Source organism: Heteronotia binoei, chromosome 19, assembly GCF_032191835.1.
Source record: "Heteronotia binoei isolate CCM8104 ecotype False Entrance Well chromosome 19, APGP_CSIRO_Hbin_v1, whole genome shotgun sequence".
NCBI classification, from domain to species: Eukaryota; Metazoa; Chordata; class Lepidosauria; order Squamata; family Gekkonidae; genus Heteronotia; species Heteronotia binoei.
Window position 1 is genome coordinate 32,947,959 of NC_083241.1, and position 71,438 is coordinate 33,019,396.

The 71,438-nt window shown below is 47.3% G+C and overlaps 1 protein-coding gene across 1 annotated transcript; it reads left to right on the top strand.

Annotated features, from left to right (window-relative positions):
- Positions 1-18,298: 18,298 nt before the first annotated feature.
- On the top strand, positions 18,299-53,109 carry TBC1D21 (TBC1 domain family member 21). Its single transcript, XM_060260161.1, has 10 exons — positions 18,299-18,402; positions 31,134-31,237; positions 33,687-33,781; positions 38,053-38,163; positions 41,036-41,136; positions 43,786-43,882; positions 45,738-45,835; positions 51,098-51,214; positions 52,384-52,473; positions 52,870-53,109. The coding sequence occupies exons 1-10, from the start codon at positions 18,307-18,309 to the stop codon at positions 52,912-52,914; spliced, it is 954 nt and encodes a 317-aa protein (XP_060116144.1). The 5' UTR covers positions 18,299-18,306; the 3' UTR covers positions 52,915-53,109.
- Positions 53,110-71,438: the final 18,329 nt, after the last annotated feature.

The window sequence follows — 71,438 nt, forward strand, 5'->3', positions numbered from 1 at the left end:
GGTGATTTTGCACCAGTTGCTCCGTGCCGCCATTTTGCGCAGGACAAACCCGCGATTTGCCCCACCGCAGTGTGGACCTGAAACCTGTCTGAGAGGGTGCAGACAGAGATGGCGTGCTCTCTTGAACAGGCAGTAGGAAGAGATCTCTCACTAGGGTTGCCTATCCCCAGGTGGGGGCAGGGGATCCCCCAGTTTGGAGGCTCTCCCCCCGCTTCAGGGTCATCAGAAAGTGGGGGGAGGGAATTGTCTGCTGGGCACTCCATTATTCCCTATGAAGACTGATTTCCATAGGGTACAATGAAGAATTGATCCATGGGTATCTGGGGCTCTGGGGAGGCTGTTTTTTGAGGTAGAGGCACCAAATTTTCATCATAGCATCCAGTGTCTCTCCTCAAAACATTCTCCAAGTCTCCAAAAGGTTGGACCAGGGAGTCCAATTTTATGAGCCCCAAAAGAAGGTGCCCCTATCCTTCATTTCCAATAGAGGGAAAGCATTTAAAAGGTGTGTGGTCCCTTTAAATGTGATGGCCAGAACTCCCTTTGGAGTTCAATCGTGCTCCTGGCTCCACCCACAATGTCTCCTGGCTCAGCCCCCAAAGTCCCCAGATATTTCTTGAATTGGACTTGGCCACCCTACTGTAGTCTGGATATGAGCTGGAATTTGGGGGGATCTTCAGGACCCTCCTGGAGGCTGACATCTCTACTGTGCAAGCAGAAGAACACAAGAGAGCCAGTTTGGTGTAGTGCAGGGGTGGCAGAACTTGCTTAACATAACAGCCACATAGAGATGAAGGAAGGAAGGAAGAAAAATAGATGGGGAAGGCAGGGAGAGGTGGAAAGAAAGCTACTTTAAATGGATTCTCCAACCACCTTCTAGCTTGGCTTGGAGAAGTAATTTAAAGAGACAAATGCCTTCTCAAAGCCAGCTGATGCAGTGGTGTGGGCTTTGAGAGCCACACAATATGTGTGAAAGAGCCACAGTTTAACCACCCCTGGTTTACTGATTAAGTGCATGGACTCTAATCTGGGGGAACCGAATTTGATTCCCCACTACTCCATCTGCACCTGCTGGTATGACCTTGGGTCAATTGCAACTTTTTTAAAATTTACATTTTTCATAACTTTTAACATCAACTACCATTTGCCAGTATACATTACAGTTATTGCTCTTAGAATCCATAAATCGGTTCAACAACAAAAAATTAACTCAAAATAACTGTAACTTTCTTAGAGCTGTTCTACTCAAGAGCACTTCTGGGAGAGCTCTCTCAGCCTCACTTGCCTCACAAGGTGTCTGTTGTGGGGAGGGGAAGGGAAAGGAGATTGTGAGCTGTTCTGAGACTCCAAGTGAAGGGCAGATTATAAAAACCAACTCTTCTCCTCCTCCTCCTTTGTTTTCATCTTCAGAACATCTGTTTTGCATGCTCCAAAGTCCTAGGTTTGATGTTCAACATCTCCAATTAAAGGATCAAGTAGCAGGGTGATGTGAAAGACCTCAGTCTGAGACCTTGGCTCAGGGTAGAGCATCTGCTTGGCATACCGAAGGTCCCAGCTTCAGTCCCCAGCATCTCCCCCTAAAAGGAACAGGTTGGACATGATGTGAAAAACTTCTGTCTGTGCCCACTGAAAGCCAACAACTGGCTCCCAGCAAAGGGTAGGGTATGAATCCAATATCCTCCTCCTTTTTCCTGGGAGCAAGACCACTGAATAAAATGGGACACTTCTCAGTAGACCTGCTCAGGATTGTGCTTTAATTGTCCCATGGGCAAGGGCAGTAGTGTTTGGCTGCTTTCCCTCACCATATGTTTTTGAGTCGATAAACGGCCACAGGCACGGGTGGAATTCTAGCAGGAGCTCCTTTGCATATTAGGCCACACCCACCAATGTAGCTAATCCTCTAAGAACTTACAAAAAAGAGCCTTGTAAGCTCTTGGAGGATTGACTACATCAGGGAGGTGTGGCCTAATATGCAAAGGAGCTCCTGCTAGAATTCCACCCCTGGCCACAGGGCAGATGGAAATGAAACTGCATCAATGTTGGAATACAAGTTATGCACATTTCAGACATTATAGAGTTAACTGTTTACCTGAAAGAGGAAATGATGTATTGTAGCTTAAACCCAATTAGGGACTGACTCTTCTAAGCCCAGGGAAACATGTAAACATTGCATTGGTCAGACAGCACATTAGGTGTGAAAAGCTTTGATCTTGTATGCCAGTGGTGGCCAACGGTAGCTCTCCAGATGTGTTTTGCCTACAACTCCCATCAGCCCCAGCCATTGGCCATGCTGGCTGGGACTGATGGGAGTTGTAGGCAAAAAAACATCTGGAGACTTACCATTGGCCACCCCTGTTGTATGCAAGCTGAATAGCCTGTTTTCCTGTCCCAAAATGCTTTCTGGGAACAAAGAGTTATAAAAACCGTAGCCATGTAGAAATCAGACATATTTAGCCAAGCTGGTAAGCTAAGTTGTATATCTTTTTATCCCGAGTAACTTTTCCTGATGTTTTTCTAGTAAACTTTATTTCTTTTGCTAAGCTTAAGCCTCGTCTCCAATTATTGCCACTCCACACCTCTGAATTCAATCGTATTTCCCAACAATCGCTCCCATACAACCTCAGGTTTCCAACCTCCATGGGGCACCTGGAGATCTCCCGCTATTACAGTTGCTCTTCAGACGACTGAGCTCACCTCCCCTGGAGAAAATGGCTACTTTGGAAGGTGGACTCTGTGGCATTACACCCTGCTAAAGTCCCTCCCCCTCCCCAAGCCCCACCCTCCTCTGGCTCCACCCCCAAAACCTCCAAGTAACCCATACCTGATCCCCTCGTCTGATGAAGTGTGCTTAAGAGAGCACATGAAAGCTTATGTTCTGAATAAAAATTGATTGGTCTTAAAGGTGCCACTTGACTCCTGCTTTGTGCAACCGCACAGTTGTTCAACGCTGTCCCTCAGGCCGAGAGATCCAAGGCGCGGCTCACAAGCGATCACAGCTGTTCGTTGGGATAACCAGGGCCTGGTTAAACCCTGCAGAGGCCCCTAGGCAGTCAAAAACCTGGGGGGGGGGCCTCGCAAATTATCTCAGAGTTGGAACACCCACCCCGCCACCCAGAGCCCCCGCTGCAGCCTGCAGGCACCTTCTCAAAAGCCCCTTTGAGAAAGCTGTGGGGGAGAGGCAGAAGCAAACTCGGTGATGACACCACCAGCAGCCACACCAGGCAAGTCGGGCAAAGAGCGGCTCAGTTGCTGGCTATGCATACCGTCTGGGAGGGCTGCAAGCAGGGAGGGAAACCAGGGGGAGGGAAGCCAGTCCGGGGCCCCTAAAGGCATGGGGGCCCATAAACCTGGGCCTGCTCACCAGAAAAGGGGCTTGCCACAAAATCCATGCCGCGTCAGTTTTGTGGGACAGCTTTGCACCGGTGGCTGCGGTTACCAGGTGGCCCCAGCGTCTGGCTGCCACGTGTGATGTTTATGACTGGTTCCCCCACCACCACCACCCCGATGTCAGTCTCTCGCCGCCTCTCAATAACTAGCCAATTCTCTCAAGCGTTTAAACTGGAAAGGAAAAGAAGAATGATGAGGGAACGTTATATTTTGTTAACGGGGGAGCATTAAACTTTGATGGGTACATGTTTGCACAGTGCCTTCCACGCACAGCTTAGGGGGGGGGGCATGGTTCCTCCAGCAATTTCCCGTTAATACATCTTCCAGAGAGTTGCCGGGTATGTAAACTTTAAATAGATGGCTTGTCGGTGGAGAGCTGAGCCTTTCATAGATCTCTTTGATGGAGCCGTTTTTTAGAAAGTGTGTGTGGGGGGGGAATAGGGGCAGAGAGGGAACGCTCACAGCCCTCCATCCATAAAAGATGAACGAGGGTGTCAGAGAATCTAAAAGAGTTATTATGAAGATGCTGGCTTCAAGAACAGTTTGCCTACAACAAAAATACCCCCCTGCTTTTTCCCCCATGTGGCAGACGTCAAATTCGATCTCGTCCATACTAGCGGCAGCTGAAAAGTGACTTTCTTAGCATGAAAAATTGACTTTATTTTTTATTTTAAAGACAGAGGATTTCCTAAGACAGGTATCTCCCAACATGGTGCCCATAGGGCCATAGTGCTCACCATCATCTTTCCTGATGCCTCCCAAGTGTTTTCAGAAAGTGGGTGGGGCCAGCTGGACCTTTTGCCCAGCAAGGCTTCTGATTGGCCATTGGAGATTTGATTGGCTGTGCAGAATTTTTAAAAGGTGGTTTTGGCCTCAACTGCCACCACAACACAAGGATCTTCACTGTGTGGCTGAAACGAAGCTACAGCAGTCATAGAGTGTAAGTCTGGTGTAGTGGCTAAGTGCGCGGACTCTTATCTGGGAGAACCGGATTTGATTCCCCACTTCTCCACTTGCAGCTGCTGGAATGGCCTTGGGTCAGCCATAGATCTCGAAGGAGTTGTCCCTGAAAGGGCAGCTTCTGGGAGAGCTCTCTCATAGGCATCTGTTGTGGGGGAGGCAGATAAAGGAAATTGTAAGCCACTCTGAGATTCAGAGTACAGGGTGGGGTATAAATCCAATATCTAAAATATAAATCCAATATCTAAAATTTTGCAGCTGGCTCCACCTGTTTCAGCAGCCATTTTGTAGCTGGCTCCACCTCTTGGGGTAGCCATCTTTGTGGCTGTTCCTGGTACAGTATAGCCACATTCCAAAGGTGACTCAGGGCTCAAAAAGGACAGGGATTGCTATCCTAATACATAAATAAATTATTTGGGGACATAAGCAAGGCCTTTGGCAATAGGGGGAGCTTCTTTCCCCACAGGTTCCCCCCTCCTTGTGCTTTAGAATCGATCAATGAAGCCCGGTTCAGAGTATCATCTTTTTTGGATATGACATCCTGATATGATTGCATTGTTGGTTGCATCAGGATTTTTGTGTGTGTGATGTTGTACCGATGGACCTGCCCACAGGTCCATTGGTAAAACATGGCAGAAAAAAAAATCTTGACACAATCATGTCCATGACTTTTATCAGTGTTGTTCTCAACATTATAGGTCAAGCATTGTTGTTTGGAGTGCCGTCGTTTCCGGATACAGTATCTCGATGTGATGATATTGTCAGTTGCATCAAGATTGTTTTTGTGTGGTGTTGTACCACTGAATCTGCCCATGTATCCGTCAGTAAAACACTGCAGAAAAAGAATCTTACGTATGACTTTTTCCAGTGCGATCAGTGTTATTATCAATGTTCTAGGTCAAACTTCATTGTTCAGAGTGCTGTCTTTTCTGGATACACTATCGCAATGGGATAGTACCGTCAGTTGCATCAAGATTGTTTTTGTGTAGTGTTGTACCACTGAATCTGCTCATGTCACCCATGTAAAGCACTGAAGAAAAAGAATCTTATGTATGACTTTTTCCAGTGTGTTCAGTGTTATTATCAATGTTATAGGTCAAACTTCATTGTTCAGAGTGCTGTCTTTTCTGGACACAGTATCTCGATGGGATGGTACCGTCAGTTGTGTCAAGATTGTTTTGTGTGGTATCAATGGGGCTGCTCACGTATTCATCAGTAAAACACTGCCCCCCCCCAAAAAAAAAGAATATTGAAACAATCTGACTTCCCCTCCAAAAAACATTTTCATCATGTCAGGTCAACTAATACATAATGTGAGGAATTATCTGAAATAAAACTGTGTACTAGTACTGAATTTTAAGTCCTCCTCCTCCCTGTTTAGGATAATTTAAAAATGCATTTTCTCTTTTTTCTCCAAAAAGTGTAATTTTAATCACTGCACGCTGAAACCAAGAACTCGAGAGTTGTCGGTCTCTCTTGATTATGGCAGGCATTTAAATATGAAATCTCACCCCCTGTCAGCTGCCGTCCTTTCTACTGAACATCAGCGATCAAACGCAACCATGACATATAGAAACTGCCAGGCGTTAAATGCTGTTGGGTTTCAACCGCTGAACAATGTTAAACATCCGCCGTCCATTGCCAGCGATTGAAATCAGAGATCATGTGGTGTGATGCGCTGATATGAAAGATTTCCGGGAATGCTCGTCTGATGGGACTGCAGGACATCAGCGCAGAATGGCGGGGGTCATTTGGGAGAGCAAAGAAAAGCAGGAGCCTTGTGGCACCTTAATGCCTCACAAGTTTTGAGTTTTTAAAAAAATTCTAGCATCAGGTTTTGCTAGAGGCCACTTTGTAAGATGCCTGATGTGTCACCTGAGATAGTAGGGAAGGAAGGAAGGAAGGAAGGAAGGAAGGAAGGAAGGAAGGAAGGAAGGAAGGAAGGAAGGAAGGAAGGAAGGAAGGAAGGAAGGAAGGAAGGAAGGAAGGAAGGAAGGAAGGTGGATACAGGGATTTTTTGGTTTAAAAAGGGCCCAGCGGGAACTCATTTGCATATTAGGCCACTCCCCTTGACATCACCATAGTTTCACACAGGGCTTTTGTGTAGAGAAAGACCAACAGGAATCCATTTGAATATTAGGCCACACCCTCTGAAGCCAAGGCAGCCGGAACTGCGTTCCTATGCATTCCTGCACCAAAAGGGAGGGAGTGGGGAGAGAGAGAGAGAGAGAGAGAATGAGAATGAGAATGGTGATCATGAAGAAAGCATGTTTTGTTAACAGCAGAGTTATGGGAAACTTAAGAAGGACACTGGCTAGTCAGAAGAAGGCTCCGTCTAGACCAGGGGTAGCCAAACTGCGGCTTAGAAGTCACATGTGGCTCTTTCACACATATTACTTGACTCTTGGAGCCCCAAACCAGCTGGTGGCTTGGAGAATGAGTATAAAGTTAAAGTTGCTTCTTGGCCACCTCTCCCTCCCTCATTTATTTCCTTCCTTCCTTCTGTTGAACATCTGATATTCATGTCTTGTGGCTCTCAAACATCTGGCCTTTATTCTATGTGGCTCGTACATTAAGCACATTTGGCCACTCGTGGTCTAGACAAGGGGTCCCTGACCTTTTTGAGCCCACAAGCACCTTTGGAATTCTGACATGAATTCTGTGTTGGGTGCACCCACAAAATGGCTGCCATAGGAGGTAAAGTCAGCCACAAAATGGCTGCTGCAGCTTACTTTCAGTCACGTTTCCCTTGTGCTATATGGGCAGCTGCTGCCAAAGCAACCTTTTTTAAAACCTGCACAGCCAATCGCATCTCCAAAGACCAATCAAAAATCTAGCTGGGCAGGAGCCCCACCTGGCCTCACCCACTTCTGAAAAACACTTGGCGAGCACCAGGAAGGGTGCCCACAGTTACCATGTTGGGGATCCCTGATTTAGGCCAGCAGCTGTTCTGCCACAATGATCACCCTGATGCCATGGACTGCCCATAGCAGGATCTCAGAGGCCAAAGCCTCTCCCTGCTCCCCAGTCGCTGGGATTCAGATGCACTGCCTTTCAACATGGATGCTCCACTTTGCAGCAGCAACCACCAACGGGCCTCTTCTCCATGAATTTGCCCAAATCCCCTGTAACACCCTCCGAGTGAGCAGACACCTCTGCAGCCTGCCGCAATCAATTTGCCACCTGGCTGGCGAATGCCGTGTCTGTTTCTCCTCCTCCAGCAAAACCAGCGCACACTTTGCCCTTCTTCTCTGCAGCCCAACAGGCACGACGCCAGCAAGCGCCAATGAGGGTCTCTGAGCCTCTCCTGTGTTGCTATTTTTTAAAATGCACGTTTGCTAGGAAAGTGCATTATTTTTCCATTAAAAATTCATTTTGAAGTGGATCGCTTTCACGGCAGGTAATTAACCGACTTTCCCTTCTCCATTAACTGTCCCCAGAGTTTGCCAGGGTCTTTGGCTTCCAGTTCTCTCTCTCTTTTTCCTCTCCATTTCACCCCCCCCTTCCAATCCATTTACAATTCGCTTCTGCTCTTTGGGGAAGGGAAGAGCCTCCCTCTTCCAAGGCACCTAGAAATCCATACCATCCCATCAATGAAGTCAGAGAAAGCTTTTCTGCAGGTACTTGCTTTCCATTTTGGAGCCCGCCTTTCCTCCGAGAAGCCAACAGACATGGTTATTCCCAGAGATGGAATTCTAGCAGGAGTTCCTTTGCATATTAGGCTACACCACCACCACCACCACCACCCCGCTGTAGCCAATCCTCCAAGAGCTTACAGGGCTCTTTTTTTGTAAACTCTTGGAGAATTGGCTACATCAAGGAGGTGTGGCCTAATATACAAAGGAGCTCCTGCTGGAATTCCACCCATGGTTCTTCCCCTATTTTGTCTTCACGCAACCTCCCTGTGAGGTAGGTCAGGCTGCCAGCAGTTTTCCCCACAGCCCGGCTGAACAGTGCTGGGTAGGGATGCCAGGTATTTCCTGACCACCGGAGGAGAATGGAGGGGTAGGGTTGCCAGCTCCCGGTCAGAAAATTCCTGGAAATTTGGGGGGGTGGGGGGTGAAGCCTGGGGAGGGACCTCAGTGGGCTACACTGCCACAGAGTCCACCCTTGCCTCTCAGCCCCGCCTACCTCACAGGGTGTCTGTTGTGGGGGGAGAAGATATAGGAGACTGTAAGCCACTCTGAGTCTCTGATTCAGAGAGAAGGGCGGGGTATAAATCTGCAGTCGTCGTCTTAAAAAAACTTTGGGCCTTTTGGGGGGCAACCCCATGATTACAGGACAACCTCCTTAGGGGGTGTCCCATGCCCCTTCCCTTTTGATCTTCAGGAAGCAGTTAAAGATGGTTTTATTTAGGACTGCATATGACTCATTTAGTGTTTTTTTTAAAAAAAAAATTGGCATTTCAAATCATGGTTTTGAACTGTGGTCTTCTATGTCTTTTCAAATTAGTCGTTTTATGTGATGGACAGTCAAGGGTTAATGCTTCACAGAGTCTGATAATCACTGAGGGACGGGTGGTTCAAACGGAATTTTGTGGAGAGTGTCAGTTAAGAAAGGACAGTTGAAAACTGACGGTTGAAAAAAAATACAGTTTAGCACTGCCTGAGGACTAGGAAAGAGGCTGAAGCATTGAGTGGATCACAGTGGATCCCCATTCAAGCAGAAAAGGGGCAGAGTTTCTAGTCAAGAGAAGTAGTCCTTGCCCAGTGGAAAGGAAATAGCTCTAAAGGGAGGAGTGATCCCTGGTCTGTTTACAGAAAAGGACTTGGGGAACTCGGTTGTACGTTCCTGCCTTCTAAACATGAAATGTCAGTGAAATTCAGAAACCTGTGCTTGCGGGTTGAAGCAGAAACTGAAAAGAAAGCCTCTCTCCTCAGTTTCAAAGGCCTTGTTGAAAAGTAAAAACACTTATTTGTTGGCATCATATTATCTGAATTTTGTGTGATTGCAAAGATACCTCCGTTTTTTTATTATTGTTTCGCCTCTTATATCCTACCCCTGATTCCACCTGGCCTCTTCTCCTCCAAATTAAATAAAATGTTTTGTTTATTTTTGAACTTTCGAAAGTCTCTTGTGTGCCATTACAGGAATAGAATATAAGAGGGTGATTTTGTCTCTTCCATCTAGTCCCTGAGCTGGGCCAGCATCAAAATATGTAATAACGTGACAGGGATAAATCAGCTAATAAGAAAATAGATATAGGGGCTACTCAGCAGGAAAGAAAGAAGAATACACCAAGGGGAAATCCTGTGAGGAAGGGAGGGAGAGGGAGAGGGCAAGATCACCATAACATCATAAACCATCTTGGGTTCCGCAAGGTGGGAAGATGGCTAACAAAACTCCTCATAAATAAATACGTAGGAAGTTTGGGTTGGACCTGAGTGATGCAAACCAGAGGGAATCTTTGTCTTGAGGGTTCATGGTTGTTCTTAGCAGGATAAAAATAGAAGAGAGGAAAGAGAAGAAGGGGGAAACCCGTGTCCTTTGCCTTGAACCTCTTGGAGGGGGACCAGGAGAGAGTGCCAGCAGATGGGAAACATAAATTGATATCAGCGAAGACAGGAAGCCCATCTTCACAGCTTGTAAGAATTCCCCACAGCTCTAACCTGCCGCATGAGATGACGAACAACAGGTAGAAGGCACCGGGAAGAGCATTTAACCTTTAATTTACTGAATTGCACTACTGTCCCGAGGTGCTAATTTGTCATACCAAATTTCCCCCAATGCCCTTGTTTCTAAAAGATTGCCTGTTCATTGAATCTTGGTCTTAAAAGAGAACCATATCCTCCTATTTCTCAATGATAGTGGCTAATTTATGGTGCCAGTTTCTGGTAAATCATGATTTTGTCCTGATTTTTCTGTGTGTGGGGCAGGGAGGGGTGACTTGTTCAGACTTCATTCATGTGACTTCATTTATCTTTCTCCCTGGGATCTCTAGAACATACTCTTCTTTTCTTTTTTTGAGCAGGAGAAATAAATATGAGAACCTGCTCTGCAACACACCAGTGACACACCAAGGTCAGTATTGTCTACTCTGTCAAGTGGTAGCTCTTCAGAATCTCAGGAAAAAAGTCTTTTCCATCACCTAGTGCCTGGTTCTTTCATCTGGAGATGCCATGGACTGAACCCACACAGAGGTTGTTCTTCTTCAGTCGCACAGTCAATTCCGAATCTTTGTAGCTCCATGGACCAAGTCATGCCAAGCCCTCCTGTCTTCCACCATCCTCCAAAGTCTGCTCAAATTTGTGTTAGTTACATCAGTAATGCTGTCCAGCCATCTCATCTTTTTCCGTCCCCTTCTTCTTTTGCCTTCTGTCTTTCCCAGAATCAGGATCTTCTCCAGTGAGTGCTCCCTTCTCATTTGGTGGCCAAAGTATTTGAGCTTCAGCTTCAGCATCTGATCTTCCAAGGAACAGACTGGGTTGATTTCCCTTAGGACTGACTGATTTGATCTTCTTGCAGTCCAAGGGACTCTCAAGATTCTTCTCCAGCACCACAGCTCAAAAGCATCTATTCTTCTGCGCTCGGCCTTCCTTATGGTCCAGCTCTCACAGCCATACATTACTACTGGGAATACCATCGCTTTGACTATACAGACTTTTGTTGGCAGGGTGATGTCTCTACTTTTTATTATACTGCCCAGGTTCACCATAGCTGTCCTCCCAAGGAGCAAACATCTTCTCATTTCATGGTTACAGTCACCATCTGCAGTGATCTTGGATCCTAGAAATGTGAAGTCTGTCACTACTTCCACGTCTTCCCCTTCTATTTGCCAAGGGGTGAAGGGGCCAGATGAGGTAGACATTGTCAAACCCCTTCTGGAAACTTCTGCATGCAAAGCAGATGCTTTACTAATAAGCCAGGGTCTCAGGTCAAGGTCTTTCCTATCACCTACTACCTGGTTCTTTTAACTGGGGATGCCGGGGATTGAATCTGAGACCTGCTGCATGCAAAGGAGATGCTCTACTGCTGCACCCCAAGGAAGAATTCATCTTGTCCCTAGTGTAGATACATGTCAATATGCATGCAAGAATAATAAAGATCATGCCTTTAACATGATGTCCTGACCTTGAAGGCTCAGGCTAGCCCAGTCTCATTAGATCTCAGAAACTAAGCAGAGTCAGCCCTGGTCTGTATTTGGATGGAAAGTCTAGACTGTCTGCCTAAGATCCAAGAGAACCAGGTTTGAATTGTCACCCTGAACAGCTCAGCTTAGCTTGAGCTCATCAGAACTTGGAAGTAAAGCAGGGATAGGCTATGGTTATTGCTTAGATGAGAGACCACCAAGGAAGTCCAGGGTTGATATGCAGAGGCAGGCAATGACAAACCACCTCTGTTTGTCTCTTGCCTTGAAAACCCTATGGGCTCAACATACATTGGCTGTGATTTGGTGGCACTTGTCTCCATGAACATAATGTCTTGAGGTTGAAATGTTCTAACATTTTGATGTTCACCACCTAGAGCCAGTTCGGTGTAGTGGTTAAGTGCATGGAATCTTATCTGGCATAACCAGGTTTGATTCCCCACTCTACTTGCAGATGCTGATATGACCTTGGGACAGGCACGTTCTCTCAGAGCTGCTTTCTCAAGAGCCGTTCTCTCAGAGCTCTCTCAGCCCCACCTACCTCACAAGGTGTCTGTTGTGGAAAGAGGAAGGGAAAGGAGATTGTAAGACACTGAGTGAAGGGCAGGATAGGAATCCAAGCTCCTCCTCCTCTTCCTCTTGAAAGGCAGCATACAAATGCTTCAAAAATCAAGGTGCAATTTATATGCTGCTGAGGCTCATTTTGTGTCATCGATAGCAGATTTTTAGGAGAGCTCTGTTCTTCCAACAGATCATTAACCTGAAGAACAAACACTGCCTCGACTTTCCAACACTAGATATGCTATTGCAGCGTAACTAGAGTCCTCATATGGAAGATGGATTAGAGCAGGGTCCCCAAACCTGATCCCTGTGGGCACTGTGGCAGTGGCACCCACCAACACCTTTCCTGGCATTGCCAAGTGCTTTTAGAAAGTGGGCAGGGCTAAGTGAGGCTTTTCCCCAGCAGGGCCGCTGATTGGCTGTGCAGATCAAAAGGAATCCCACTAAACAGAGTTTCTGCCTGAAACATTGAAATTACTGTTAGAGTGGTATATAACCTCTATCCCTGACATTTTGTGGTTGGCTCCACCTACTGCAGCACCATTCTGCGGCTGACTCTGCCTCCAGTGGCAGTTTGTGATTGGGCCCACTACCCTTTGACAAAATTCCAAAGGGTGTTTATAGGCACTGAAAGGTTGGAGGCTCCAGGAGTAGAGCATTCGGCACAGATGGGCACAGGGGTGTTAAACGCTTGCCCCAACCCCCTTCTGTGGAATGTTGGCAAGTCAGCTGACCTCATGTCTTTGTGACCTCTTCGTCCCTATGGCAAACTGTGTCTGTTCTGAAGAAAACAATCCATCACATCTCCATGGAGATCCTTCCAGGAGAAGGAAAGAAGTTGAGAGAAACTTAGAAGTGTTCAAGGAGGGTTGGACCCACTCAGTTTGGATTGATACATATTTAAAAGTACTTCCCCCACCCCCCACCCCGCCAAACAATGATCAAAGTTACAGACAGTGAAAGACTTGGCAGCTTGGCTTCATCACAAGAGGATGTTTCAGGACTCAGAGCCTCTTTCTCCTCTCTACTGGTAAGTTCCCCGCTGTTACTATTTTACTGCTGTGGCTCAATTGGTAAAGCATCTGCCAAGCAAGCAGAAGGTCCCAGGTTTGAGCACCACCATTGCCAGTTAAAACAAAATCAGTTCATGGGAAAGATCTCAGAGAGACCCGAGACCTTGACTTTGGTTCTCCACCAGTGTTCCCTCTAATCTGAGTTAGCATGAGCTAGCACACAGGTTTTTAGCCTCCAGTTTGCACATTTTTGTCTTAGCTCAGAGAAAAATAGCCCCAGAGCACAATAGTTTATGCTGTAGCTCACCACTTTAATGCCAGTAGCTCCCAAAGTAGAATTTTTGCTCACAAGACTCTGCAGCTTAGAGGGAATCAAGGTGGAATACAAATGAAATAAATAACTAAAAATTAGGAGAGAGATCAAGATGGGGAGCCGTGTTAGTCTGCCTGTGGCAGTAGAAAGGAGCAAGAGTCCAGGAGCAACTTATAGACTGAAAAAAATCTTTCATATTTTTAGTAGTAGAAAAGAACAAGAGTCCAGGAGCACCCTAAAGAGTAACAAAAATTTGTGTCAGGAGAGGAGCTTTCATTAGTAATTGCTCACTTCTTCAGATAACAATATACGATTACCTGAAGAAGTGAGGAGTGACTCAAAAAAGCTCCCTTCCTGCCACAAATTTTGTTAGTCTTTAGGGTGCTCCTGGACTCTTGTTCTTTTCTACTACTAAAAATATGAAGGATTCACAGCAACCTGAAATGGCCTTTGCTCCATTTATGGTGGATGCCTGGATAAGACCCCAGAGTGCAAATCTTCATAGACTCAAGGGTCTTAAGAACATAAGAGAAGCCATGTTGGATCAGGCCAATGGCTCATCCAGTCCAACACTCTGTGTCACATAAGAACATAAGAGAAGCCATGTTGGATCAGGCCAATGGCCCATCCAGTCCAACACTCTGTGTCACATAAGAACATAAGAGAAGCCATGTTGGATCAGGCCAATGGCTCATCCAGTCCAACACTCTGTGGCACACAAGAACATAAGAGAAGCCATGTTGGATCAGGCCAATGGCCCATCCAGTCCAACACTCTGTGGCACACAAGAACATAAGAGAAACCATGTTGGATCAGGCCAATGGCCCATCCAGTCCAACACTCTGTGTCACATAAGAACATAAGAGAAGCCATGTTGGATCAGGCCAATGGCCCATCCAGTCCAACACTCTGTGTCACATAAGAACATAAGAGAAGCCATGTTAGATCAGGCCAATGGCTCATCCAGTCCAACACTCTGTGTCACACAGTGGCCAAAAACAAACAAACATGTAACATCAGGAGGTCCATCAGTTGGGTCAGGACTCCAGAAGCCCTCCCACTGTTGCCCTCCCCTAAGCACTAAGAATACAGAGCATCACTGCCCCAGACAGAGAGTTCCATCAATACCTTGTGGCTAATAGCTACTGATGGACCTCTGCTCCAGATGTTTATCCAGTCCCCTATTGAAGCTGTCTATGCTTGTAGCTGCCACCACCTCCTCTCAGGTCCAGGGGTGGAATTCTAGCAGGAGATCCTTTGCATATTAGGCCACACACCCCCGATGTAGCCAATCATCCAAGAGCTTACAAAAAAGTGTCTTATAAGCTCTCGGAGGATTGGCTACGTCAGGGGTGTGTGGCCCAATATGCAAAGGAGCTCCTGCTAGAATTCCACCCTTGCTCAGGTCGTACAGGAAATCTAGCCAGTGCTGCCAACTGGAGAGTGAATTAAAGGAACTGAAAGCTGCAGAAAAAAATATTCACAGCTGCTGACAATAAATTCAGAAATAAGGGACAAAATTACCACGAGTCCCTGTTTTGTATCTGTTTTGTGTCTGCCCCAACTTGAACCATCAGATTCACACCTCCAGACTCTGAAGAGCCACTCGAATAAGGCTTAGAAGCAGCCCGAAAAAGAACCCGTTTGTCATTTTTGAGTCCACTCTTGGAGCTCCCTGGGAAATGGGAGGCTGTTACCCGCGGTTAATGCAATGGCTCTTTCAGCAGTCTTTGGCCACCTTTTCATTTCCACACGGAGGCTTTTTCTGCTTGAAATTGAATCCCGTTATTTCTCCTTCCCTCCCTACCAATTCCGTAGGCTACAGGCCTTCTGTGTTTCTAACGAGATTTGCTTCAATGCCCCCTCTACCTGTTTGTATCGATTTTATTCCCCCCACCATCACCAAGTTCCTCTCTTTGTAACATATACATTCCATCCATCCTGCCAAGCTTTTGGAACTAAATTTAAGTCACAAATACTCCTGGTCAAGTTTTCCATTTGGGAAAATGCCCCCCCCCCCACACACACACACAATCTGAGAAAGCAAAGCAACCAAGAAGTGAGAAGAAAATGTTATAAATTGCTGCCAGGTGGCACCACCAAAGATCTTTCTTTGACCATGGTGAGTCCAGCACCATTTCCTCCACACAGACAACTCCAATGGTACATGTGGATGATTTAAAGCAGGGGTGTCAAACATGTGGCCCAGGGTCCACATCAGGCCCCCAGAGGGCTCCTATCAGGCTCCCAAGCAACTGGCTCTTGTCTGCTTCCTTCTCCCTCTCTCTTGCTTCCTTCCGCATCACAGTTTGCTTTGCCAGGCTTGCTCAATCGCACAGGAGCTACAGAGCAAAGCCTCTCATTTTTTTTCCATTGGCTGAGGCTCCTCCCCTGGGGAGGAACGGGGGAGGAATAGCTTGCTTTGCCAGACTCTCTCAGTAGCACAGCAGAGCTACTGAGTCAGGCCTCTTTCTTCTATTGGCTGAGGCTCCTCCCCATCCTGGTCCCTTGGGGAAGAAAGGAAAGAAGAAGAAGAAGAAGATATTGGATTTATATCCCGCCCTCCACTCCGAAGAGTCTCAGAGCGGCTCACAATATCCTTTACCTTCCTCCCCCACAACAGACACCCTGTGAGGTGGGTGGGGCTGGAGAGGGCTCTCCCAGCAGCTGCCCTTTCAAGGACAACCTCTGCCAGAGCTATGGCTGACCCAAGGCCATTCCAGCAGGTGCAAGTGGAGGAGTGGGGAATCAAACCCGGTTCTCCCAGATAAGAGTCCACACACTTAACCACTACATCAAACTGGCTCCCCAGAGCCAGAGCTTCCTTTTCCCAGTTCCCTGGATCACGCAGGAGAGATACAAAGAAAGCACCTTCAAGACCAACCAGTGCTAATGTTTTAAGCATGTTTTATTTTAAGCTTTGAACAAATCTTTGTCTGTATCCTTTAAAAGGTTTATATCTCCGCTACCTGGCATTACATTTTATGACACACGTGGCCCGGCCCAACAAGGTCTCATTATTTCAGATCTGGCCCTCATAACAGATGAGTTTGACACCCCTGAAAGCATCCTGCGTGAACTGCATGCTCATGCATTGGCCGCGTGAAACACACATCTATCTTTACTGCAGGAGGATCCACAGGAAGCGTGGAATCAATGGTGGCCTTATTAGCCGAGGGCTGTGCTTTCCTGGACTGAGCCCATCCATCTCACGTCGAGTCTCCCTCTTTTCCTGCTGCCTTCAGCTTTTCCTAGCAGGATTATCTTTCCCAGCGATTGTTGTCTTCTCACAACGTGACCAAAATATAATGCGGTTAATTGGCTGCAACCAGAATTCTAACTCATGCCATCCCAATAGAATAGTCCAGGAGGAAGTAACAGGGTTGTGTTTTTTTTAAAAGCTACCGAAGCCAACAGTGAAAGGACATAATACTTTCCTTTTTGCTTCTGTTGTAGTGAAATGTGGAAGGTAACAATTGTGCTTTGTTGCTGGATCAGACAGGTTTAGCAAAGGAGAAGTTGCCCCAAGCTAATCCTGCTGGAAGGGGTCAAAACATGAGCGCATGGAAAGCTGCCTTCTACTGAATTAGGACTTTGGTTCATCAAAGTCAGTGTTGTCTACTCAGAAGGAACTATCACTCAGACCGATTCCCCACTAGCCTTATGCCACTCGCTCTCCTCTTCTCCACTGCGTTTCTGTTGGATTTCACACTATCAGCCCCGGGACTGCAACTAGCACCGCCTCTTTCGCGCAGCAAACAAGATCCTCTAAAAACCGGTTTCTGTTTGCCACGCAAAAAAGGCAAAGCAAGCTGCAGCCCCAGGGCAGATAGTGTGAAATCCAACGGAAGCCCAGCAGAGAAGAGGAGGGTGAGAGCGGCATAAGGCTAGTGGGGAATCGGTCTCAGTGATAGAGTATCTGCTTGGCATGCAGACATTCTCAGCTTTGATCCTTGGCATTGCCAACTGAAAGGATTTCGTAATAAGTGATGGGAAAGACTTTGATCTAAGACCCTGGTTCAGTGGTAGAGCCTTTGCTTGGCATGCAGAAGGTTCCAGGTGCAACTCCCAGACTTCGATCCCAAACCCTGGCTTAATGGTAGAGCCTCTGTTTGACATGCAGAATGCCCCAAGTGGTTCAATCGACAGCATCTCCAGTTGAAAGGATCAGGTAGGAGGCGATGGGAAAGACCTCTTCCTGACTGTCACTGCCAGTCTGAATAGAGAATACTGGCTTTTCTGGACCAACAGTCTGATTCAGTATTGGGCTACTTCACATAAGAACATAAGAGAAGCCATGTTGGATCAGGCCAATGGCCATCCAGCCCAACACTCTGTATCACACAGTGGCCAAAAAACCAGGTGCCAGGAGGTCCACTAGTGGAGCCAGGACACTAGAAGTCCTCCCACTGTTGTTCTTCCCAAGCACCAAGAATACAGAGCATCACATGCCCCAGTCAGAGAGATCCAGCTACACCTTGTGGCTAATAGTCACTGAAGGACCTCTGCTCCATATGTTGATCCAATCCCCTCTTGAAGTAGTCCATGCTTGTAGCTGCCACCAACTCCTGTGGCAATGAATTCCATGTGCTCATCACCCTTTGGGTGAAGAAGTATTTTCTTTTATCTGTTCTAACCCGACTGCTCAGCAATTTCATTGAGAGCTCATGAGTTCTTGTACGGTGAGAGTTCTCTATCTTCATCCCATGCATAATCTTGTAAACCATGTGTTATCTGAATGTCCAAGATTGTTAAGACTGGTTCTTTTAAAAGTTCTTTTGAAAGTATCATTAGCTTTAAAAATCACAATTTAGAAGTGCAATTTGAGGGAAATTCTTCTTTTGCCAAATTTTGAAACTGTGCCTCCCCCCACCCCACCCCCCAAAAAATCAGGTTTAGACAGGGCAAATGACGTTTCCAGTTTGTCTCTCCAGGTTTGGTCCTGTTTAACTTCAAAGCTGTCACTCCATTTACAGCATATGAAGAAGATGCCCATCGACAGGGCTGAGTGGGAAAGTTATTTTGATGAAAGCGGCCATATTCTGAAGTCCCAAGAGTTCGTCTCGTCCCAAATCCTGGAGAGGGTAAGTCATGTTGGATCAGGCCAGTGGTTCACACAGTCCAACACTCTGTCATACAGTGGCCAAAACTCAAGTCACTGTAAGCCAGTTTGGTGTAGTGATTAAGTGTGTGGACTCTTATCTGGAAGAACCAGGTTTGATTCCCCACTCCTCCACATGAACCTGCTGGTGTGACCTTGGGTCATCCAGAAGTTCTCTCAAAGCTGTTCTGCTCAAGAGGAGTTCTGGGAGAGCTCTCTCAGCCCCATCTACCTCACAGGGTGTCTGTTGTGGGAAGGAGAAGGAGATTGTAAGCCGCTCTGAGACTCCTTTGGGTAGTGAAGGGTGGGGTATAAATCCAACCTCTTCTCTTATTTATTTATTTATTTGATATGCCTCCTCTTGCCACCAGGTGGTGCCTAGGTAGCTAACAACAATTAAAACATTAACAAATCTTGTCTAAAACATAATAGAGATAAAAAATTAAAAAGAAGCCCACATAAACAAACCCAACTAACCAAAAGCCAAGCAGAAGAGCTTTGTTTTGCAAGCCCTGAAGAACTTAGGTAAGTCCTGCAGGGCTCATATACTGTCTGAGAGCTGATTCCACCAGTATGGGGCCACCACAAAGCATGCCCTGATCCTTGTGGATGCCAAGCGAATGTCCTGAGGGCCAAGTGCCACAAGCTGGTTATAGATTGAAGAACACAATTTTTTTTGGGGGGGGGGGATGTCAGAAGAGGCAGTCCACCAGGTACGAAGGTCCTAGATCATTTAGGGCTTTCAGGGTAATTACCAGCACCTTGAATTTGATCTGAAACTCAATCAGCAGCCAGTGCTACTGCTTAAAGACAGGAAAGATATTAACTCTCTGAGGAGAACTCATCAGCGATCTTCCCGCTGCATTCCAGATTGTCAGTAGTTTCTGGAGTGCTTTCAAGGGCTGCCCTACATAGAGCACATTACAGTAGTCTAGGTGGGAGGTGACCATGGCATGAATCACTGCGACTAATTGGAATGGGAGAGAGTTGGCAAGGAACAAGGATTTTACAGGCATGAGTGTGAGTGCTTTTAATCAGGCCTTTTTAAAAAATTCTGTGTGCTTCCTAATCTGTGATTAGTGGTTTTTTTTAAAAAAAAAAATGGAAGTGTTTCCATACAGACATTTTGCTCCACTTTGGATCCCTTGCTGCCAAGCAGTTTCAGGGAGTCCTCACACATGATGTCATCTTCTATTTGTCCTGTTTCTGTGTCTTCTGCCCAGTTACAGTCTTTACTAATGGGTAAACTCCCTCTGATTTGATTCAGCATTTAGCTTGGCAAACCAAATGCTATCCTCAAACAGCAGAAAAGAATTAGGTTTTCTTTTTCCCACTCTAAAAATGGAAACCTTCATTCACAGCATCTTGAATATCGCAACCATGGATTCCCACGAGCAAAAAAGCCCTGGAAAATGTAGTTTTCCAGGGCATCTGAGACCATATGGTAAGTTGCAGGTGTTCAAAATGACATTTCCTATATGTAAAGGCTGTTAGTTATTAGTCTTCATACTGTGAAAGGGGAATTCTGGGTTTTCCTAAATCCTGCAAGGTTCTTTGCAAGGTCAGGCAAACCTGGCTTCATTTCTTTTTGCCTAAAATGGATGTCTCAGAACACCTTACAGATGTGAAAGAGATGTGTTTTTTTCTTCCACATGCTCACTTTGCACATCTCCTGCACCAAGGTGAGGTTGTCATGGTGATTGGGAACCTTAGCAACTTAAGAAAGAGGCATCTCTGTGAGACTGCTCTTTTTCATGGGTGTGCAAATGGTCAACAAATAGCTTTCCAGCCATATCTATTTTCATTGCACTGGCTGGAGAAAACACCAGGTTGGGATTCTCAGGACTGACATAGAAATGCCCTAGAATTCTTGGGTTGATGTAGAAATGCACTGGAATTCTCAGGACTGACATAAAAATGCACTGGGATTCTTGGGGCTGACACAGTGGGATTCTTGGGGTTGGCATTGAAATGCACTGGGATTCTCTGGTCTGAACTTTGAAATGCACTGGGATTCTTAGGGTTGACAGAAATGAGCTGGGATTCTCTGGACTGAATTTTGAAAATAACTGGGATTCTTTGGGTTGACATAGAAAAATGCCCTGGGATTGGCCTAGAAATGCACTGGGATACTTGGGGTTGACATAGAAATGTGCTGTGGTTCTCAGGACTGACACAGAAATGCAGTGGGATTCTTGGGGCTGACACAGTGGGATCCTTGGGGTTGATATAGAAGTGCCTTGGGATTCTTGGGACTGACATAACAAATGCACTGGGATTCATAGGGCTGGCACAGAGATAATCTCCTTTAACCGCGGTACTTGGTTTGTGTGTGTGTCTGTGGAGGGATATGTATAGAAGAGCGGTCAGACAGACCATGAAAGAGGTTGTTGTTGTTGCTGCTCAATTTTTACGTGCTCATCTATTAACTTGAAATAGATTTGCAGGCTAGCAATGTCTGAGTATAGGTGACCTTTTCTTGAGACCTTGTGGAATGTAAAATATAACCTTCAAGAAAAAGCTGCAATAGGAAAGGCCATGTTAAGACTGTCTTTTTAATCATCATCTCAAAAACTGAAGAGGCGTGACTCACATGGAGTGCCATTCGTTAATACGCCCCTCTGTGATTATCCATCAACTAACTCGTTGAGCTGCTGGCTGTCAAACGTTTTGAGGGGTGGTCTAATTCTAATTAGGTGTTGCCAACTCCAGGCTGGGAAATACCTGGAGATTTGTGAAATAGAGCCTGGGAAATGTGGAATCTTGGGAGGAAAGATCCAGGGTGAACCACCAAGGAAGCCCAGGGTTGTTATGCAGAGGCGGGCAATGACAAACCACCTCTCCCAGTCTCTTGCCTTGAAAACTCTACAGGGTTGCCCTAAGTCAGTTGTGACTTGACTGCACATTCCACCACCAAGATAACCCTGGCCTGGATGGCTCCCGCTAGATGGATGTCATCAGATCTTGGAAGCTAGGCAGGGTGGCAGCCGATGTAACTGCTGATAAAATGCTTAGCTGAACTGTAGCCATCTTTGAACTGTGTTACTAACCATGAGAAAAGGCCTTGCAATATCAAAGTAGAGAATGCAGATGTTACCAATGCTCAGTGTGAACCTTTCTTTCCCTTGATACTAACAAAGGCAGAAATTCCCTTCTTTGAAGATAAGGCGCCTCCAGGGACAGTCGCTTGGCTATCCCCGGAAGAATAGCAACAACAATGAGATAAGAGGGAAAGACCCTGTGAAATGTTGCACCTCACCTCAACAATGCTTAGAATTGTGGCTCTATATAGTTCCCTTTGATGTATCCCAATATAGCCAGCCTCCTAATGCTACAATGTATCAGTCTCAATTTCTCCTTCGTTCAGATGCTTACGGATTATCGAATAAAGCCTAACTTTGCAACAATTCAAAGTCTGGTTGATTTGAGGTCCCATCGTCTGACACAGGGTCATTCTTGGTTAGTACTTGGGTGAAAGCCCAGGGTTGCAGTGCAGAGACAGGCAGTGGGAAACCATCGTTCATCTCTTGCCATGAAAATCCTATGGGGTCACGACACATTGGCTGCAACTTGACATCATTTTTCACCACCAATGTAGGCCCTGACCTGGATGGCTCTGGAAGCCTCAATCTCATCAGATCTAGGAAGCTAAGTAAGGTCAGCTCTAGTAAGTACTTGAATGGGAGACCACCAAGGAAGCCCAGGTGGGAGACCACCAAGGAAGCAAACCACCTCTGTTATCTCTCACCCTGACTTAGGTGGGCCAGGTTAGCTTGATTTCATCAGGTCTCAGAAGCTAAGCAGGGTCAGCCCTGGTTAGAACATGGATGGAAGACCAGCAAGGAAGCCATGGGTTGCTATGCAGAGGCAGGCAATTGTAAACCATCTCTATTCATCTCTTGCCCTGACTTAGGTAGACTAGGCTAGCTTGAGTTCATCAGATCTTAGAAGTTAAGCAGGGTCAGCCCTGGCTACGACTTGGATGGGACACCACCAAAGAAGCCCAGGGCTGCTATGCAGAGGCAGGCAATGGGTAAACCACCTCTGTTTGTCTCTGCCGTGACCTGAATGGCCCAGGCTAGCTCAACCTTATCAGATCTTAGATGCTAAGAGTCAGTCTTGGTTAGTACTTGGATGGGGAGCCACCAAGGAAGCCCAGGGTTGTTCTGCAGAAGAAAGCAACGATAAACCACCTCTGTTCTTCCCTTGCCTTGAAAACCCTACGGGGTCTCCATAAATCAGCTTGACTTGACAGCATTTTCTACCACCGTGCTTACAACCCCCAGGCTCGTTTTCCTAAACAGCGAGGGGCACTTTACAGAAGAAGAAGATATTGGATTTATATCCTGCCCTATACTCTGAACCTCAGAGCCTCGGAGCGGTCACAATCTCCTTTACCTCCCCCCTCCACAACAGACACCCTGTGAGGTAGGTGAGGCTGAGAGGGCTCTCGCAGCAGCTGCCCTTTCACTGACAACCCCTGAAATAGCTATGCCTAACCCAAGGCCATTCCAGCAGCTGCAAGTGGAGGAGTGGGGAATCAAACCCGGTTCTCCCAGATAAGAGTCCGCACACTTAACCACTACACCAAACTGGCTGAAGATGAGGGACGCTCCAGTACACTTTAACCTCAAGCAAATTTTTCCAAAAACCCGCACTAGAGAATAATTAAACTTGAGCAAGCAATCACAGGCCATCAAAGCATTTTCCCAGGAACAGGAGCAACAAGTTAAGAGGTTGGAAATGACGCTCTCCAAGTCCCAAAGACAGATGCGGCGGCTCGGATAATCGTCGCAAAAGATGCAGATGCGAAGAGCTTGACAGCTTCCCTGGCAAATTACACGGGGGATAAATAGGCTCTGCTGGGGTCGCAGTTGCAGCTAAATTTATCAAGGGCAAGACTAACATTTATAACAGCCTGTTGAGCTGAGGGAGGAGGGGAGGGAAGTGAATTTTTTCACAGCTCGCGCCAAAAGTGGCAGGTTTCCCTGGGCTTGTCCGGACTTTCGCAGATGTTTCCAGAGAAAGTGGGAAAGCATTTTTCACTGAGCTGAAGAAAATGAATCAAGAGCTTGGTCATTGCTGGGGAGGAAAAAACCCTCCCATTTCTTTGAGGGTTAAATTTAATACATTTGGCAATGAAGTCTAGGGAGACTGGGGGACGGTGGTGGAAAATGCTGTCAAGTTATCATCATCCGCTTAGGGTGAGACCATAGGGTTTTTGAGGCAAGAGGTGCTCAAAAATGTGGCTTGCCATAGCCTGCCTCTGTATAGAGACCATGGACTTTCTTGGTGGTCTCCCACCCAAACACTAATCAGGGCTGACCCTGATTAGCTTCTTATGACATTCTCATAGGGTTTTCTAGGCAAGAGATGAGCAGAGGTGGTTTGCCATTGCCTACATCTGTGTAGCAACCTTGGACTTCCTTGGTGGTATCCCATCCAAGTACTAACCAGTGTTCCCTCTAAGCTGAGCTAGCTCACAGATTTTTAGCCTCCAGCTCACACATTTTTGTCTTAGCTCAGGAAAAGTGGTCCCAGAGCACAATAATTTATGCAGGAGCTCACAACTTTAATGCCAGTAGCTCACAATTTAGAGTTTTTGTTCAAAAGACTCTGTAGCTTAGAGGGAACATTGGTACTAACCAGGGCTGACCCTGCTTTGCTTCTGAGATCTGATGAGATTGCGATGGCCTGGGCCAACCACATCAGGGCAAAATACATACAGAGGTGGTTTGCCATTGCCTGCCTCTGTGTAGCGACCCTGGATTTCCTTGGTGGTCTACCATCCAAGTACAAACCAGGGCCAACCATACATAGCTTCTGAGATCTGATGAGAAGATCGGGCTAGCCTGGACCATCTTCTGGGTCAAGGAAAGAGACATTCAGAGGTGGTTTGCCATTGCCTGCCTCTGTGTAGCGACCCTGGAATTCCTTGGTGGTCTCCCATCCAAGTGCTAAGCAGAGCCAGCCTTGCTTAGCTTCTAAGATCTGATGAGATCAAGTTATCTTTTATCATCTTCTCTTCCCACCCCTTTAGAAAGTTGCTTCTCATGCCAGTGCTGAAAGCTTCCCAAACAATGAACTGATTCACAGTCGAGCCATTTTCTTTTTTTAAGAAACTAAATTATCATAGATTATCGCTTTTTCCTGCTGTTCCAATCCTTTTCAAGCAGTCGGGTGGTCTTTATCTATCTGCTTTCCTGCTTGAAACGGCTATTGTTTTATCTTCCATATTTTGCATCTTTTTTCTTTTCAATGCTTCTTCATTTTTTAAAAAAATCTATAGCAACAAGGTTCTTTTCCCCCCCTTTGGAAACTCTGGCTCCCATTATCCACTTTCCTTTCAACCCCTTCAGCTCAATTTGACAATTGTCTGTTGTTTTATTTCCCTGATGATATACAGTGTCTTATATGGACAAAAGGAAATACTTATTTACACAGAGAGTTTTTGAAGTGTGGAATTGGCTGCCAGAGGATGTAGTGAAGGCTACAGGAATAAAGGCTGGTATAAAGGGATTCGATAGATCCATGGAGGAGAGGTCTATCACTGGCTACTAGCCATGGTGACCTCCATATTCAGAAGGAGTCAACCTCTGTATTTCTGTGCCAGGAGGCAACATCAAGGGAAGGCCTCAGCCTCTGTGTCCTGTTGTAGTTCCTGCAGAGGAGCTGGCTGGCTCTGTGTGAGACAGGAGGCTGGACTAGATGGACCACTGGTCTGATCCAGCAGGGCCCTTCTGATGTTCTTATGAAGGTCTTGGCCTCTCTTCCCTGCTGTTGGCCCTCCAGAGGAACTGGTTGACCACTGTGTGAGACAGGATGCTGGACTAGATGGACCACTGGTCTGATCCAGCAGGGCCCTTCTGATGTTCTTATGAAGGTCTTGGCTTCTCTTCCCTGTGTTGGCCCTCCAGAGGAACTGGTTGACCACTGTGTGAGACAGGATGCTGGACTAGATGGACCACTGGTCTGATCCAGCATTCTTACATTCTTAAATTCTTATGTCATTAGCAATTATAGTGTGAATTGCCTCTAATTTGTCTGTGCCTTCTGGAGTGCTTATCTTTTGTTGCTCTTTATATCTAGTGCTTACAACCTTGGATGTGAAGTTGCTCTTATAGGGCATTGGCCAGCCAAATAGCTAAATTCAGTGAAAGTTAACCCATTTAGAACCACACTGGTTTCAGCAGGAGTCCTAAACAGAGTTATACCCTTCTAAGCCTATTGAGTTCAATGGACTGAGAATGGTGTGGCTTTGCGTAGGATTGCACTGTTAAGCATGGTACACATCCTTTAAAAATTTATAAGCATGTGAAGTTGCCAACTATCAAGACATGGCCCAGAGCCCTGGTGCTAGCCTGGATGGGGAGATTAATTAAATCAAATAAATAAATAATAATAATAATGTTACACAAATCTGTGTAAGCGTTCTTGACCAGTAGAAACACTAAGCAAAGTCCGATGGAGGAGGAAGGGGGGAAAAGTTTATTGCAATAAACGGAGAGCAGAGCAAACCCATAGCCACCATTCAGGGTGGGCAGCAATGTTCCCCTCTAAGCTGAGTTAGCGTGAGCTAGCTCGTAAGCTTTTAGCCTCCAACTCGCACATTTTTGTCATCGCTCAGGAAAATCGGTCCCAAAACAAACTGATTGATGCAATAGCTCACCAAGTAGAATTTTTGCTCACAAGCCTCCACAGCTTCGAGGGAGTATTGACGGGCAGTACTTTATATAGCCTCGATGACATGTCGGCACATGTGAGCAGATGCACGTACTAACTGGCTGCAACATCCAGCATAATTTCATTGCGAGAGCCAACTACACGCTACTGATGCACTTTGCCAGGTTGGCATCGGTTCATTGGTCAGGATTTATGTCGCAGAACAAAAATTCTACTTCACGTGTGCCTTCACTGCATAATTCCAGTTTGGGCTCTAAGAACCCCCTACTTCTGTTGCTACTTAGAAACACGGTAGAGATTCAGTAAGGCAGAGTGCAAGTTATGTTTCTGTTATAGAAAAGACTGGAATGTTGGTGACTCTTCTGCCTACTTCTTCCCAGTCAGGCCTAGCTGTGTGTTAACCCTTAAAGAGGTAACTTCAACATGCTTGTGGCCTTCCCAACTAAAGCTGTGTCTAATAATAATAGGAGGAGGAGGAGAAGACGACTGCAGATTTATACCTTCTCTCTGAATCAGAGTCTTAGAGCAGCTTACAATCTCCTTTATCTTCTCCCCCCACAACAGACACCCTGTGAGGTGGGTGGGGCTGAGAGTGCTCTTATAGCAGCTGCCCTTTCAAGGACAACTCCTACCAGAGCTATGGCTAACCCAAGGCCATTCCAGTAGGTGCAAGTGGAGGAGTGGGGAATCAAACCTGGTTCTCCCATATAAGAGTCTGCACACTTAACCACTATACCAAACTGGCTCTCCAGTTAATAATATCAATAACAACAACAACAATACGAACTCATGAATCTGCTTTCTACTGAATGCGACCCTTGCTCCATCAAAGTCAACATTGCCTACTCAGACTATCAGCAGCTCTCCGGGGTCTCAGGCAGAAGCTTTTCACATAACCTCTTACTTGATCCTTGAAGCTGGACTAGATAGAGCCAGTCTGGTGTAGTGGTTAAGTGTGCGGACTCTTATCTGGGAGAACCAGGCTTGATTCCCCACTCCTCCACTTGCACCTGCTGGAATGGCCTTGGGTCAGCCATAGCTCTGGTAGAGGTTATCTTTGAAAGGGCAGCTGCTGTGAGAGCCTTCTTAGCCCACCCACCTCACAAGGTCTGTTGGGGGAGAAGATATAGGAGATTGTAAGCCGCTCTGAGTCTCTGAGACAGAGAGAAGGGCGGGGTATAATTCTGCAGTCTTTTTTTCTTCCTAACTGGAGATACCAGGGATTGAACTTGGGACCTTCTGGGCAGGAGCTGTCCCAGGTTTCAAACAACAGAAGGTGATCTGATACCTGGAAGAACTTATGTGGCCATTGCAGTGATTGGATTTTAGGACCTCTGGCATGAAAAGATGATGCTCTTCCACTCAGCCCTCTTGTAATAGCTAGATGGTTCCCATGTTATTTTTTTTCTTTCCATACTCACTCAGATCATAGACCATGACCCTTATTCTCTTGGAACAAACCCCATCCTTTACTAGCTCTGCTTTAATGTTTGGTGAGCTAGTTAGCAGCCTGATAGCCCAGTCTAGCCCAATCTCGTCAGAGCTTGAAAGCTAAGTAAGGTCAGTCCTGGTTCATCCTTGGTACGGGAGACACAGAGGTAGGCAATGGGAAACCACCTCTGCTCCTTGCCTTGAAAACCCCCATAATCTTTGGGGCACCATGATTCCATTGGGATTTGACGGCATACAGTTATTTCTTAGTTAATTTGGCATAATTCCGTTTTGTCTACGAGCCTCTTTTCCTCCCTTTTCCCCTCAGAAATGTATTCTCAGACTAAGCCTTTCCTTGTCTAAAGGTTTTCATGAAAAACTTTGTTCCAGTTCCGAGATGCCTCTAAAGCGGCCCATCTCACACAGCAGGGGCCTAGGAGGGCCTTCTACTGGCTGCCACCACTCTGGTAAGGGTCTACATAGAAGGTTCCCAGAGCACCCAACCACCCTTGTCTGCCTTATTAGTAAATACTTAACTGTGACCAAGGGGATGTGAGGACTCAAGCAGTATAGCAACAGTTTATTTACAGTGCTCAAATAATAAGTGGCTAAAAACAGTGAAATATATATATATATATATATATATATATATATATATATATATATATATATATATATATATATATTTCACTGTTATACACACATACAGTAAATACACACATACAGTAAAGGTGGGTGCAAATAAAAAGAAGCCCTGATGCATTTAACTAGACTTTCCCTGCTCTAATACCAAAACTCACCACCTTTGGTAAGGGATCTTTCCTGCTGCCGTCTCTCCTGCAGCCTTTTGCACCCTGTCTGTGCTTGGCTCTTTTATGCTCTCCTCCCAGGTCCCACCCCTCTCTGGGCTAGTTTCCCTCCAAACTCTTGCCACCCAATCAGAGGGTCAGAAGGGATCCTGGGAAATGTAGGCTTCTGAAATATACTCCTAGGCAGGCTTCTCTGGAGCCTGTAGGCTTCACTAGGCCCAGGATCATGACAAGAGATCTACCATTCTTAAGAAGTTTATGTTATTGTTTTATGCATCAGCAAGGGTCAAAACCTTATTTGCAGGGCTTGAATCCCCACTTCTACCATGGAAGATCTTTGGGTGACCTTGAGCCTGTCACAAACTCTCCACCTGTCCTACTACCCCACAGGGTTGTTGTGGGAATAACATGGAGGAGAGAAGAAATATATTTTAAATGCCAGTTTGAGTTACAGCTGGGGAGAAAAGCAGACTATAACTGCATAGACGCAAAATCATGCACCTTGACTGTCGAAGAAGAAGAAGATTGTAGATTTATACCCTGCCCTTCTGTCTATTTTACAATCTCCTTTATCTTCTTCCCTCACAACAAATACCCTTTGAGGTAGGTGGGGCTGAGAGAGCTCTCACAGAAGTTGCCCTTTCAAGGACAACTCTTGTGAGAGCTATGGCTGACCCAAGGTCATTCCAGCAGCTGCAAGTGGAGGAGTGGAGAATCAAACCCGATTCTCCCAGATAAGAATTCGCGCACTTCACCACTACATCAAACTCTTTGGTGGAAAGAGAGAAGAATAGAAATATTTTTTTTTAAAAAAAAATCAAGTTTGATTTCAATAACTCGTACAGAAATTCATTCTAGAAGGGAAAGAGTTATTCCACGTGTGCGGGTTTCTTTGTCCTTTGCCAGCTTCTTTGTTTTCAGAAGACACATGATGCAATGTCTCGAACCAACCATTCAAGCCCTAAGTACTGCTACTCCTATCTAATCCCATTGACTTCAATGGATTTAGATGGCCATGACTCCTCTTAGGGTGGCACGGCAGGTTGCCTGTAATTTCCCCAACCGTAATCACATCACAATTCATGGGATGATAATAAGTTCATCAATAGTACCAAAAAACAGACAGAGAGAGAATGATCAAACATCCCGCATTAAATCAAAATCTCCTTAAAAACAAGAAAGGTCCCGTCAGCAACAACGCCGTCATAAAGCCGAGGATAATTCAAACCGCGATGCCTTTCACGCCAATCGAGGAAGACCGAGTAAAAGAAATCAAATGTCAAATCCTTTTCCTCCCCCATTAATTCCTCAGCCTTTAGATTCTCAGATCTTTATATGAATATCGCCAAGTGGTTCATTAGAACCTTAATCCAGAAGGAGAACTTTGATCTTCCACGGAAATGAGATAATGCTCCCCCTGCTTGCTTCTAACCTTTACGTCTTGTTTGAAAATCCTCCGTTGATGGCATTGCCTTGACAAAAGAGATGGAAGACTTGCTGTCAACGATCCTTGCTTTCCAAAGAACTCGCATTAATAATCTGCCTTTTCGCCTCTGCCTAAAATCTTTTGTTCAGCAGTGGGAGATCCCGAAGATCTAATGCTTTTATCATATTACCAAGCTGCTGGTCAGCAGTCACAAACACACATTAGGAAAGAGACAGGACATAACTTATAAGGTTGCAATATATGGTAGTTGGCACTGAAGTGTAGGCGATTGCTAACTAATATCTAAAGGGAGCTCCCTAATTGGGTTATCTACGAGAACGATGTCTCTGCATTTTTTAACACTGGGTTTTGTTTTATGATTCTGGAATTTTTTTGTGCAATATATTGTCTTATACATTGATATTTTATCTACCCTATTGTATTATGCTTGCTGGTCTTGGATCGTAGTAGTAAAATGATGAACAATCATTAGTAACTGTGCAACTTAGTAACTAGGCTGTTAGTGGTAAACTGCAGTACTGCAGTCCAAGCTCTGCTCACAACCTGAGCTTGATCCCGGCAGAAGCTGGGTTTAGGTAGCCGGTTCAAGGTTGACTCAGCTTTCCATCTTTCTGAGGTTGGTAAAATGAGTCCCCAGCTTGCTGGGGGGAAAGTGTAGATGACTGGGGAAGGCAATGGCAAACTACCCCGAAACAAAAAGATATATCTGGGGACTTTGGGGGTGGAGCCAGGAGACTTTGAGGGTGACCCTGAAGCAGGGTGAGGGTCTGTCTCCAACTGGGGATAAGAACATAAGAGAAGCCATGTTGGATCAGGCCAATGGCCCATCCAGTCCAACACTCTGTGTCACACAGTGACCAAAATATATATATACACACACAAAATATATATACACACATACACACACACACAGTGGCTAATAGCCACTGATGGACCTCTGCTCCATATTTTTATCCAATCCCCTCTTGAAGCTGGCTATATTTGTAGCTACCACCACCTCCTGTGGCAGTGAATTCCACATGTTAATCCCCCTTTGGGTGAAGAAGTACTTCCTTTTATCCGTTTTAAACTGACTGCTCAGCAATTTAATTGAATGCCCACGAGTTCTTGTATTGTGAGAAAGGGGGAAAAGAACGTCTTTCTCTACTTTTTCCATCCCATGCATAATCTTGTAAGGGATCCCCTGTCCCCAACTGGGGATTGGCAGCCCTACTCTGGGCAGCCATGTGGGACAGCTCTGGGTGGAATCGCAATAGCCTCCATTTCTCAGGGTGATGCGAAAAGCTCAGGAGAATAGGGGGTACTTCCTTTTGGACCTTATGCCCCTCTGTTGTTCCTTGGCAGGGTCTGGATCCCTCTGTGAGGTCAGAAGCCTGGAAGTTTCTCACGGGATACTACTCATGGCAAACGACTCATGACGAGAGAGCCACCGTTGAAAGCATGAGAAGGTAAAAAACAATCCGGGCAGTCTAGGTGGCTTCTCACATCCTACTTTTCCAGAGGTGGGAGATCTTTCCGCCTGCAGTGCTTCCTTCATCTCTTTGGGGTTGGGGCCAAGGGTCAGTGGTAAAGCAGCTGCTGTGAAGGGCAGGAAAGTCACAAGTTCATTCCCTAGATCTGATAGCAGGAGATGGGAAAGACCTCTCTCTGAGATACTGGAGAGCAACTTCCAACTAGAGCAGGGCCGGCTCGCCCACTAGGCAAACTAGGCAGTTGTCTAGGGCGCCAGGAGGGTGGGGGCACAGAATTGAGCTCCCTCCCCTCCCGGTGCCCCAGGCAAGCGTCTAGTTTGCCTGCTTCCTCTGCCCGCCACCACGGCGGTCACCGCAAAACCCTCCTTTCCCTTCCCGTTGCCTGCCCAAGCATGGTGCCCACCCGCCCACTCCTTCCCTTCGCACCCCCCCAGCACGCCGCTCGCCACCCATGCCTCCTCTGCCAGCCTGCCGCTGCCCACCCCTTCTGTCCCTTCCCTTCCCATCCCTTCCCTTCCTTCCCATCGCCTCTCCCCCACCCCCCCATGATCACAGCCTGCCACTTGAGCCCTGCTGGCCGCGGTGTGATCTCGCGGGGGGGGGAGGTGATAGAAAGGGAAAGGAGTGGCAGGCGGTAGCGGGCTGGTGGAGGAAGCACAGGCGGCAGGCCGGCTGCGCGCTGGGGGAGGGGGTGCAACATAGTGCAGTGCTGCATTGCAGCTTTGCAGGCAGCGGGGGGCGCCTGCCTAGTGCGCCACGCGCCCTTGGGCCGGCTCTGAACTAGAGTAGACAAGGCTTACTTTGACAGATAAATCGTCTGCCTAAGGAGGACAGGACCTCAGCAGTATACAATGCCCTAGAGTCTACCTTCCAAAACTGCCATTTTCTCCAGGGGAACTGATCTCTGTAACCTGAGGATTAGGTGGTCATTCCAGGAGATCTCCAGGCCCCATCTAAATACTGGCAAACCTAAACCCAATAGACCAGGGGTGTCAAACGAATTTGTTATGAGGGCCAGATCTGACATAAATGAGACCTTGTTGAGCCAGGCCATGTTGGACTGGGCCATATGTGTACCTATTTCAAATTAGGTACCAAAGATATAAACTTTATAGAGGACACAGGCAAACACAAAGATCTTTTTTTTAAACCGTAAAATAAAACATGCTTAAAACATTAGCGCTCATTGGTCTTAAAGGTGCTTTCTTTGTATTTCTCCCGTGGGATTCAGGGAACTGAACAAAGGAAGCTCTGGCTCTTTCGTTCCTTCCTCAGGGCACCAAGAGGGAGAGGAGCCTCAGCCAATAGAAGGAAGAGAGGCTTGGCTCAGCAGCTCTGCAGTGTGATTAAGGAAAGGAAAAGTCCCCTGTGCACGCACCAGTCGTTTCTGACTCTGGGGTGACGTTGCTTTCACAATGTTTTCACGGCAGATTTTTTTTTTTTACAGGGTGGTTTGTCATTGCCTTCCCCAGTCATCTACCCTTTCCCCCCAGCAAGCTGGGGACTCATTTTACCAACCTCGGAAGGATGGAAGGCTGAGTCGACCTCAAGCCGGCTACCTGAAAACCCAGCTTCTGCCAAGCATCGAACTCAGAGAGCCTGGCAAAGCAAGCTCTCCTACCCACCCACCCACCCACCCCGTTTCTCCCCAAGGGAGGAGCTTCAGCCAATGGTGAAAAGAGGGGTTTTGCTCTGTAGCTCCTGTGTGATTAAGCAAGCCTTGCAAAGCAAGCTGTTATGCAGAAGGGAGCAAGAAAGAGGGAGAAGGAAGCAGATGACAGCCAGTTGCTTGGGGACCTGATTTGGCCCCCAGGCCACATGTTTGACACCCCTGCAATAGACAGTTTCTCTTGTTGTTTTAAGGTAGCTGGATGGATAAGATTCTGACTTTGGATTTGAAAATGGCAGGTTGGAGACGTGCCATGCTGAACGGCAGCAGGCACTGATATCTGTAGCCTGGAGATCAGTTGTAATTCTGGGAGACTGCCAGGGCCCACGTAAAAGTTGGCAACCAATACTCCCTCTAAGCTGTGAAGCCTTGTGAGCAAAAATTCTATTTGGTGAGCTACTGGCATGAAAGTGGTGAGCTACTGCATAAACTAGTTTGCTCTGGGGCCACTTTTTCCTGAGCTTAGACAAAAATGTGTGAGCCGAAGGCTAAAAAAACCTGTGAGCTAGCTCACACTAAATCAGCTTAGAGGGAACACTGTTGGCAGCCAGTTGAAAAGTGGGCAAGCTGATATTTCATTTAGCAAAGGCCCCTGTGGGACAAGGGCAAGCCAGCTAAGATTTTGCTCGATTTGTTCTAGATGCCTTGCAATGTGGAAACGGACATTGTTGTTTTACAGCCATTTGTTATGGACAGCAGGGAGGATAGCACCAATGCTGTTCAGTCTGATGTGACTCTTTCCCTCTCTCCTTGAAGGAAAAATTATGAGTCCCTGTGCAACATGTGCGACAAGATCCAGCCGCTGCTGGAGACGGAGCACCGGGAGTTCCTGGAAGTCCGCAACATCATCAGTAAGTGGTTGGCTTGAAGAGGGCGAGAAGCTCATGGCAGGTCAAAGCTGGTGGTGGATTCCGACGGGACCAGTTCCAACTGCTGGGTTGAGAGAAGGTGCCATTTCTCAACTCAACCGATGAATATCTAGTTAAATGAGTTCCTTATTTTCAATATCTAGCAATCACAGCCCATATATTGTGCTTAAATCCTCCCATGCATCATCTTGCAAGGTACGGCCCTGTGGCTTAGTGGGAGGGCATCTGCTTTGCATTCAGAAGGTCCCAAGTTCAGTCCCCAGCATCTCCAGTTAAAAGGAGCAGCAGATAGGAGATGATGGGAAAGACCTTGACCTGAGACCTCAGCTCAGTGGTAGAGCATTTGCTTGGCATGCAGAAGGTTCCAGGTTCAATCCCTGGCAACTCCAGTTAAGAAAAGGGTCAAGTAAATGGTGATACCTACCAAAGCCCCAGAGAATTGCTCCCAGTGATAGGAAACAATACTGACCTTGAGGGACCAAAGGTCTGACTCAGTAGAAGGCAGCTTAATCTAGGGAGGAGCCAGGGTTCAGTGGCGGAACATTGCATGCAGAAGGTCCCAAGTTCAATCCCCAGCATCTCCAATTAAAAGGATCACGGAGTAGGTCATGAGAAAGAGCACAACCTGAGACCCTGAGGTACTGTCACCAATTGGAAGAGACAATACTGAGCTTCGTAGACCAAAGATTGAACTCAGTAGAAAGAAGCTTCAGTTAGGTAGGAGACATTGGTAGAGCATCGATTTGGCATGCAGAAGATCCCAGGTTCAGTCTCTGGCATCTCCAGTCATGACTGGCGCATGGGAGTAGGCAAGCTAGACAGCCACCTGGGCTCCACTTTGCCTACAGGGTGCCTCTGGGCACCTCTAGTCCTCCCCCTTGCTTGCCACTCTCAGCTTCCTGGGTCACAGACTCAGGAAGCTGAGAGCAACAGGACAATGCATCAGTGTGTGCTCTCCTCCAAGCTGGGCTTCCCTCACAAGGAAAGCCCAGCTCAGAGGAGAACATACCCCACCCGGCTGCTCTCACCTTCAAGGCAAAAGCAGCTGGGTGGGGCATCGGTGTGGCTTCTCTGAGCCAGGCTTCCCTCGCAAGGGAAGCCTGACTTGGAAGAGAATGCCCTGCACAGTCCTGGCTCAGCTGGAGCCCACCCAGCCCTCCTTCCACACCGCCATGCCTGGTCTCCCTCTGAGCAGGGGTTTGGCAGAAAGGCAGGCATGGGTGGGGGGCACTGGGCAGGTGCTGGCCTGGGGCGCCGGAGGTCCTAGCGCCGGGCCTGTCTCCAGTTTAAAGATACCCACCCAAGACCCTGCTTCTAGTCAGAGGAGAGAATACTGGCCTTGATAAACAAAGGGTTTGACTCAGTAGAAGATAACTTCATTTAGCTAGAGGTCCATTGCTGAATAGTAGAGCATCTGCTTTCCATGGAGAAGGTCCCAGGTTCAATCCCTAGAGTCTCCATTTAAAAGGATCAGGTAGTAGGTGATGGGAAACTCCTTGGCCTGAGACCACCAGGCTACCACCACCACTCCTTTGACTGGTCAAGGGAGACCATGTTGAGCCTGATAGACCAGAAATCTGATTGAGTAGAAGAGAGCTTCATGAGAAAGGTAAGTTTCTTATTCAGCAGTCAGGACGGAGCCAGCAGACTTCAAAATCCAGGTCAAAAACTCCCCATGACTAAAAAAAAGTTCTAGAAAGAAAGACCGGTTCAGGGAGAAGATGGAGAAAGGCAGGTAAAATATAGCTGTGAGAGAGCAGGACTGGGAAACACCTGAGGGCCTATTTCTTCACAGATGAAAAGAACCATGTCAAGTGATTGTTCTGATTATATTCAGATTCTCCGTCCCAGCTTCTCCCAGTTGTATAACAAAAAGAATATTAAATGATACAGCAAAATTAATGTTACAAATCAGCGTCAGCCACATAAATCAGCCCCAGCAAGCCGGGAGAAGATTTACGGCTAAGGTGGGACTCCGACTGGTCCTTCGGAAGTAATACATTCTCCGCAGAGCAGAGAATTCCTTAAGCAGGTCACATACCCGGGGAAACGTTCCCCTCAGATTGTCCTTCTTTCACCAGAGAACTGGTATAAAATGAAATCTATTTTCCAGCTTTTATGGGGAAAGTCCCTCACAGTTGGTACCCTTCAAGGACAGTCCGGGGGGGGGGAGGGTTCTTTCCCCATTCCCACTTGTGTTTCTCCTTATCAGGTCAATTTTAAAATATTCCGCTCAGTTTTAAAGCACTTGACTGCTTTTTATTTTAGGGGCTTTTTTTAACAGTCGACCTCAATATTTGACAATGGGCCACTTCATCACCATACGCAGCAATAAAATGTCACACACACACCCCTGCTTTCAAAGGGCTTGGGAAGGCATTCAGTGTTTTCTTTGTTTTCTCCTCACACAACCCTGCAAGGTCAGTTGGGGCTTAGGTTGTCAACATCCAAGGGGTTGTCAGAGATCTCCTGGTATTTCAGTGACTTCCAGGAAACAGAGATCAGTTCCCTTGGCAACAATGGCTGCTTTAGAGGGTGGGCCCTATGGCATTATACCCTGCTGAAGTCCTTCTCCTCCCCAAACCACACCCGCCTCAGCCCCCACTCCACAAATTTCCAAGAATTTCCCATTCTGGAGCTGGCAACCCTAACTGGGGCAGCTTTATGTCCTATGGAGTACCCAGATAGGGTCCGCAGTCCCCCGCCTTGTATCCTGTGAAACAGTCTGATGGTGAGTGATGGATTCTCTACAGTTTCTGCTTTTGTGGTACATATGAGTGTCCCCAGTGGGCCAAATGTTGACTGACTCCTGGGCCTGTTTCAGGTTAAGAAAAGTACACTGAGGCATGGCTGAAGGTCTTTCTTCATGAATGCTTCCGTTGTGATCCAGATTGGTTTGTCAGGCTACAGCCGGCAGCCCCATGAAGTAATCTGGGGGGCAGGGACTGGCATCACCCTGACAAGCTGATATCACTTCCAGTAGAAACAGGAAGATACCATGGGATGTGCTAGAACTTACAAAACTCTATGGTTAAAACATGGGTTGCTAGCCCCCCGGTGGGAGCGGAGGAACCCCGCTTTCGCAGGTTCTTTCCTGCCAGCTGGCCAGTGGGGGGAAATCCCACCCACCCCCAACTCTATGACTTTATGGCCCTTTGAAGTCCCTCCTCTCCCCCAAATCCCACCCTCCTCATGCTCCACCCCCAAAATCTGCAGGTATTTCCCAATCCAAAGCTGGCAACCCTACTCTCACTAATACAGAGCGAACTCTCTGACTGGGGAAGTGATGCTCTGTATTCTTGGCACTTGGGAGGGGCAACAGTGGGAGGGCTTCTAGTGTCCTGGCCCCACTGGTGGGCCTCCTGATGGCACCTGGGGTTTTTTGGCCACTGTGTGTACTGGATGGGCCATTGTTCTGATCCAACATGGCTTCTCTTATGTTCTTAATGAACACATGAGCATATGAAGCTGCCTTATACTGAATCAGACCACTGGTTGATCAAGGTCTGTATTATGTACTTAGATTGGCAGCAGCTCTCCAGATTCTCAGGTACAGGTCTTTCACACCACCTATCATATGATCCTTTTAACAGGAGATTCCAAGAATCGAACCTGGGACCTTCTGCATGCCAAGCACATGCTCCATGGCCCCTCCCTATGGAAACAGGCCATTTGTGGTTCTTTTCCCCTCTCCAATGAGATGACAGCTCTATTGTTGGCTCCTCAAGGAAGGCCTGTTTTTCATTTTGGCTGCTTCATCCTGGCAGGAACTGTTAGAAAAGACCCGGTGCATTGTGGGAAAGAAATGGTGGGCCACAGGATTGTATTGAATTGGAAAGAAGATGGGATGGGGATGGCCACTGTGCTTTCAATACATAGAGCTGCAATCAGCAAGTGAAGGCATTTTTCAGGGCTTTTTTGTAGCAGGAACTCCTTTGCATATTAGGCTACACACCCCTGATGTAGCCAATCCTCCTGGAGCTTACAGTAGGCCCTGTACTAAGAAACCTGAAGGTTGTTGGAGGATTGGTCACGTCAGATTGTGTGTGGCCTAATATGCAATGGAGTTCTTGCTACAAAAAAAAGCCCTGGTATTTTTGGAGTGGCTGACATCTATCACAGCATTTGGCCAGGATGAAATCCCAGTTCTGCTTTGGGCTGCATTGGAGGCCTTGGAGAATCCGTCTCTGTGGTCTGGTCTCTACGATGAGAGCTTCATGTGGCTTTTCCTTCACCATCCCACACCCTTGCAGAGTCCGACGTGCAGAGACTTTATGTCAGAGATGCACAGGGCAACGCCATGTTGGACAAGAGTCAGCTGGAGAAGATCCTTCTGCTGAACTACGTGTGCAATGTAGAGGCTGGTAAGAAAAAAGGATTCAGGGGCATATTCCTGGAATTCTCCTTGTCCAAAATGCTTCATGGACTTTGGGGTTCCAAATTACTTTTCTCTTTGTTCAGAAGTGGAACCAGTGCCTTAGGACAGGGGTCCCCTTGGGATGCTTGGAAATTCTGACATGGGGTGGTAGGCCCAATCACAGAATGGCTTCCACTGGAGGTGGAATCAGACACAAAATGGCTGCCACTGGAGGTGGAGTCAGACACAAAATGGCTGCCACCAGAGGTGGAATCAGACACAAAATGGCTACCACCAGAGGTGGAGTCAGACACAAAATGGCTGCCAGTGGAGGTGGAGGCAGACACAAAATGGCTGCCAGTGGAGGTGGAGCCAGACACAAAATGGCTGCTGCAGAAGGCAGAGCCACACATACATCCAGAAGTTCAAATGCAGACAAAGAGAAATGAAACAGTACTAGGCAAAAGCGCCACCTGGGCTACAAATTTCTGAAAACACTTGATGGGCATCAGGTAAGGCATCAGCAAGCAACATGGCAGCCAGGGGGCACCACATCGGGGACCCCTACCATAGGAATACTCCATTGTTTAGAAAATGTCTAAACTGAGCATGTCTCTTCCCCTCCTCTACATTATCAGCATGCATGTGCACAATGCTAAAACACTGCAAAAATGGAATCTTGGTGAGAAGTGAGATCAAGTCAAGGTTCCTCAGATGCATATTTTGTTGAGGCAAAATTTCTTTTTGTGGTGTTTTATTTATTTTATTTTATTTTTAATTTATTTTATTCGATTTATATCCCGCCCTACCCCACCGAAGCGGGCTCAGAGTGGCTCACAACATAAAATTCTAACAATAAATCAAAAATTAAAATACATTAATAATTTACACAGTAAAATAAAACACAATTGTCAGCGTGCTATGCTACAGTCTTCTTAAAATTCAGCTATTCGGGTATTCAGATATTCCGATATTCTGATGTTCAGATGTCGGTCAGTTGTATGCCAACCGGAAGAGGACTGTCTTACAGGCCCTGCGGAACTGCCCAAGGACCCACAGGGCCCTCACCTCCTCCGGCAATTAGTTCCACCAGCAAGGGGCTGTGATCGAAAAAGCCCTGTCCCTAGTTGACTTCAACTGGCCTCCTTTGGCCCGGGGATTGTAAGGAGATTCTGAGAACCCGATCTCAGCACTCTCTGGGGAACATATGGGGAGAGATGGTCCCTAAGGTGGCAGGTCCTAGGCCATATAGGGCTTTAAAGGTAATAACCAGCACCTTGTACCGAACTCGGTATATTATCGGCAGCCAGTGCAGTCCCCGAAGCCCCGGCTGAATGTGCTCCCATCTAGGGAGCCCTAATAACAGCCAGGCGGCGTTCTGCACTAGCTGCAACTTCCGGGTTCGGCACAGGGGCAGCCCCATGTAGAGGGCATTACAGTAATCCAACCTTGAGGTGACCATTGCATGGATCACTGTTGCCAGATCGTCGTGCTCCAGAAAAGGGGTCAATTGCCTTCCCCGCCTAAGATGAAAAAATGCAGACTTGGCAGTGGCTACTATTTGGGGCTCCATAGTTAGGGCAGGCTCCAATAGTACCCCCAAGCTCTTGACCCTGTGTGCCACTGTCAAAGGCACACCGTCAAGAGCTGGTAAGGGAATCTCCCCCCCCCCACCCCCGGACCACGGCGACCCAAGCAAAGGACCTCTGTCTTCTCTGGATTTAGTTTCAATCCGCTCAGCCTGAGCCATCTAGACATGTTAGTAATGTGTGTTGATAAACAAATGCTAAGAAGAGTTTCTTCTTTGGCAAGAATAAATGCTCTTCCTCTGGTGGTTTTGGAAGGCAGATATAATAGAGTATCATACTCTAATAGAACATGCAGAGGCTGATATGATAAAATAGAAAGTTATGATTATGGATTAAATGAGTTAAGGGCTATTTTAGTCTCCCCTTTACTTAAAAATATGGAATTGCTAAATGCGCAAGCCCAGGTGTCATGGCTTCTATTGAATACAAATGAGGGTGTCACCCTCTCTGTGGCAAAATTCATAGGTGCAATAATACTGAGTAAGGTCTTCTGAAATAATTTTTGGTTCTAACGTCTGCTCAAGGCAATAGTTGTATACGGACGGACGGACAGACAGATAGATGGCGGCTTTTTTGAACAGGAACTCACAGGAACATAGTTCCAGCTGGCTTGGTGTCAGCGGTGTGGCCTAATATGCAAACTGCACATGTGCAGAGCATTGAACAATAGTTGGAACCAAGAACATAGGGGCATAGGGGAATGCCTTTTGCATTCTTCTTTCAGGAAAAAGACTATGGCCGTTTTCGCACTCACGTTTTACTGGCGCCACGACCATCCTGACGCCGGCGAATCTGCATGGCTTTCGCACCAGAAGCTCCGGCGCTCCCAGAAGCGCCGGCTACTTCCGTCGCTAAGCCAGCGCAAACGGAAATCGCAAAGATGCAGGAAAACGTTTGCGCTGGCTTAGCGACGGAAAGCGCCGGTGCTTCTGGGAGCGCCGGCGCTTCTGTTGCGAAATCCATGCAGATTCGCCGGCGTCAGGAGGGTCGTGGCGCCAGTAAAACATGAGTGCGAAAACACCCCAAGTGTTTCAAATCTCCAATCTCTGGGATGACAATTATGGAAGGACACTAAACCTCAAGGCAATACACTGGGCTACAATGGGAATATTTTCTGGGAGATGAAGTTTAAGTTAAAATAATGTGGGGACATCAAACTGGCATGGAGTATGTCACAGGAGCAGAGACAAAAGCTACAGAGATCTGCAATCGAAATGGGGAAGAACAGATTAGACTACGATCAGGGTTTTTTTTTGGTTGCTCAATTCATCCAATTGGTTCTTTTTCCAGAATACCAGCGGGGATTCCATGAGATGCTTTTGCTCTTTAGGCTACTTGTGGAAGAGGAGCACGAAATCTATTGGCTGTTCCAGTTCTTTCTCCAGAAAACAGTAGGTTTCTTCATTGGCTGTTGCCAGTATGATTGAGGGAATCTGTGCCTGGGGCCAGCCTTGGGTCACCTGGTGGCAAACCATCTTGTCCAAGGACATAAGAGAAGCCATGCTGGATCATGCCAATCCAAAGTTCTGTGTCACACAGAGGCCAAAACCAGGTGCCATTAGGAAGTCCACCAATGGGGCCAGAACTCCAAAAGCCCTCCTACTGCTGCCCCCCAAGCACCAAGAATACAGAGCATCACTGTCCCAGACTTAAGAGAAGCCATGTTGGATTAGGTCAATGGCCTATCTAGGCCAATGCTCAGTGTCACACAGTGACCAAAACCCAGGTGCCATCAGGAGGTCCACCAGCAGGGCCAGATCTCTAGAAGCCTTCCTATTGCTGCCCTGAGCTAGATGGACTATTGGTCTGGTCCAGCAGGGCTCTTCTAATCTTTTCATGAAGGCCTTGGCTTTTAAGCCCTGTTGTTGACCCTCCACTCCAGAGGAACTGATTGGCCTCTGTGCGAGACAGGATGCTGTACAAGATGGACTATTGGTGTAATCCAGCAGGGCTCTTCTTATGTTCTTAGTTTGGAGGCACCCTCCTTAAATTGGAGGAAAGCTGCAACCCTGAGCCAAACTGCAGCTGCCTTCTCTTTCTATAAGGGTCTTCTCCCCCCATTATGTCTACTCAGGAGCCTTCTCTCATTCCTTTTAGCCATACCTTTGCTGCTAGTCACAGCTCCTCTAAGAAAGGGTTGATAGCCCCAGAATCCCCTATGACAGGAATCCCCAACTTTTTTCAGCCTGTGGGCACCTTCAGAATTCTGACATGTGGTGGCTGTAGCTGCAAGATGGATGCCACAGAAGTCAGAGCGAGCCACAAAATGGCTGCCACAGAAAGCAGAGCCTGCCACAAAATGGCCGCCACAGACGGCAGAGCCAGTCAAAACAACAGTTGCCACAGCTTACCTTTGGTCACACAATGGAAGATCCTTGTGCTGTGGTGATAGCTGCTCCCATAGTAACTTTTTTTAAAAAAATCTGCACAGCCAGTCAAATCTCCAAATGCCAACCAGAACCACTGCTAGGCAAGAGCCCTACCTGTCCCCAGAAAAAGATTCTGCAAGTGTCATGATGCCTACAGGCACCACACTGGGGATCCCTGTCCGACAACATTGTGGGTAGGGTTGCCAGGTCCAGGACTTTTTTTGAGCAGGAACGCACAGGAACACAGTTCTGGCTGGTTTGGCATCCAGGGAGTATGGCCCAATATGCAGATGAATCCCTGCTGGGCTTTTACTACAAAAAAAGCCCTGTGTGAAGCTATGGTTATGTCAGGGGGTGTGGCCTAATATGCAAATGAGTTCCTGCTGGGCTTTTCCTACAAAAAAGCCCTGTGTGATGTGATGGTGATAGCAGGGGTATGGCCTAATATGCAAATGAGTGCCCTTCATCATGCCAGTGGGAGGACTGGGGTGGGGGAGCATTCCAGTACTGGGCGAAGATGTTGCACAATGTGCTGATGTCACCCAGAAATGGCATCAGTGCATCGGCAATGCCAGGGGCGACACTATGCTTTTGGGGCAAAAGTCTATGGTGAAGGTGGCCTCAAACTATAGAGCCTTGCCCAAAAAGCAGAGTGTCGCCCCCCCCCCCCCCAACATCACCAATGCACAGATTCACTTCTGAGTGATGTCAGCATGTCACACATAGCATTGTTGTTTGGGGGTGGGGGAGAATTTCCTCCTGCTTGCAGTGGGCAGGAGCCCTTAAAAGCAGGGGATCCCCTGCCCCCATCTAGGGAACGATATTCCTGATTGTGAGGGCTTGTTTGGGCAATTTAGAAGGAGAGCCTTGAGAAAATAGCCAAATACCATTCTATTGAGCTTAGTTCCCACCGTGGCCACCAGGTATTTCCTGTACAGGCAGTGGTGGCAGCTACAAGTATAGCCAGGTTCAAGAGGGGATTTGATAAACATATGGAGCAGAGGTCCATCAGTGGGTATTAGCCATAGTGTATTGTTGGAACTCTCTGTCTGAGGCAGTGATACTCTGTATTCTTGATGCTTGGGGGGGCAACAGTGAGAGGACTTCTAGTGTCCTGGCCATACTGATGGACCTCGTGATGGCACCTGGCGGGGGGTGGGGTTGGCCACTGTGTGACACAGAGTGCTAGACTGGATGGACCACTGCCCTGATGCAACATGGCTTCTCTTATGTTCTCTTCTGTTCTTATGTACTGGGAAACTGTAGATTTGATTCTGGCATCTCTAGTCAGAAGTGCTGGTGAACCATCTGCCACGCAATGGACTTTGCCAATGCCTAGACTTTCCCGCCCCTGATGTCAGCCTGGAACAGTATCTTGGAGCTGTGAGGTACAGGAGTTTCTTGGCTACCTTCTGTACCAGGCAACAGAAGGTCACCCATCTGGACTTAGCCAAACACTCAGCATGGAAGATTTACATACCAGCTTTGGCAGAATCCAGGCTGCCTATGAAACAGTCTTGGTTTGCGGATACGTGTGGCTATCTCAGGGATGATTAATTCCAACGTTTTAAGAGGAGGACGCAGCCAAGCGAGGCCATCTGGCCTTTCCGTGTTCCTTCAAATGTTTTCCCATTTTGGGATTCTTGTTTTACAGGGCTCATTTTCTTGCAGGAGAACAGCTGCATCTTGAACATTGGGGTGGAGAAGAACCTGCGCATGCTGAAACGCTTGATCGCCATTATGGATCCCGCCTTTTCAAGGCATCTGGGTAAGCTCCTCAGCCTGGCCTGTCTTTGAAACAATTCAGTCATGTTTTGTTTCCCCTCCAGTTATTTCTCAGGGCTGGAGAAATATGCTCTGAACTGGTTGGGCTGGGGTAGCTCAATCTCATTAGACCTCAGAAGCTAAACATAAAAACATAAGAGAAGCCATGTTGGATCAGGCCAGTGGCCCATCCTGTCCAACACTCTGTGTCACACAGTGGCCAAAAAAACCAAGTGCCATTAGGAGATCCACCAGTGGGGCCAGAACACTAGAAGCCCTCCCACTGTGCCCCCCCCCTCAAGCACCAAGAATACAGAGCATCACTGCCCCAGACAGAGAGTTCCATCTATACTCTGTGGCTAATAGCCACTGAGGGACCTCTGCTCCATATGCTTATCCAATCCCCTCTTGAAGCTGTCTATCCTTGTAGCTGCCACCACCTCCTGTGGCAGTGAATTCCAGGTGTTAATCACCCTTTAGGGTGAAGAAGTCCTTCCTAAGCAGGGTCAGCCCTAGTTAGTACTTGGATGGGAGACCACCAAGGAAGTCCAGGGTTGCTACTCAGAGGCAGGCCGTGGCAAGCCACCTCTAAACATCTCTTGGCAGCTGTAATACCAGGGCTCCCTGACCTGGATAGCCCAGGCTATCAGATCTCAACATTAAGCAGGCTTGGTCCTTGCTATGGATGGGAGGCCACCAAGGAAGTCCAGGGTTGATACTCAGAATCAGGCAATGGCAAACCACCCCTCTCTTGCCTTGAAAACCCCATGAGATAAGAGTACGTAACTTGAGCTTCTGTTTCTTAAGGATATAGCTGACCAGATCCTTCCTCCAATCTTGGTCCTGAGCTTCTGCCCATACCAGTATCTCCAAATTTCCGCTGTTTAGTGTAGTGGTTAAGTGCACGGACTCTTATCTGGGATAACCGGGTTTGTTTCGTCACTCCTCCACTTGCACCTGCTGGAATGGCCTTGGGTCAGCCATAGCTCTGGCAGAGGTTGTCCTTGAAAGGGCAGCTGCTGTAAAAGCTCTCTCAGCCCCCCCACCTCACAAGGTGTCTGTTGTGGGGGAGGGGGGAAAGGTAGAGGAGATTGTGACTGATCTGAGACTCTGAGATTCAGAGTACAGAGCGGGATATAAATCCAATTTCTTCTTCTCCTCCTCCTCCTTCCCTCATTCATTCAGCTACTCCCTTCTACCACAAGCTGTACAGCTACAAAAAGGGTGAGGGCTTCTCAATACCACCAGTCTGAGATGTTCTTCCAGCATCCCTGGCCAGGATCAAAAGAACCGCAGAGCTAGTTCCATCAATCCCAGGGAGATGGGGGCTTCTTGTTGGACACATGAAGCTATCTTACCTGAACTAGGCCAGTGGGCCATCAAGGTCGGTATTGCCTACTCAGACTGGCAGCTGCTCTCCAGGGTCTCAGGCTGAGGTCTTTCCCATCACCTCCTCCCTGGTCCTTTTAACTGGAGATGCCAGGGATTGAACCTGAGACCTTCTGTTGCTGAGCCAGGGTCTCATGTCAAGGTCTTTCCCATCATATACTATCTGATCCCTTTAACTGCAGGTGCCAGGGATTCAATTGGGGATCGGCTGCATGCAACACAGATGCTCTGCCCCTGAGCCACAACACTTTCCTTATAACCAAAAGTATTACCGGTGACCAATTAACATCACTTCCAGTCAGGAGAGAAATGACATCATTGTGTCAACAGGGACATCACTGCATTTCCATGGCCAGTCTCAGTAGAAAATACTGACCTCAGTAGACCAGAGTTTGACTCAGAATGACAGCTTCACATGTGCTAAAAGAGGATTATAGAAACCTGATCTGGGCTCTTTTTACTTTTTCTAGAAAGAAAAGGCCAAGTGGTTCAGTCCTTGTTCCCATGGTTCTCTCTCTTCTTCCAGCGAGTCTTCAAGTCCTTTGACGATGTCTGGAGACTCTGGGAGGTGAGTGTTTCTCACCATTTGCTGTCCTCAGGGGGACAGATGACTGACTAAAGGCATCCTTCAATTCCTCACTGGGAGTTTAGGGGCCATTCTTTAATCAGCAAAAGCCTAGCCTCCCTCTCCACTTAACCTATCTAGTCCAGCATCCTGTTTCACACAGCAGCCAACAAGTTCCTTTGGAGGTCCAACAACAAGATGTAGAGGCTGAGGCCTTCCCTTAATAAGAACATCAGAAGAGCCCTGCTGGATCAGACGAGTGGTCCATCTAGTCCTGCATCTCGCTTCACACAGTGGCCAACCAGTTCTTCTGGAGGGCCAACAACAGGGCATAGAGACCAAGGGCATAGAAGCTGACTGCCTCTGAATTTGGAGGTTAAGACCTTAAGTCGATTAATAATGTAAGAAGAGCCCTGCTGGATCAGACCAGAGATCCATCCAGTCCAGCTTCCTATCTCACACAGTGGCCAACCAGTTCCTCTGGAGGTTCAACAACAGGACACAGAAGCTGAGGGCTTTCCCTGGTGTTGCTTCCTGGCTCTGGAATTCGGCACAGGAAGGGAGACTGCCTCTGAGCTTGGAGTTTTTCTTCAGTCACCATGGCTAGTAGCCACCAATGGACTTCTCCTCCATGAATCTCTCGCATCCCCTTTTAAAGCCATCTGTTCCTGTAGCCATCACTAAATCCCCTGGCAGCAAATTCCACACTTCCATCCCTCTTTGTGGGAAGAAACATTTCCTTTTGCCCATCCTGAATGTACCCCACCCCCCTACATCAGTTTCATTCAATGCCCTGTACGAAGAGACTTATAAGCTCCTGCGTGATTGGCTACATCAGGGGTGTGTGGCCTAATATACAAAGGAGTTCCTGCTACATATAGAGCCCCGGGCACAGAGTGGTAAAGCCGCAGTACTGCAGTTGGAGCCCTCTGCTCACAACCTGAGTTCGATCCCAGCGAAAGCTGGTTCAGGTAGCTGACTCAAGGTTGACTCAGCCTTCCATCCTTCCAAGGTAAGTAAAATGAGTACCCAGCTTGCTGTGAGGGAAGTGTGGATGACTGGGGAAGGCAATGGCAAACCACCCCGTAAAAAGTCTGCCGTGAAAACGTTGTGAAAGCCACATCACCCCAGAGTCGAAAACGACTGGTGCTTGCACAGGGGACTACCTTTACCTTTTTTTTTCCTGCTACATAAAAGAAAAAAGCCCTGAGAATAACCTAATCTTGTGTATGCAGTGGATTCTGATTTGAAACAGAGAATCCAATTCTACACTGCTGGCTCTTTGCTTTGCTTGGTTGACTCTCTGCTACAAAAACACAACCATAAGGTTATAATGAAAAAAAAAATTGCTAATATTGTAACCAATATACAAAAATAGCAACCACTTTACAAACATAAAGAGAACAAGTCCCTCGATAACAACAAAATGTCCTCAGTCCGAAAGGACTTGATATCAGATCCACTAGATGCAAAAGCACTCCAATTTCACACGTACGGTAATAGAAGTGGGATGGTTCTACTATGTGTGAAATTGGAGTGCTTTTGCAACTACTGGATCTGTTATCAAGTCCTTTCGGACTGAGGACATTTTGTTGTTATCGAGGGACTTGTTCTCTTTATGTTTGTAAAGCGGTTGCTATTTTTCTATACTGGTTACAGTATTAGTAAATTTTGTCATTGTGACCTTACAGTTGTGTTTTTGTAGCAATTCTGTGGTGACTTCTCTCTTGGTATAGTTATTCCATAGTTATGGTTGACTCTCTGAGCAAAAGATGGGTGGAAGGGAAGGCAGTCTGGAAGCTGCAGTATCTGAGCAGCCCCGTTTGGCTGTTGACACAAGTCGAGGATCCTGCCAAAGGCACAGCTGGCCGGTATTTGCAGCTCCTTCATCACTTCCGCAAGGGCTTTTTAAGTCAAATCCCCGGCACAGGCCTGGTTTGCTGCAGCCCCAGGATTTCTGACCCGCCAAACAGAAACCATTTGCTTCGCTTTCTCCCCCTCCGTCCTGGGCCCTGGCGGCTTTTATTATTTCAATTAATATTTGCCCAGAGTCTCCCGGCAGTTGCTGTTCCTGCTGACGGGGCACTCGCACGCCAGCCGTTTGGCTTTAATTATGCAGCGGAGAGGGGAGAGGGCAAATCGCCATCTGGGTCGGAGGCGGGGAAGTTCTTTGCTGTCTCCAAAGGCAGCAGTGCCAAGAAGTCTGCTTCGTTTCATACCGAGCATATGTATTCCACACTTTTCACGTGTTGCAGGACTAGATTTCCCAGTTCTGTGTTGGGAAATACCTGGAGATTTGGGGGTGGAGCCTGAGAAGGGTGGGGTTTGGGGAGGAACCTCAACAGGATATTATGTCACGGGCTGGGGCCAGGCCAGGTGAAGTCCAGGGGCAGTCCAAGGTCTGTAGCTGGGTAGCAAAGAGGGTCCAAAGCGCCAAAACCGAATCACAGTCCAGGTATCATAGGTCAGAGGTTCAGAAGCCGAAGTCAGGGGGTCCAGAAGTCAATGCCAGAGTCAGGGGGTCCAGAAGCCGAAGTCAGAAGCCGAAGTGGATGCTAGAACGTCAGGTAAGTGACTAGTTGCTTCCACAAAGCCTTCTCTCAAAGCCCACAGCTATATAGCCCTCTGCTGTCTGTTGCCCATTTGGGCTAATTGCTGGCTCAGAGGGCAGCCAGGATCCTGCTGAGACTCAAGCACCCTCACTCCTAGAAGGGCCAGAATCCTTTCAAAACTCAGGGCTCAGGGAGCGTCTTGCTCGTGAGCGTGCCGCCCTCCTCCGATCCCTGAGGTCCTGACGAAGGCGGTCACGCACACGAGCCACCCGAGAGGGCGAGGCAGGGGGGCTTGGATCTTCTCCAGCAGGAGGCAGGGGCACTGGTGCAGGTGGCAGGGGCACAGTTTCTTCTGCAGGCTCGGCTTCTTCTGCAGGGCCCCCAGCACCCATGACATATTACGCCCTAGTTGCGAACCTCCAAAGTAGCCATATTCCCTAGGGGAACTGATCTCTGTTGGCTATTGTTATTATTATTTATTCAACTGTTGGCTATTGTTGTTATTGTTGTTATTATTCAGCTTACCCCATCGTGACCAAAGCCGGGCTCTAGGAGATATACAACAATAAAAACCTACAATAATCATTAAAACCAATTACTAAAAACAGGTTAACAAAGCAGGAGTCAAGTTTCACCTTTAAGACCAACCAATTGTCACTCAGAACATAAGCTTTCGCGTGCTCTTAAGCACACTTCATCAGACAAGGAATCCAGCACAGGGAGCAAAGCCATACATAGCTGAGCAGAGCCATACATAGCTGGTAGGCAGTGGCCCAGAGTGCAACATGGTACAGATTTAAGAACCAATGGCAGTGAAGTAAAATTATCTGGTAGGCAGTGGTTTAGAATGTAAAAGGGTACAATGACAGAATAGTCAAATTAACAAATGGAGCAAACCTTTGATCTGAGTCGCATGCGAAAGCAACAGGTTAAAAACAGGTTACAAACCCGATGATGTCTGTTATGAAGTGCTGTCAATTCCTGTTTTCCAGACACCGCATCGGGGAGGCCCCTTGGCAGAGAGGGAGAGGGGTGCCAGCCTGGCAACTGTCGTTGTCCTCAAACCAAAGCCTGGTGGAACATCTCTCCCTTGCAGGCCCTGCGAAACTGTAAAAGATCCCGCGGGGCCCTAGTGCCTTCCTGCAGAGCATTCTGCCAGCCAGACCTTTTTAGGACCAAGGCTCACCAGCAGATTTCTACTTGCAGAGCATCACGTTCTTCCAGTGACATGAACAAAGCAGGAGTCAAGTGGCACCTTTCAGACCAACCAAGTCTTATTCAGAACGTAAGGTTTCGTGTGCTCTCTAAGCACACTTCATCAGACGAGGGGGTCAGGTATCGTGGGCTGAAATACATGCCGTTTGCCGATGAAGAGAGCAAACTGACTGTGGTCACATGGTAAAACAGTGCAGCTTGGCCATTTGGTCTGGATAGCCATGAAAGGTAATAAAGTTTCCTGCCAACTGGCAGTCAGTTTCCCCTCTTAATCAACAAACGGCATGTATTTCAGCCCACGATACCTGACCCCCTCGTCTGATGAAATGTGCTTAGAGAGCACACGAAAGCTTAACGTTCTGAATAAAACTTGGTTGGTCTTCAAGGTGAAACTTGACTCCTGCTTTGTTCAACTGCTTCAGACCAACATGGCTGCCCGCTTGGATCTATCTTCCAGGGATATGGAAGGAGAAGGCAGCCCCGTAAATACTAGAAATCAATTGTAATAGTGGGAGGTCACCAGGCCCCACCTGGAGGTTGGCAACCCTATTAAGTGAGACAAGCTTCTCCGCAGATTCTCCAGGCCAATAGAACTCGACAGAGTGAATGGTTCCTGTGCAGCTTCCAGAATTACCAGGATTTTAATCTGAATCGAACCCCTCCAAAGTAAGGAATTCAGTGTCAAGCTGGAATCCAGCTTCCTTGGGCTCTGCTTGAGCCTTTTCTGCTATTCGCACTTCTCTTTCAGGTCTCTTGGATTTCACCCCTATATAAGATTGGGGAACACTGGGAGATTTTGGGGGGTGGAGCCTTGGGAGGTTGGGGTTTGGGGAGGGGAGAGGCCTCAGCAGTGTACAATGCCACAGAGTCCACCCTTCAAAGCAGCCATGAAGAAGATGAAGATATTGGATTTATATCCTGCCCTCCACTCTGAAGAGTTTCAGAGCAGCTCACAATCTCCTTTGCCTTCCTCCCCCCCGACAACAGACACCCTGTGAGGTGGGTGGGGCTGAGAGAGCTCTCATAAAAGTTGCCCATTCGAGGACAGCTCTGTGAGAGCTATGGCTGACCCAAAGGCATTCCAGCAGCTGCAATTTGGATTAGTGGGGAAGAAATCCCAGCTCTCCCAGATAACACACTTAACCACTACACCCCAGGCCTTGGATTCAGCGGGAGCTCACAGGAGCACAGCTCCTGAATCTTTCTGAGAGTTCCACCTCCTCCTTCCCACCTTGTCCATTGAATAGTAGGTGCAGCTGCATAACAATCCCTGGATGAGCTCCACCAACTATTTTTCTACAAACCGACCCCTGACTACACCAAACTGGTTCTCGTGGTTGTAGTCCTTTAAAAAGAGTGTCTCTCACACAACAACACCCTCCTCCCAAACCTGACAGGTGACAAAATGGACAGAGATGTCAGTACAAAGGTTTTCCACGATGTACAGATGGTCTCAGTCATCCCCAGCTGACCTTTGCCTGTGTCTCCCTCCTCCCAGGTGTTTCTGATTGGAAAGCCCTGCAGGAACTTCCAGGTGATCGTCGCCTACACCATGCTCCAGATGGTGAGAGACCAGATCCTCCAAGAAGACATGAGCGGAGATGACATTTTATTGGTGAGCAGCAGGGGGCCCAGTCCAAGCACAGGTTGGGTGGCCAGACTCCAGGCACCACCCGGAGATCTCCTGCTGTCGTTGATCTCTTGTGGATCAAGATCAGTTTCCCTGGAGAAAATGGCCTAGACCGGGGTGGCCAAACTGCAGCTTGGGAGCCACGTGGGGCTCTTTCACACATATCATGTGCCTTGTGAAGTCCCCAATGCCCCATCAGCTTGCTTGGAGAAGGCATTTCTCTCTTTAAATTACTTCTCCACGCCGAGCCAGCCGGTACCTTGGTGAATGCATTTAAAGTTAAAGTTGCTTTTTTCCCCACCTCCACCTCTATCTGTCCCCCTATTTTCTTCCCTCCCTCTCTCCCTTGTGGCTCTCAAACATCTGATATTCATTCCATGTGGCTCTTACATTGAGAAGAAGAAGAATTGCAGATTTATACCCCGCCCTTCTCTCTGAATCAGAGACTCAGAGTGGCTTACAATCTCCTATATCTTCTCCCCCCACAACAGACACCCTGTGAAGTGGGTGGGGCTGAGAGGGCTCTCACAGCAGCTGCCCTTTCAAGGACAACCTCTGCCGGAGCCACGGCTGCCCCGTGGCCATTCCAGCAGGTGCAAGTGGAAGAGTGGGGAATCAAACCCGGTTCTCCCAGATAAGAGTCTGTACACTTCACCACTACACCAAACTGGCTCTCATTAAGCAAGTTTGACCACCCTTGACCTAGACTCCATGGCATACTTCTTCAGATATCAGTGTGTATGCACGGTAAAATGTGCAGGCATATGAAAGCTTATTCCAAGAACTGAATTTTGTTGGTCTTCAAGGTACCACTGGACTTGTTCTATTGCTTCAGACCAACACAGCGACCCACCTGAATCTGACTTCTTGTTCTTAGGCAGCTTTCTACATCTTAAATGCCAGCGGTGGTTCTTTGGTGGGGAGCAGTTTGGTTCCCATTCTTTCCTTCGCATGCTGATTCCTTCGTGGAAAGTGTTTTCTTGAGAAATCACCAAACGCAAGCTCGCATCTTTTTGATCACGCCGATGCACATCAGAGGATATTCTTACACCAGATGGGATTCTGTTATTCGCAAACAAAAATCTTCAATGTTGTCCTGTCAGGAATCAACAAGCTCAAGGTAGTTGATGAGGCTCCCTTTCTTCTCTTTCCAGCTGTGCAATAACCTCATAGATCTGGAAGCTGATGTGTTGATCTCCAAAGCCTGCGCCACCTACAAACTTCTCATGAAACATCAAGAAAAGGTAGAGAGCCGTGTCCCTTGTCACCTTCTGGGTTGCTCATTTGTGGATACAGAAGGAATCTTGAATATCAGAATCTCAGAGCGGCTCACAATCTTATTTACCTTCCCCCACACACACACACACAGAAACCCTGTGAGGTAGGTGGGGCTGAGAGAGCTCTCCCAGAAGCTGCCCTTTCAAGGACAGCTCTGTGAGAGCTATGGCTGACCCAAGGCCATTCCAGAAGCTGCAAGTGGAGGAGTGGGGAATCAAACCTGGTTCTCCCAGATAAGAGTCCGCATGCTTAACCACTACACCAAACTCTTGGCCAGTGGGTGGGTACCACAAGAGCTTGGGAACAGCTCTGGTTGGAAACAGTTTTCGTAGTGGTACCCACAGTCCTCCTCTCCTCTTCAGGTCCCCCAGGAGCTGCAGGAGTTTTTCAACCAGCCAGAACAGTAAAGAGGCCACCGTGTGCAACCGAACAGAAGAGAACTGGGAGAAGATTCCCACCCTGGGCTCCTGTTTTTGTGGCTCAATGTGCAATAGATGGATTAATTGCATGCGTTCTCCTTCTTGCCGTGAAGGCTAAACTAGGGGGAGATTTGGGTGCCCCATAAATGTAGGTACAGTGCAATAAAGTCGAATATTGGATCAGAGGAGGGTTGCCAACTTCAGGTTGGGAAATTCCTGGAGATTTGGGGGTGGAGCCTGGGGACAACAGGATAAAGACAGGGGAAGGACCTCAGCAGTGTAGAATGCTATTGTATCCCTCCCCCCCCCCAGAGTTGGCATTTTTGTCTGGGGGGTGGGGGGCTGATCTCTGTAGTCTGGGGATCCATTTTAAGCTTGCCAATCTCCAGGGGGGTATGTAAATAAAAAACCTGCTAAGGGACACCATACATTTTAAACAACAAAACAGTGTAATGTAGAGGTCAGTGGTGTTCTGACAAAGCTTGCACGTAGAACTTCAAATAGACAAGAGCATGTAGCAAAAAGACATTCACAGATAAGAGTCCGCATGCTGGAAATCTAACAGACATGTTCTGAACCTTGTTGGTCTCCTGTGAATGTATTGTAAAGATTGGGTTCCAGTGATAAATAAGTCTCCAAACTGAAGAAAGACGGATGAAACGTCTTGATATCTAGAACAGACGTCTTTGTAAGGGCTTTTTTTAATTCCACAAACTAAATACTGGAGTATTGCTACTCCTTGGGAAGACTGTCTTTGAACTGTCTTCTGTGAATGTCTTTTTGCTACATGCTCTTGTCTATTTGAAGTGCTGCGTGCAAGCTTTGTCAGAACACCACTGACCTCTACATTACACTGTCTGGTTGTCTAACATTTATGGTGTCTCTTAGCGGGTTTTTTATTTACATAGCTGAACCCTAAGATCCTATAGTTTTGCTAATCCCCAGGTGGCTGGAGATGTCCCAGAATTCGAACTGGCCTCTGGGCAACAGAGATCAGTTCACCTGGAGAAAATGGTTTCTTTGGAGAGTGGGTTCTATGGCTTTATGCCACAGTGAGGTCTTGCCCCTCCCCAGACCCCTCCTTTCCCAGGCTATACCCCCCCAAATCTCTAGGTATTTCCAAAACCAGAATTGACAATCCTAGTTTTAATTCTGGGAGCTCTCCAGGTTCCACTTGGAGGCTGGCAAGTCTAGTCCTTCAACCAGGGCTTCTTTTTTTTTTGTATCAAGAACTCCTTTGCATATTAGGCCACACACCCCTGATGGAGCCAATCCTCCAAGAGCTTAGAGGCTCTTTGTACAGGGCCTACTGGAAGCTCCAGGAGGATTGGCTCCATCAGAGGTGTGTGGCCTAAGATGCAAAGGAGTTCCTGATACAAAAAAAAAGGGCTACTGCCAATCAATCTATAAGAAATTATAAACTGCTTCCACTTTGGCTGGTCCCCAGGTCACTGAAGAAACTTGTACATTCGAAAACATCCCCCAAAGGTAATGCTAAGTTTTGTACTGAGCACCATGCATGAGAATTTCTCCAACACCTCCCATCCCTTTGACTCATTTGCTTCCTTTTCTCCCTTTTGACCAAACAGTTCTGTGTGCCTTGGGTAAAATCCACTGATATAAAAGGAGTAGTCATCTCATGGTTGCCCAATGGGCTCACGTTTAAGGACAAAGAATGAAGGAAGGGGGAAGGGGAAAAAAAACTCAACCCAAATCTCAACAGTGAAATAGAAAGTCCAGCTGCCTATACACAATTCATAAAATGTATAACGTATTATATAAAAATACATGCACACATATTTTAAAACATTGTCCAAATGTCAGACTGCATAAAATATGCAAACCCTATGTAATGTTTAGGAGCCATGGGTGCATGACTGAAAACTGCTGCACCCCCCAAAAAATCCTGGTGTGATCTGTAAGGCCAGGGAGCTTGGCTTTACAGGGGGAGCCCAGAAAACTGCTTCATACCGGGTAAAGAAAGGGTTACAGGCAATGGGTGTGGTCACCTGGCAGCAGGAAGGGAGGAGCCAATACAGGGAGGGAAAGCACTGCTGTGGCAGAGCATGTGTGTTGCAGGCAGAAGTTCCTTTCCTGGCGTCACCAGGCTCAGTAGCAGGGAGTGTGAAAGACCTCTGTTGGAGAGCAGCTGCCAGTCAGAGTAAGCAATACTGATCTTTGTTGAGCAATTGGCCTTTCTCAGGAGAAGGCAGCTCCATGAGTTCCTGAGATATTTGCTGTGGGGAACACAGAAAGAAAGGAGCAGTGAAATGGAGCAGGAGAAAGAGAGGCTACAGCTAAGGGGAAAAGCTGAAGTCAGGCCATGGTCTAATTTACCAAAAGCTCAAGTCAGCAGCCATTTGCTAGAATTTCCAGAAGAGGAGCTTCTCTCTGATACAAGGTAAAGACTGATAGTTATTGTCTTTTTGATAAGTTTTCCTCTCCTGGGGGATGTGAAAACCAGGCTTCTAGATACAGGGGGTTTACGGAAGCAATTCCCCCTGCAAAAACTTATCATGTTCCCCTTTGAATTCCTTGCTGTTTTTAACATATGTGCTTTGCCGTTTGTGCTGTGGAGTTAAAAGGGGAAATGTGCAAGCCTTTTTTTGTTGGGATTGCCTGGGAAGGGGTGCCACAAGGGGGCCCTGGAGCTTATCCAGTTAACTCCTTCTTGACCAAACTCATTCTCATCTGCTCTGCCACCTTTTCTGCCAGGGCTCTTTGCTTCTTTTTTGCCTGTTCCTCCCCACTTTAATATATGCAGTGACCAACATTGCAGAGAAAACCTCACCCACAAGAAAGATATGATTACACATGCCAAAAAAAATGCCATTTCAATCCACTTCAGTGCACTTTCAAACTGGATTTTGCCAGTTCACACTATAAAATCTAGTTGGAAAGTGGATTGGAAGTGGATTGAAACTGCATTATTTAGCACATGTGAATGCAGCTGAGATTTCACTCCAGTTGTCTCCTCTGCTTACAATAAGAAATTTGCTTCAGGAGATGGGGCAGCGACAGAAAAACAAAGGCCTTGATTTCACACAGCCTGGCCTGAATCACAAATTTCAAACCATCCCCTTTGATTTAATTTGCCTGCGTAAAAGAATTGCTCTGAGCATACACAGAGTGCATTTTACTTACCCATGAACGATCCATGTGGTGACCCTCTTTTCAACGTCTGGGTCTTAATCCAAAGAGTAAATCGCACATGGAATTCACTGCTGCGGGAAGTGGTGGTGGCTGCAAGCATAGATGCCTGATGGAGCAGAGGTCCATCCGTGGCTATTAGCCGCTATGTGTAGATGGAACACTGTGTTTGGGGCAGTGATGCTCTGTCGGGGGTAAGAGTGGGAGGGTTTCTGGAGCTCTGGCCCTGCTGGTGGACCTCCTGATGGCCTCTGGGTTTTGGTCACTGTATGACAGAGGGTTGGAGGGGATGGGCCATTGGCCTGATCCAAGATGGCTTCTCTGATATTCTTATGTTATTTAAGAATTGTAAATCTCATGCAAATTTGAACATCAGAAATTTTCATCGTAGGGGGGAGAAATTACTCTAGAAGGCCAGATGGATGGAGTATAATGTGGTGGCCAAACTTGCTTAATGTAAGAGCCACATAGAAGAAACATCAGATGTTTGAGAGCCACAAGACATGAACATCGAAGGAAGGAAGGAGGAGAGGGAGAGGTGGAGAGAAAGCAACTTTAACTTTAAATGCATTCTCCGAGCTGCCAGCTGGTTTGGTTTGATGTCACATCAGGACATTTTCTTAGCAGAGTTTTTAGTTTGCTATTGCCTTTCCCAGTGTGAGAGGTTGCGGGTTCAATCTCTGCATGGGCCACCAAGACTGTGAGGGAAATTTTCTCCTTCTCTAGTTCATAAGCCCTTGTGGTTATAAGAAGGGCTTATGAACTAGAGAAAGAGAAAGTTTCCCTCATACTCAGTCATCTACACTCCCCCCCACCCCCAGCAAGCTGGGTACTCATTTTACCGACCTCTGAAGGATGGAAGGCTGAGTCAACCTTGAGCCGGCTACCTGAACCCAGCTTCCACTGGGATCGAACTCAGGTCACGAGCAGAGCTTGGACTGCAGTTCTGCAGCTTTACCACTCTGCGCCATGTGGCTCCTTAAAGGTAAAGGTAGTCCCCTGTGGAAGCACAGAGCCTTTACCAACCCATGGGGTGACGTCACCTTTAGCATTTTGCTAATTTCCACATTGCATCTTTTAGTCCGGTAAACAGCCATTCTCAGTGTGAGAGGGAAAGCCACGTGGGTTTGTGACGGTAGTTTCAGAATGTGTCTATGCTGGTCCAAAGAACAGCTAGATTTGAGTCCAATAGTACCTTAAAAACCAACAACATTTTGGAGGCATAAACCTTTGAGAGTCAACTTTTCCTTTGTCAGAAATCTGACAAACAAAAACAGAAGGGATATAAGTGTTAAAGCTCCACAATAGCAAAAACCATCAGTATAAACCATGTAGTTTTAAACTCTTACGTTCATTTCCAAACTAGTTTCAGAAGCTAGTGAAAAATAGCTAGTTTCTATTACCTAAACGTGTATTCAAATTCATATATTATTGTAAACTACATTCCATTATTACCACCATATCAAGATTCCAAAGGAGAGTACGTTCAGAGAGTTTACATACAAAAAGTTCCATTTACAAATATTCCTCTCCTCTGTAGGTTTTGATATTAATACGAAAATCTATTTGGCCAGTGTGCAGTCCCTTTAGGTGTAATGGCCAGAACTAACTTTGGAGTTCAGTCGTGCTTGTCCCAACCTTACTCTTGGCTCCGCCCCCAAAGTCCCCAGATATTTCTTGCATTAGACCTGGCGACCCAGATAGTTCTTGCATTAGCCAGGGGTAGGGAACGTTGGCTCTCCAGATGTTTTTGCCTACAACTCCCATCAGCCCCAGCCAGTATGGCCAATGGCTGGGGCTGATGGGAGTTGTAGGCAAAAAAACATCTGGAGAGCCAACGTTCCCTACTCCTGCGTCAGACCATCACGGATACATTCTGAAACCCTTTCCAGCCGGGGAACCGAACTTCGTAATCTCAAGCGCTGGGAATGTTTCAGGCCCCACCTGGAGGTTGGCAACCCTGTGTTCCTCAGCGCCTTAACTTCTTCTGAACCAAGGAGTCCAGTAGTGCCTTTAAGACCAACCAAGTTTTATCCAGAATGTAAGTATGCATGCATGTTTCTTCAGACAAGGAATGAGGTACAGTGAGCAGAGCTACATATAGCTGGTGAGCAGTGGCTTAGAATGCAAAGTGGTACAAAGTTAATATCCAATGGCAGAAATTAACAAATTGAGAGAACATAATACTCTGAGATAAACTCAGAGCTTTTTTTTTTTTAGCAGGAACCCAGAGGAATGCATTTCCTGCTGGCTTGGTGTGTCAGGGTGTATGGCCTGATATGCAAATGAGTTCCTGCTGAGCTTTTTCTATTAAAAAGCTCTGCGCGAAACAATGGTGCCATCAAGGGGTGTGGCCTAAGATACAAATGAGTTCCTGCTGGTTTTTTCCCATTACAAAGCTCTGTGCGAAGCAATGGTGGCATCAGGGGGTGTGGCCTAATATGCAAATAAATTCCTGCTGGGCTTTTTCTATTAAAAAGCTCTGCACAAAGCAATTGTGCCATCAGGGGTGTGTGGCCTAATAAGCAAATGAGTTCCCGCTGGGCATTTTCCATTAAAACGCTGCACAAAGCAATTGTGCCATCAAGGGGTGTGGCCTAATATGCAAATGAATTCCTGCCGGGCATTTACTATTAAAAGCTCTGTGCGAAATAATGGTGCTGTCAGGGGGTGTGGCCTAATATGCAAATGAGTTCCTGCTGGGCTTTTTCTTAAAAAAAACCACCCCTGGATAAGCTCCATTTCCAAGAGCGAAATCAAGAGGGGTTGTTTTCAAGCTGTTTTTCGGTCTCTGGTTTCAGGGCCGTCTCCAGGCCAAGATGGCTTTGCACGATCCAAAGGTTCGTTTCAGGGGAAAGGGGAGCGAGGAGCAGAGGTCGCGGAGGGGAGCGCCTGCCTCTCTCTGCCTTCTCTCTCCCGAGCCCTCTTCGATTTCCTGGGCGGGCGCTTGGCTACTTAAGGCCCCAAATAAGCAAACGCGGAGGGAAGAAAATTGCAAATGTAACGGAGCGAGGCGGCCCGGCGGAGCGTGTCGTGTTGAAAGTGACCTTGACCGAGACGGTGGAACCGGGATTTGACACTTATCGAAGGAGACAGGCCAGCGGGGAAGGGGCGGGGGACGTTGTTTAAACGCCTCCCCAGAAAAGAGCTGAAGCGTCCGGGCACCTGTTGGGGCTGATTGCCTGTCGCTGGTAGCATTGTGCGTTTCGTTCTTACGGTTGCCAACTCCAGCTTGCGAAATCCCGGGAGATTTGGAAGTAGAGCCAGGGCAGGATTTATTTTTATTTTTTTTGGGGGGGGGGGTGTTTGCCAGGGACCGGGTTGCCAATCCCCAGTTGAGAACCCTAAACAACAATACTGTGTTCAGTAATGAAAAAAATATTTATAAGAATATTACAAAATATTCCAAAACGTTTACAAAATAGCACATATAAATATTTTGCAATATTCTTATAAGTTTTGGGTTGCAATCCCCAGTTGGGGGCAGGGGATCCCCTGCTTTGGAGGCCCTCCCCCTGCTTCAGGGTTATCAGAAAATGGAGGAAGGGGGAACGTCTGCTGGGCACTCCATTATACCCTATGGCAGGAGTGGCCAGTGGTAGCTCTCCAGATGTTTTTTTGCCTACAATTCTCATCAGCCCCAGCCATTGGCCGTGCTGGCAGGGGCTGATGAGAATTGTAGGCAAAAAACATCTGGAGAGCTACCGTTGGCCACCCTTGCCCTATGGAGACTAGTCCCCACAGGGTATAATGAAGAGTCAATCTGTGGATATCTGGGGCTCTGGGGGTGCTTTTTTTTTTTTAAGGTAGAGGCACCAAATTTTCAGCATAGCATCCAGCGCCTCTCCTCAAAACCCCTAACCAAATTTCAAAAGGATCGGACCAGGGGGTCCACTTCTGTGAGCCCCAAAAGAAGATACCCCTATCCATTGCTTCCAGTGGAGGGAAAGCATTTAAGAGATGTGCGGTGCCTTGAAATGAGATGGCCAGAACTCCCTTTGGAGTGCAATTGTGCTTGTCACACCCTTGCTCCTGGCTCCACCCCCAAAGTCTCCTGGCTCCACCCCCAAAGCCTCCTGGCTCCACCCCCAAAGTCCCCAGATATTTCCTGAGTCAGACCTGCCAGCTGTGACTCAGGGTACAATGTAGGGTGGTCAGCTCTAGGTTGGGAAATCCCTAGAGACTTGGGGGGGGGGGGGTGGAGGGACCTCACTGGTATCTAATGCCATCCAGCCCGCCTTCCAAAGCAGCCATTTTCTCCAGGAGACGTTATCTTTGTCATCTGGAAATGAGTTGTCATTCTGGGAGATCTCCAGCCACTCCCTGGAGAGTGTGTGCAACAGACAGAGAATCACGGTCGAGAGGGGCAGGAGAAAACCCGAAGGTTCCATGATGACCAGCCTCCCCCCCCCAAAAAAAAATACTCAAACAAATATAAACCAATCTCTAGAGCAGGGGTGTCAAACATGCAGTTCAGGGAATGAAGCAGGCCTCCGGAGGGCTGCTATCAGGCCCCCGAGCGACTGGCTGTCATCTCCTTCCCTCTCCCTCTCTCTTGCTTCCTTCTGCATCACAGCTGGCTTTGCAAAGCTTGCTCAATTGCACAGGAGCTACAGAACAAAACTTCTATTTTCTCCATTGGCTGAGACTCCTCCCTTGGGGAGGAATAGCTTGCTCTGCCAAGTGCAGCAGAGCTACTGAGCCAAGCCTCTCTTTCTTCTATTGGCTGAAGTCCCCCCCACAAGTCCTCTGGGGAAGGAAGGAAAGAGCCAAAGCTTCTTTGCCCTGGATCCCATGGGAAAAATACAAAGAAAGCACCTTTAAGATCAACGAGTGCTAATGTTTTAAGCATGTTTTTAAGTTTTTTAAAAATATATATGTTTGTGTTCTTTATAAAATTTATATCTCTGCTATCTAATCTTAAATAGGTACATACATAGCCTGGCCTGACATGGCCTGACTCAACGTGGTCTCTTTAATGTCAGATCCGGCCCTCATATCAAATGAGTTTGACACGCCTGCTCTAGAATATTCAAAATACTCTCAAATATCTATAAACATACCCTGATATTCAGAACACCAAAAGTGGAAACGAAGGAAGGACACAGTCTTACACAGTTCATGATCAGCAATGTCCACAAAGACAGGTCCTTATAGAAGGAAAGGAAAGGAAAAGTCCCCTGTGCAAGCACCAGTTATAGAATCATAGGGTTGGCAGGGACCTCTAGGATCATCTAGTCCAACCCCCTGCACAATGCAGTCATTTCCGACTCTGGGGTGACATTGATTTCACGTTTTCATGGCAGACTTTTTACGGGGTGGTTTGCCATTGCCTTCCCCAGTCATCTACACTTTCCCTCCAGCAAGCTGGGTACTCATTTGACCGACCTCGGAAGGATGGAAGGCTGAGTCAACCTCGAGCCAGCTACCTGAAAACCCAGCTTCCACCGGGGATCGAATTCAGGTCGTGAACAGAGCTTAGGACTGCAGTACTGCAGCTTTAACACTGCGCCACGGGGCTCTCCTTATGGAAGACTGTAACTTAATTGTGTGCAAAGAAATAGGATCTTGCCGTGCTCTGATAAGGGTTTTGTAAGCTGGTCAAAGCTTCTAGTGAAACGAGGGAATATTAAGTACTACCTCGTCACTGTGTGATGCTGTGTACATAACATATTTGGAATCATTCAGAAACACTATGGGGTCTCCTCAGGAGCAACTGGACTGGGGGTTCCTGTGAATATGGAAGGCGCTATCTTCATGTTTGTTTGAGAGTGTTTTGAATATTATAGGACAGGGGTGGCCAAACTGTGGCTTAGGAGCCCATGTGGCTCTTTCACACATATTGTGTGGCTCTTGAAGCCCCCACCACCCCATTGGCCAGCTTGGAGAAGGCGGTTCTCTCCTTAAATCACTTCTCCAAGCCAAGGCAGCTGGCGGCTTGGAGAATGCATTCAAAGTTAAAGTTGCTTTCTTTCCACCTCTCTCTCCCTGTCTTGTGGCTCTTAAGCATCTGGCATTCATGTCTTGTGGCTCTCAAACATCTGACATTTATTCTGCATGGCTCTTACGTTAAGCAAGTTTGGCCGCCCCTGTTATAGAGATTGGTTTATGTTTGTTTGAGGGGGTTTATTAGGGAGGCTGGTCATCACGGAACCTTAGGGTTTTCTCCTGCTGCCACCTGGAGAGTGGCAACTGTGGCAACCATACAGCCCACCCTCCAAAGCAGCTGTTTTATTCAGGGAAGTCATCTCTATTTTCTGGATATCGATTGGAACTGGGAGATCTCCAGGCCCTGCCTGGAGGCTGGCAACCTTAGCAGAGGCCAGCTGATCTCCAACCAGCTGAAAAGAACATCACCCGTAACCCCTGAAGCCTAGAAGAGTTCTCGGCGAAGCAGAGAAAAAAGTTCTCTAGCAACCAGTAAGGAATCTTATGTCAGTGGAACAGGGCTAGGCAGCAGCTCAATCAGTATCAAAAGGCTAAGAGAGCCAGTTTGGTATAGCAGTTATGTGTTCGGACTCTTATCTGAAAGAACTGGGTTCGATACCCCTCTCCTCCACTTGCAGCTGCTGGAATGGCCTTGGGTCAGCCATAGGTCTCGCAGGAGTTGTCCTTGAAAGGGCAGCTTCTGGGAGAGCTCTCTCAGCCCCACTTAACTCACAGGGTGTCTGTTGTGGGGGAGGAAGATAAAGGAGACTGCGACCACTCTGAGACTCAGAGTGAAGGGCAGGATAATAAATCCAATATCACCTTCTTCTTCGACATGGAACCTCCATGGGCAAAGGTAGAATACCAGATGATGGTGGTGAATGATCAGAGAGGGCAGGGTCTTTTATGTTCCGGATGTCTTTCCCAGCGACTCTTGTATTCTCATAACGTGATCAAAGCTCGATAGCCCATCTCAATTCATTCATTTGAGCTTCCAGGGAGAGCTCAGGCTTGATTTGATTTAGAACCCGCTGACTTGTCCTTTTGGCCCTCCGCGGTATCTGTAAATCTCTCCTCCTGCCCCACATTTCAAATTTATATACCTTGTGGGGCAACCTGGAAAGATCTGAGCTAGGGGCAAAACCGAGAAGCGAGTTTTCTTTGAAACAAGCAAAATTCCTCTCCTCTCTTCTTAATTTTCACCAAAACCCAGAGCAATTGCTCCAGAAGGGATTCGTGTATTAGTTGAAGACATCCCTAGCCAGTTTTGTTGCTCTTTTGCAAATCGGACTCCATCGTCTTCTACAAAGAAACCCTGGAAATGCTGCAAATCACCCCTGTGTGGGGTTAAAGAGAGGAGAGGCTCTGACAGGGCCCAAGAATTCATTCCTTCTCTTTCAGGTTGGCAGGTGGAGCAGAAAATCTGCCGATCTCGTATGCAGAGCCTTTAATAAGCAAGGGAAGTGTCCGGTGGATATTAATGTGGAGCTACAGCTCTCCTTTCCCTGACAAACTAGAATTTATTATTTCAGACGTTTTTGCTGATGCAGGACAATCCCATTGCAAAGGAAGCTCTCTGAGAAGGGACCAGACTCGTAGAGGGTGCCAGCCTCCGGGCGGGAGCTGGGTAATCTCTCGGAAGTACAGCTGAGCTCCAGACCTCCAAGATCAGTTCCCCTGGAGAAAATGGGGAAGACCTTTACCTGAGACCTTGGTTCAGTGGTGGAGCATCTGCTTTGCATGCCGAAGGTCCCAGATTCTATCCCTGGCATCTCCAGATGAACGGATCAAGTAGAAGGTGGTGGGAAAGACCTTCATCTGAGGTAGAAGATGATGGGGAAGACCTTGATCTGAGACCTTGGCTCATTGGTAGAGCATCTGCTTGGCATGCAGAAGGTCCCAGCTTCAATCCCTGGCATCTCCAGTCAAAACAATCAGGTAATGGGTGATATGAAATACCTCTGTCTATGACCCTGGTGAGCAGCTGCCAGTTAGAGTAGACAATAGTTACCTGACAGACCTAGGGTCTGACTCTGTCTAAGACAGCTTTGTATGGATTCATGAAGCTGCCTTCTACTGAATCAGACCCTTTGTCCATCAAAGTCAGTATTGTCTACTCAGACTGGCAGTTGCTCTCCAAGATCTCAGGCTGAGGCCTTTCACATCTGTGAAGAAATATATTTTTCCTTTGGAATTTGGAAATGAGCAAAACCTTCACTCTGAGTTTTTGTTTCTCTCTGGGAAGAGAGCAGGCAGGAAGGGTGGAGGCCAGTTCAGCTGCTTTCCACAAGGACCTCAGCTCAGCTTTGTACAAACACTAAAAGAGCTAGCAGGAGAGATAATGGATGGGTCAAGCTCTTCCTCCTTCCCCAAACGGGGAACAGAGATGTGGAGGCATTAAATGCTAGCTCTATCAGGAAGGAAAATTCTAGAGACTTCGGGGAAAATTTCACTGACATGGCCTGATTTGGCCAGGTGGTGGGAGACAGAGAGGTGATAAAACTCAGGGGAATAAGGAGGAAGTTCTCCTTTGTGCTGAGTCCATCAAAGAGGACAGAAAGCTTAGCTGAGGTCTAGAGATGGCAGCCGTGTGCTGGCCTGGGGAGCTAAAGAAATGTCAAGGTAATGGCAACTCCTTAGAGATTTGTAATTTCATAAGTTTTAGGAGCCCATCCTATATTTTAACATCAGATGGGCAATGTATAGAGAGAGGGACAGAGGATTTGCTTTTCACCCAGTCTGGTGCAGTGGTTAAGTGCATGGACCCTTATCTGGGAGAACTGGGTTTGATTCCCCACTCCTCCTCCACATGCAGCTGCTGAGTGACCTTGGGTCAGCCACAAGTTCTCTCAAGGCTGTTCTGGGAGAGCTCTCTCAGCTCCACCTACTCACAAGGTGTCTGTTGTGAGGAGAGGAAAGGAAAGGAAAGGAGATTGTAAGCTTCTCTGAGACTCCTTTGGGTAGCGAAGGGTGGGGTGGTGGGGTATAAATCCAATCTCCTCCTCCTCCATCATCCCTGGCGCTATGCTAAAAATATGCTTGTGAGCAAGGCAGTAAACTGTCCCCATGGTGACCAGGCACTGGGCAGTAGGAGACACCAAGACAAGGCCTCAGAACTTGGAACGGAAGCTGGGAGTCCTGACCCTTCCAGTGGGTAATGCCTACAAAGGTCAAGGGGGTGGCGGCTGGTTACTGGAGAAAGAGTAAAGCCTCTCCAGGTGTTGGAGGGCAGGGTGGAATAGGGTCTGCAGGCTAGAGTGGGCCCGTTCTGCCACAACATCACCAACTGTCTGATCCTTTTTTACTGGAGGTGCCAGGGATTGAACCGTGGACCTTCTGCATACTATGCAGATGCTCTACCACTGAGCCACAGGCCCAGATCCTAGTCCCAACGCTGTAACCGCTACACTTTGTTGGTTTCTCCAGGTGTTTCCCAACCTGGATTTGGTATCCCTACAGTTCTGCTTTTCTGGTATGGATTTTTTATGTGAATTCTGATATTTGAGTTTTAAACGCTGGCTGTGCAGCATCCTGGTAATTGTGTTCGACGGCGTTTTCCTTCCAGCTGTCTTTAAGTTAGTGCTGTTGTATTAATTGTTTCCTCCGTGCCTCTTGCGCCTCTTATACAACCCCACAATAGCTCAAGACAGCCACTGCTATACAACAAATACGTTTGCCAGCATCTGTTGTTTGAGACGTGCTGTTGAAACTGTTGCTTCTTTCACATTATCTTGCCTTGGCATGATTCTCTGAAAAGTGGGATGCAATTTTTTTTTAAAAAAAAAACCCATTCAAATTAATAAAGTGATAGGAAGCATTTTCAGAAAGCCGCAGTCTCTTTGCACTGAGCTTTCCCGCAGCTTTTTGCATGAAAGACGCAAAAGTGAAGTCAAGGACTCCTCGCTGTTGTTATATAGGGGTTTTGGAGCATGTGTGTTTGTGCGCAGATTTTCATTAGCTGAATGCAGAGCCTCAAAAAAAACTCCACTCCGGCTGCACCTTTTTTTTGACTTTGTAATTAAAACCCCACTTCTCCAGCTGCTTGGCATCAATCCGGGAAAGATTTTAATGAGTGTAACTCGTTAAGAACTCAGCAGGGGAGGTTTTCTTCCTGACCTCCCCCCTCCCCACTCTCTGTGAAGGAAAAAGGGTGTTCAAAACTGTAGCCACTAAAACTCGTAAGCCTGATAACCTGAGGGAAGAACCTGGTAAGTCACTGGAGGTTTGATCCCTGCTTAGGGTTATCAAGTCCCCCGCAGCTGCCAGTGGGGGACTTTTTCACACGTGTGACACGATGATGTCACCTGGAAGAGAAGTATCGCACCGGGCACATTGTGAGGGACACTCTAGGAATTTGCTGGGAACGCTATGGCATATATTTAATGTACAGCGTATCATCCCTTAAGCCTGTCGTAAGGAATTGCAAGGTGAAGCATTATCTGTTAAAGTCACATGTTGCAGTTTGGTTGTAGTATATATGTAATAGACCTGTTGCCCTTTGCTTTTGTATTTGTTATTCCTTTGTATAAGGAACAGCTCTGGTTGCCAGCTACCCCATGAAAAGTTACCGGCCTGTTCTTTAGCTGTTTGTGGCAGTTTGAGCTACAGAAATCAACAAGGGAAGTTTTTATCATACCATGGAAGTAACCGTAGAAACAGAGCAGGATGAGATTCCCCGAGGGTCATCTAGTCTAACCCCCTACACAATAGAGGAAATTCATGAACAGCAGTAAATTCCAACTGAATCCTTGTTAAAGACTCGTTTTGAAAGCTGGCAACCCAAAGACCAGCATTGGTGATGCATCAAAATCAGGATGTAGAGTTGGAGGATAATTGATCAAAACCTGAACTTAATCCATTTTTTCCTATCGTTATCGCTAATCCAACTTTGGAAACAAACAACATTGAGTAATGTTAGGAAAATATCCAAATCTAACTATTATTTTGGTGCCTAATAGGCTGAGCCCTGTTTTAAGAAGATCAGAGGAGGAAGGACAAAGAGTGAAGAGAGTGAGTGACTCAGCAGATCTGTAAGTGACAGGGGTAGTGACCAACCAAAAAGTTATATCCATCTTGCCACCAAAGAAGATTGTGCTGATAAGTCTCGTCTTCCAAAAGCAATGTCTTAGCAATGTCTTCCCCAGGCATTGAGAGAAGAGTGCTGATGCTTCTGTGGAAGCATAATGATTGCTTGCTTTCTTTCTCTCTCTCTCTGTCAAGCTGTGCCAGGGATAGAGACAAACATTTTGTTTGCACAAACTAGCACCAGGCAGGCAGTACCGCCTTGCCCTGGCTGTGGGGTGAATTGGCCCACCCTCACCACCACACCACTGCTATTTAACTATAAATCACATCAGTGATTCATTCCCGCTGATTCCGGAAGGGATGTTGAAAGCCCTGAGTCAGATTGAGGTGACAAGAGAGGAGGTCCTACGACTGATAGACAATTTAAAAACTGATAAGTAACCAGGCCTGGATGGCATACATCCAAGAATTCTGAAAGAACTCAAAGGTGAACTTGTGGATCTCCTGACAACAAGATGTAATCTTTCATTCAAATCTGCCTCCGTTCCTGAGGACTGGAAGGTAGCTAATGTCACCCCCATCTTTAAAAAGGGTTCCTGAGGAGAAACAGGAAATTACAGGCCAGTCAGTCTGACTTCAATACCAGGCCTCTGAGGAGAACCAGTCGCGAGATGGGGGCTGGAGATCTCCTGCTATTACGACTGTTTAGTTATCCCAGAGAAAATGGCTGCTTTGGCTGCTATGACACTGTACCTCAGTGAGGTCCCTTACTTCCCCAAATCCTCCCCTCCTGAGGTGGTATTCCCCAAATCTCCAGGTACTTCCTGACCCAGAGTTGGCAACCCTAGCCCAGGTTTGATTTCTGAGAGGATGCCATCGACTGTGGTTTCAGAACAACAGGTTAGAATAAGAAGAATATATTTTTCAGCTTCACTTTTCTTTACTTTACAGAGTCTCAAAGCAGCTTAGAAGATGATGATGATATTGGATTTATACCCCACCTAAGCTCTGAATCTCAGAGTCTCATTGCGACTTCTTTACCTTCTGCCCCCCCGACAAACACCCTGTGAGGTAGGTGGGGTTGAGAGAGCTTTCTCCGAAGCTGCCCTTTCAAGGACAGCTCTGCGAGAGCTATGGCTGACCCAAGGCCATTCCAGCAGCTGCAAGTGGAGGAGTGGGGAATCAAACCCGGTTCTTCCAGATATGAGTCCACACACTTAACCGCTACACCAAACTGGCTCTCTTTTATACTCTCCTTCCCTTCCTCTCCACACAACTGACACCCTGTGAGGCAGGTGGGACTGAGAGAGCGCTGGGAGAACTGTGACTGGCTCAAGGTCACCCTGCTGGCTGCATGTGTTAAGGAGCAGACAATCAAATCCAGTTCACCTGCCTCAAAGGAGCGTGGTCTGTTGTGGGGAGAGGAAAGGGAAAGAGATTGTAAGCCTCTCTGAGACTCTGAATGAAGGGTGAGGTATAAATTCATTTTTGCACTTGCCTTCAAAATAGCCTTTCCATACTGTGATAATCACCGTTAACAACCTTTTAGGGGAAACAGAAGGATTTATTGCATTTACAGTCTTCCAACATTAATTGCACTTCTGTATCCGGCCCAACATCTCTGGAGAAATATGGTCTTGATGTTCTAATTTGGGAAGGGGGGGGGGGGGGGGAGAAGACCATTTCCGAGATGGGGAAAATGAACTACATTATGACTTACTTTGCAGGTGAATGAAGGGTCATTCCAAACTGCGTTTCTTTGTATTAATTATATTTCCTTCCCGCTGAGATTTTTAACAAGATTATTCCTTTGGAGTAATATTGCTTTTTAAAAAAAAATGCATACCATGTTCAAGGAAGGATTTTTCCCCCCCACATTCACTAGGAAAGGAATTAGGTATTACGCACCCCCCTCCGCCAGCTCTCACAAGTCGCAGGCAGAATTAAACACTAGACAGGAGTTCCAAGAAGAAGATTGAAATATGTACTGGCGTGAGGCTGCTGGGGAGGAGGGCGGAGAGAAAAGTTTGCCTTGACTTGAAATCTGATCTCTGCAAATGTGTTTGTTGAGGGGAGGCATAAAAGTGACAGACGTCGTTTTTCCCCCCTGCCAAAATGGATTGCTGTCTTCCTCGCCCCACCCAGCCTCGTTCTTGAATAGGAAAGATTTTGAGAAGACATTGAGACCTTCATTAAAGACAGTGTCATTTTCTAGCAAAATGATGACAGAGAATTTGAAGGTTGGATTAACCAAAAGGGACCTACTGCTTTAGAAGTGCTTTTGAGTAGCAAGGAAGTATAACTTTTGTAAGGCTTGCTTCGAAGGATTGGAAATTGAAATTCAGCCCTGGAGAAGTCCGGAGGGGAGAGAAGGATCTTGTGAAATGTCAAACTAAACAGGCTTGGATCTTGGATGGGAGATAGGGTTGCCAAGTCCCCCAACGGCCGGTCGCTCTAAGAGCTTCCATTTAAACTCTATGGTTTTATCATACCATGGAAGTAACCGTTAGAAACAGAGCAGTAGAAACTGATCACTACGCTCTAAGAGCTTCCAGTTAAACTCTATGGTTTTCCAGACACTCCAGCAATTTGGGAGGGAAACTCTATGGTACCATAGGCCCAATGCGGGCTGGCGGGTTGGGGACCTCCCAAGTGAGAGAATCCCCGCCCGGCCTGGGAGCTTCGCAGCCCCTAATGGGAAACCACCAAGGAAGGCTCTGTGGAGAAAGGCAATGGCCAACCACTTCTACTTCTCCCTTGCCTTGAAAGCCCCTTGCTGGGAGAAGCTGGGCAGGGTTAGTACTTGGATGGGAGACCACCAAGGAAGGCTCTGCAGAGGAAGGCAATGGCCAATCACTTCTGCTTCTCACTTGCCTTGAAAGCCCCTTGCTGGGAGAAGCTGGGCAGGGTTAGTACTTGGATGGGAGACCACCAAGGAAGACTCTGCAGAGGAAGGCAATGGCCAACCACTTCTACTTCTCACTTGCCTTGAAAGCCCCTTGCTGGGAGAAGCTAAGCAGGGTTAGTGCTTGGATGGGAGACCACCAAGGAAGGCTCTGTAGAGATAGGCAATGGCCAACCAGTTCTACTTCTCACTTGCCTTGAAAGCCCCTTGCTGGGAGAAGCTGGGCAGGGTTGGTCCTTGGAAGGGAGACCGCCAAGGGAGGCTCCCACAGAGGAGGGCAATGGGCAACCACCTCTGCTTCTCACTTGCTTGAAAGCCTATTGCTGGGAGAAGCTAAGCAGGGCTAATACTTGGATGGAATACCCAGGCTGGCAGATCCAGCTCAGAAAATATCTGAGGACTTTGGGAGTGGAGCCAGGAGACTTTGGGAGTGGAGCTAGGACATTTTCCCATTCTCTAAAATAAATAAAAATACAGCAGTGCAGTTCCCCTGAATACAGTCTTCATTTCCTCCTCCTCTTTTTTTGCATTCCAATGGTTTTACAGCAGCTGCACTTCCACTAAAATGAAAGTCAACACACACACATAGCAGCCAAAATAAACAGTTTGCATGCCCACACTTTTGTGGTCTCCTTGGGGCAATGTTATAAATAGCTTTACTCACCTGAGTTGCTGAATGTAACAATCTGCTGTATTTCAATGAATTTACAGGGGGAGGGGGGAGAGGGCTAGGGGGTGGAGTTTCCCTCTATCCCATATTCAGGTTCTAGTTAACTCTTTACTATCCCTTTTACTGCACAGACAGCTTCAGAAAGGAAAGCAAAATGTACAGAGGGTCTCTGACTTCCTCTCTCTCACACACGCATGGCTCTTGCTGCCAGGTTCCTCCTACAGCTTCAGTCTCACTGAGATTTAAAGGTGCACACACACTTTCCAACATAGAAGCAGTTTCAAGTTTCTAAACCTGCCCAAGATTTGAAGGCATATTTTGGCTTTCCAAATACTAGCCTGGGGTCACCCACAATTTGGAAGGTCGCCCTTCCAAATACTAGCCAGGGCTGGCCCTACTTAACTTTCGAGATCTGTTATGATTGGGTTGGCCATCAAGACCTCCCTACCTCAGTCTGGATGCCCTCTGAATCAACCAAGACCCCAGCAGGCTATTAAGAAGAAGAGGATGATATTGGATTTATATCCTGCCCTCCACTCCAAATATCAGAGTCTCAGAGCGGCTCACAATCTCCTTTATCTTCCTCCCCCACAACAGACACCCTGTGAAGTGGGTGGGGCTGAGAGGGCTCTCCCAGAAGCTGCCCTTTCAAGGACAACCTCTGCCAGAGCTATGGCTGACCCAAGGCCATTCCAGCAGGTGCAAGTGGAGGAGTGGGGAATGAAACCCGGTTCTCCCATATAAGAGTCCGCGCACTTAACCACTACACCAAACCAGCATGCAGAAGGTCCCAGGTTCAGTCCCCAACATCACCAGTTAAAGGGAGCATGCAGT

Bases quoted from the DNA above. Each gene is read 5' to 3' on its own strand.
- TBC1D21 (XM_060260161.1), top strand. From the start codon at position 18,307: ATGCCCATCGACAGGGCTGAGTGGGAAAGTTATTTTGATGAAAGCGGC. The intron at 33,782-38,052 runs GTAAGTGGTTGG...ACACCCTTGCAG, and splicing joins GGAAGTCCGCAACATCATCA to AGTCCGACGTGCAGAGACTT. The intron at 51,215-52,383 runs GTGAGCAGCAGG...TTCTCTTTCCAG, and splicing joins GCGGAGATGACATTTTATTG to CTGTGCAATAACCTCATAGA.